This window comes from Dasypus novemcinctus, chromosome 1 (genome assembly GCF_030445035.2).
Source record: "Dasypus novemcinctus isolate mDasNov1 chromosome 1, mDasNov1.1.hap2, whole genome shotgun sequence".
NCBI lineage: Eukaryota > Metazoa > Chordata > Mammalia > Cingulata > Dasypodidae > Dasypus > Dasypus novemcinctus.
Window position 1 is genome coordinate 169714520 of NC_080673.1, and position 72089 is coordinate 169786608.

General features: G+C 37.8%; 1 long non-coding RNA gene across 1 annotated transcript; it reads right to left on the reverse strand.

Annotated features, from left to right (window-relative positions):
• Positions 1-5540: 5540 nt before the first annotated feature.
• On the reverse strand, positions 5541-37260 carry LOC111761467 (uncharacterized). Its single transcript, XR_002794828.2, has 2 exons — positions 37120-37260; positions 5541-5817 (listed from the first exon to the last, which is right to left on the reverse strand). It is a non-coding gene; the product is annotated as an uncharacterized lncRNA (long non-coding RNA).
• Between the last annotated feature and the right edge of the window lie 34829 nt (positions 37261-72089).

Below are 72089 nucleotides of genomic sequence, written 5' to 3' on the forward strand. Positions count from 1 at the left end.
TGATTTTTCCCTATACATGGCTTTTCTGCCGCTTTTATTTGAACCTATAATTAGCAGTATAATTGTTAAATATATGTAACCAGAGAATTACTTTTTCAGTCTGTTCATCTCAGCAGAGTTGTAATACCTACTCTCCAGTTCATCAGACTTGCCCAGAACAACTAACATAATGATAATGGTAGACAACAGAGAGTATCTACAACTGCAAGCAAGACAATTCCATCCATCTTCTCCATGGGATCTAAGTCCCTCTCAATCAGAAAGAGAGTGAGCATCACCATTCTAAAATCCTCAAAATTGAGGAATGAACAAACATAAGGGGGGAATGCAACTGTGGGTTAAAGTAGACATATTATCCTAGCAATGCAAGATCTTGTAACATTGATTAAAGGCAATGGTCACCAGAGGTTCTTAGGGGAGAGAAAGGGAAGAATAGGTGTAACATGGAGCATTTTTGGGAGAATTGTTCTGCATGACATTGCAATGATGCATACAGGCCGTTTTACATTTTGTTAAAACCTATAAAAATGTGTGGTGCAAAGTACAAACTTTAATGTAAACTGTTGATCATGATTAGTAGCAATGCTTCAATACGTGTTCACCAATTATAACAAATGTACCACACTTATGAAAGATGTCGTTAATGGGGAAATGTGTGGGAGGGGTAGAAGGTGGGGTATATGGGAATCCCCCTATATTTTCAATGTATCATTGATGTAATCTAAAGCTTCTTTAAAAATAAAATAAAATAAACTATTTATGAATAATCATTCATCTTGCAAAAGAGGAATAACTGTGGCTCAATAAGATACTCTATAATCAATAGTTGAACAACAACAGTACTCTAGTTGTTGGCAAAAAAAATTGTAAGAAGTGCTGTTACTTTCTCTTGTGCCATCATATTTTGTACTATGCAAATAGTTACTTTTCAGTAAATGAAAGTAAACAATACTGATTGCTTCTCCCATGGTCTGAATGTATGCAGTAATTGAAAATTTCTATCAATCATTCTTTGTCGCTCCCATTCTGTATAACTGAACTTGTGAGGTGTTACAATTTGCAGGCTGAATCCTTCCAAATCTGCAACTTGTTTTGAACAATGTTTTGCAATGTTCATTTATCCATGCATAAACACATAATTAGTCACTACTCTTTACAAGCCTTTGTACCGGATGTTGGGAATATAGAAATAAAAGACTCAGTCCTTGCCCTCAACTGGTTTATTGTCTAATAGGGAAAATGTGCTAATAAACATAAAATTACAACAAAATATGATGCACCTGAGGTACTACGAGAGTAAAAAGAGTCTGTGAATTTAGGATGGACTTTTATAAATAGGCTCAGGTTTCCCAGATAGTACGGCCAGTCTTTCTCTTTGTATCATAAGCTTTAAGTACTGGTAATAATCTCCCACAAGTTGGTATCCAAGATTCACCCTTCCTTTGGTCAAGCAAGAAAGGACTGGGAGAGCAGTTTGGTTGCTGAGGTTATTTCTCTGTTTTGTCATCTGGTCAATGATTGATTTGGTGGGCCTGAAGTTGGACTATGATGTCCAGTCTCTCTGCTCTTGAAAATACTCTCTTACCCCAGGTATTAGATTGTGATGCCTCGAATCTAACAATGGGCTGGGAGTCAGTCTGCAGAACTGAAGTCTTCTGCAAGGAACGGAAAATATTTTTCATTTTCCTGTTGAGTTTATAGAGTTAGCAAAGAAGGCGGTCACTTACCCAGAGAGACCTCCATCACAACATAACTCCAAAAAAATCTGAATGGTACCACTGCCTGGAAGCCCTTGCTATTACTTGTTCCTTGTAGGTTGGATGGTGACCCCAAGTTGAGCTAACTTGAATTTACTTATGCCACTTGACCATGGTGAGGTGTCTTGAGTAGAGGCAAAGAGCGCAGACATTGGGGCTACATCCTGAGGACTAATCTTCCATGTGTTGCCTGTCACATGTGTGACTTTGGGCAGGTTAATTAACCTTTTGGTGACTCATTGCCTGATTTATAAAATGAGACTAAATTAATACCTACATTAAAGGGTGATGTGAAGATTAAACAAGTTAAAATATGGAATACACCAGACACAGGCCCTAGGACAAAGTGAGTGTTTTATGACCATCAGCTTTTATTATTAGGTTTTACCTGTGAGCAATCCTTATCTCAGGAAAACATTAAGGCTGGTTTGTTTTCCTTATCCTAGTCTTGCTTGGTCCCAGTTCCTTTTCTTCTCCATCAGTCTATTGCTGAGATGATATTACTTAGTGTCTTAGAACAGGTTCTAGAATCAGACAGCCTTGGTTCAAATTCCAGATTAAACACTTAGTAGCTGTCTGATCTTGGGCAAGATATTTAACCGTTGTTTCTTCATCTGCAAATGATATCACTTACCTTGTAGGACCATTGTGATGATTCAATGAGATACTTTTGTCTAGGCCCTACCTTTGACTTTTGACCAAAACCCAAAAGATTTATATTCTCAGTCTAGTTATTTTTTTTTAATTTATTTCTTTCCCTTCCTCCACTTCCCCCAGTTGTCTGCTCTCTGTGTCCATTTGCCGTGTATTCTTCTGTGTCCGCTTGCATTCTTGTTAGCGGCACTGAGAATCTGTGTCTCTTTTTGTTGCATCATCTTGCTGCATCTGCTCTCCATGTGTGCAACGCCATTCCTGGGCAGGCTGTGCTTTTTTCGTGCTGTGCGGCTCTCCTTGCAGGGTGCACTCCTTGGGGATGGGGCTCACCTACATGGGGGACACCCCTGCATGTCAGGACACTTCTTGTGTGCATCAGCACTGCACATGGGCCAGCTCACCACATGGGTCAGGATGACCTGGGTTTGAACCCTGTATCTCCCATATGGTAGGTGGACACTCTATCAGTTGAGCCAAATCCACTTCCCTCAGTCCAGTTATTTTCATTTCATTCCCTGGCATCTGAGGGTGTATATTACCCATTCTGATATGCTACTTCTATTGAGTCAACTTTTTTTCTGTCTTTTGCCTCCCGCCAAAGTATCTTGCCTTACTCTTCTTTATGGTGATTGTTGGGCCCTGGGCTATTTCCCTTTTTATTTACCCACAAGAAAGTGGATATGAGCACAGGAAGTGGTGCTGGACTAGATGGGTTCAAACCCAAAGTCTTGTACTTAATGGTTGTATGGTCATGTGAAAGTTAACCTTTCTGGTCCCTAGTTTTTTAGGCTATAAAATGACAATAATAATTATATCTACCATTTAGAGTTGCATGAAGATTGAGTTAATATTTGTTAAGTGCTTACAACAGTACGTGGTACACAGTAGGTACTCTACAGGTGTTAGCTATTTTATTTACTTAGACATTCATTTTTAACCTCACACTTCCAGAACAAGTTTTGAATACTTTAAACTTGGGAAAACTGGGCCCTAAATACAAATTTTGACTCACATCCTGTGTTATCGATACCATGTTTGTTGACCACCCCCAGCAGGAATCAAGCCTGAACTTCAATAATTCCATTTGTCAGGAACACTTAGAGGTATGACCTATAGTCCTGAGTCTTTGCCAGAATTCCCATTTCCAACATTCTAGTCTTTTTCTTCCATAAATACATTCACACTTAACAGACACTTCATTTCAATCTTTGTTTCAGGAAATATCCTTATATTTAACTACATTAATATGCATGAAATAATTATGAGCAAAGCTACTATTCCATCGTGGCCCTCCATGATTTAATCTTTAAGATTTTAGTATATCAGAATCCTTAGTGTCCAGTTTTTCTGAGGATAATCAGAACTGAGCAAATTGGAATGACAGCCCAAATTTATGTAAGAAAGGTATCTATAAAAATGACATATTTTATTTTAATTAAAAGTTATCAAATAATTGATAATAGCCCAAATATTATAAGGCTTGTAATAAAAGTCCCCCACTCCCATATTCCTTTCTCTCTAAAGCCCTCTGTTTGATCATTTTTATCTATCCCTTTAGATACTTTTATATTCCTAAATAATAAACTTACATGAGTGTTTCTAGGTTTGTGAATTTTAGACTTTATTTGTTGATTTCCTACAAATAAGAATAAAAGGATTCAGAACTCTATTTGTTCCCTGTTTATTTCTTCAAAGAAATAACCGCCTTAGAAATAACTTTTACACACAGACACACGTATGTGTCAGTAAATATTTGTTGTATGGATGGACTCTCAATTATTCTGAGACAGATAAGCTGGTTTAAAGATTATTTGGGTTAAGGAGGCACAGTTTATCTGGCTTCACAGTGAAATCACCAGGGATTTTTTTTTTTTTTCTTACAAAGATAGGGTCACTTATTTACTGTTATATTACTGAACTTTAAAGGCAAAAATACATTTCTTAACGTTTCAAACATCAAGTTCAGACACCCCCATTTATAATGATAAATGCCCACATTTGCATACACAGGAAATCAAAATACACAGCAAATAAGTCTTGAGGACAAGAATACTGTCGCCCTGTATATTGGCTGTGTGGGGCCCCCTACTCCCAGCCCAGATGCCAGCAGAGACCCTGTCCATGGTGAGACCCAGCACCAGCTTCTTCTTGACCATTTTGTGCCACCTCTGCCTTCTGGTCTTTCCCAAAGGCCATTTCAACAGGGTTGCCAGCAATGGGCTGGACAGAAATAGAGGACCAGGGATCTTTAAAATATCCTTATGTCTGACTCTGAACATTGTGATTTAATCCATCTAGGTGTGTCTTAGGGCATACAAAGCTTTAAAGACTTCCCAGGAGGTTCTAACATGCAGCACAGTTTGGGAACCACTGATACAGACAAGTTCTTACTGGCCCTGACTTGTGAACTCCTGTAGGCTAGAGAAGAGGAACCAAACCATCTGCTGACTAATGACTGAGGTCTGCTGGGGTAGTGGGTCCCTTTTATGTGACTGCCATGCCTTAACCTTGTACAGCCAAGTTTTGGCCTGCCAGGGAGCAGGGCATCTGCACGGGCTTGGATCCTGGTTGCTGGTCTGGGCTGCTCTGCCAGGGAGATCACATCGGAAAAAGGTTGGCATGTTGGTGGGTAGTGGTTGATGGTCACTGGAAAGGGCTGGCTGGCAAGCTGGTGGACTGGCAGACCCTGGGAATTTTGCAGAAGTGTCTTAGTGGTGGACCAGAGTTGCAGGTGAACCACAGGATGATCCTCAGTGGTCCTGAGAAGGGAAAATTGATGCCAGAGCTCAGCTGGAAGGTATTGGACTCAATCATTCTGAAAGGAGATTGACCTTGAAGCTTGGGGTCCCTGAGAAGGTATACATTAATTCTTTAGCTGCAGGTCCTTAAGGAAGACCAAGGGAGTGCCTGGGAGGGGGATGGCAGCCAGGGTCATATGGTCTGCTCAAGGCAACGGCTGGTGGTACAGGCATATTTTAATATTTTTAATGAACTGTAAAGCTATCCTGATGTATAAGGTATGGATCCAGTCCTGCCTTAACACACCAGTTTATTGCCCATGACCAATAATTTTTGTGCCTATATTGGCTCAAGTCTCATAAATTAATATTTGGGCAGAATTTCAACCAGTATTTCAAAAAACGTATGTTTTATTCATTTCATGTTAAATTAAATTAACTGCTGAGAAGAAATAAACAGGGATCGATGATAAAGAGCAGTGGGGTGTGTAGGGGCAGGTTGCTTCCGAGAAGATTGTCAGGAAAGATTTCTCTGGAAACAAGTCATTTAAGCTGAGACCTGGAGGGTCAGAAGGCTGCAGCCATGGAAAAACCAAGCAGGCAGTGTTCCAGGCAGAGGCAGTGGCAAAGCCCATCTCTGTCATTGACAATGAAGAGTGTGGCATATCCTAAGAACAAAGAGAGAGATTGCATGAGTAATATATATAGTTTTTAAGGTCAGGGTTCTGTGCAGCAACAGTGTCTATATATAAGAAGGTGTATCAGCCTATTCAGAATGGATTTGTGTAATCTAGTTCAGAGATGTTCATGGAGGATCTTTTATATAAAGTATTAACTGGTCCTGATGGGTACAGTGCCACACATCTACAGCTTTCCATTATATCTCTGATTTAAAATATCTTTCCCTTTTCCTCAGAATTATAAGTCAGGTCATGTGCTGTGAGGTTGCCCTGGACAAATGGTTCCTGTTTCTATAGGTTAGACCTAAATTCATGGTTAGATATTAGTATTGGTTAATGCTGAAGCTACCTAATAATATGTGGCTTCCAGGCATTTCTCTTACCTTCCCAAATGCAATAGGTAATCAAATCCTGTCACCCCCAATTACCATTTATAAGCATCTCAGGTCCACAGGAAAGAAGCAAAAACATCCTTAAAGGGGAAAACGAGCATATTCATGTACGTGAACAGAATACATTCTTCCCTGGTCTATACCTTGTCAAAAGAGACGTGTAGATTCAGGTGGATTTGTTTGTGTGTTCCTTTTTTTTTAATCAGACTTTGTTGACATTCGACATTTCAAATACTGCTTTGCTATTATCAGACAAAGTTACTGTGACAGAGGTAGTCTGAGTTCTGATGAATGAAATTAAATGTTTTAACAAAGAAAGCCAAGAAAGTAAAAATGACAGTGTGGTTAAAGCTTTCCCTCCACGATCGCCTCATTACTGGTAACTAGCACGTGTGAAACCTGCTGGAGAGCTCACTGTTGCCAGACAACTGTAGGTCTAGCCCTGTGCCAGGGCACCCTGAGGACAATTCCTCAGGTAGTTAATCCATCAAGTATTTCCTATGATGAAGGCAGGGATGTATTGGTAAATGTGTAACAAGAAGCCTTCTGGGGGAAGGCCCTACTTTTTAGCCTTTAACAATTTCCATGGTGTAAAGACTCCTACCATGGCTGAGTTCCAGTCACCAATGTGGTGTGACTGAACTTGGGGTTGGAAAGAGATGTGTACAGTTGATTTCCTAACCTGATAAGAGGGCCTCCAGCACACCGTTGGATCAAAAGATCCTTTTTCTCTGCTCCCGAACTAGGTTGGGGGAAGGAGGAAATTGTTATTTTGCTTCGTAGAAACCTTTTACTCTTTCATGGACAACAAATTACTCTTTGCTCAGGTATTTTAAAAAAACTGGGTGGACTGGGGGAGAGTATAAACTACAATATAAACCACTATCCATATGGTGCAGTAGTGCTCCAAAATGTATTCACCAAATGCAATGAATATGCCACGATGATGAAAGAGGTTGTTGATGTGGGGGGAGTGGGGTGAAGGGGGTGGGGGGTAGATGGGGACCTCATATTTTTTTAATGTAACATTTAAAAAAAATAAGGAAGGGAAAAAAAAGTTGAAAATACAAGGAAAAAAATCAATTTTCCATAAAATAATAAAGGACAATGTCTACAAAAAAAAAAAAACAACCAAACAAACAAAATTTTTGGTTCTCTTTCAATCCCCTTTGAGTAGTTTTCCCTAGGAAATCTATAGAGTCTTATTCCTCCCTTCCCCCAGGCAACAGCCTAATTTTCTGTCTTCTGCTACTGCTAATGTGTAATTTAGCTGTCAGGTAGCTAATTGGAGCCAGTCTAATTGTGGCTGTGCTGTACAAAGATCAGTGAGTAGAGGGGCAGACCACCAATGATGAGCAGAAAGGGCAAAACTCCCTGGTGCACTGGCAGTGTCCACTCCATCTAAGAATCTCACTGATTCATTGAGTTGGATGGGGAAAAATAATTAAACAGCTTTTATGATGTCAAGGATGCTATGTAACTAATAGTTTAATTAAGACCTATACTAATATAGGTTGCATGCACCTGGTATACCATACGGTACAGAAAAGGTAAGTGATTTTAGGTTATTAAAAGCAGTTTTCATTTTCCTGCCTCTGATAGGATGTGAACAGTAGTTAATGAATGTAATTTGGAGGGAATAGGGGTTGATATAAGCTATGTCAGTTCTTTGAAAATAACTCACATATTCCACAGGGACTGGGGACAAGAATGGCTCATGGAATTCTTTGAAACTTGGTACAACTCAGATGCTACAGGGGGGACAAAAGAGGGAAATTTTGGGACCATAATATGAACAATAAATCTGTGTAATTGAGGAAATATTCCTATTTCTTTCCATAATCTCCATTTCATTCTCCATGTGGTAGCTTTAAGTCTTGGTTCTATGTGTACAGAGCTTTGAAATAAAAGCCCTTTTAAAAATCATCTGAGCATCTTTACTTTCCTAAATACACATTTTATGTCAAAACAGAGTATTTGTCTCAAAAAGCTTTGACCCATATTTCAGATTCTCGAAATTCTTTGGTTATGCATAGATCTGAATCTAATGACAATATACAGAATCATTAAATGTCATGATACAGTGCTCACTATTATCAGGTGCATGTTTTACTTCACAGAGAGACTTATTTTAGAATATAACTAGAGGTATTTAAGAAACTTATAAAAAAACTTTGAACTTTAAAAACTGTTAAAAATGTTAGCGCACATATAAATATAAATGCTCCAAGTAGAAGAACATTTCTTTTTATTAAAAGATTTCAACATTGGTTTATTAATTAGTTGTAGCACTGCTAAAATATTCTCAACAGTGCATTTCAGCATCATCTCTTTCTTTCATGAAACACTACTGAAAACTATAAAAATGATTCCTTAGCATCTTTGGAAAACTGGAAAATTTTAAATACAGAAATCACTTCTCTCTAATTTTCAGGAGGATGGGGATTTCCACGTGGTAAAGAGGGGTTTATAAAAAGAGCTTAAAGGATTATAAATTATTAAAAAGTATAAATTTCCTTCTGTATAAAACTGTGCATCCTTGGTAATTATTAGATGCATAAATTATGTAGCTAATTGGAGGATGACCTTTAAGTAAATAAAAGTTTGATAAAAATAAAACATTTCTCTGCTTTATAATTGCTTTCTCCATGTTAATCATCATGACAAATGGATTCATTATTGGGTTCAGATGAACACATTTCCAACATGAGTTCTTATTGACCTGATCTAGTCAACTTTCAGAAAGAGAGAAGGCTCAGTTCTAATGAATATTTATTTCCTGCACAATCTCATGAGGTGACTATGTCATTAATGAGATCATGTAACTTTCTCTGGCTTCCAGGATAAATGTCAATAAAGGTAATAGCTCCATGAAATTGGAAGGCACTTTACTGCTTTCCTCAAGGAGGCACGTAAGAGGTCATTCTGAGAGAGCTTGTAACATTACAATAGCCTGCAGATAATGGCCATATAATTCAAAGAAAGTATGAAAGTTTATGCTGCCCTTCCAGGAGAACACATCAATATTTTACTGAAACTCAAAGATTGATCTGTTATAATCAAGGAAAACTAGAGCAGGACAGAGGAGGATATTTGTGGCCTGGGGAAGAAAGCAGTAATGAAAGCACAAGGAGTGAGGACAAAGAAGATTGCTATATCTGAGCCTTATTTTCTATTCATTGCCATTGCTTTGAGCCTAAACTGTCAATATTCTATTTCTAGAAGACCAACTTTGTTGTATTCTCTGCTCTATCTGAAGCTGATTTCCTAGAAACCATACTTCCTGATGAAAAGAGCGATGGTATTTCTTTGACCATCCAACGTCTGGAGGAAGTAGAGTTATCCCCTGGAAATTAGCCTTTCAAATGCCCTCCAAATAATTTAGATACTAGAGCAATGTTTTGGTTTGGGTTCTATGGTAGATGGAGTCAAATCCCCAAAAAGATAGATTCAAGTTCAACAGCCAGTCCTGTGGATTTGTAAATGGACCTTGAAAGAGTCTATTTGAATGAGTCCAAATTGAATCTGGATGGACCTGGAGCCAATATGACTGATGTGCTTATAAGCAGAGGAAATTTGAATGGTGTTAGTAGAAGCCAGAGAAAGAGAGAGATCACCATGTTATGGAGAATTGCTGGAAAGCCAGAATGCTACAAACTTTGGAGAAAACATGGTGTCACTGTTGAGATTATTTTATGAATCCCCAAAAGAGAAAGATGATGTTTGCCAACTAATCTATTCTTCCGGGTTTTATTGCGTTAAATTCAGTTGAGGGGCATTTGATTAGATTATCTGTTAATATTGTTTTAGGGCTTTTGATTCAACTACATCAGTAAGTTGTGACTCAAGTCAGTCCCTGCCCCTTGCTGGGTCTAATATAAACAGTCTTACCCAGAAAGACAGACACAAGAAGAGAGAGCGCTGTCATTTTTCATCCAGCTATGAGACAGAAAGAAGAAGGCTCAAACAGAGGAGGGCCCAGGGAGAGACAAGCCTTGTGCCTGAAAGCTTACAGTCGAAACTGGGAACAGAGCAGAATAGCCTAGACTGATATAGGAAGCCCTAAAAGACAAGCCTTTTGGCAGACTACTAGGCCTGGCCTTGCCAAACAAATTGATTTTGAACTTCTATCCTCCAAAAGTGTGGGCTAATATTCTTGTTATTTAAACCAACTAGTGTGTAGTATTTGACATAGCAGCCCTGGCAAACTAAGACAGTTTTCTCCTAAAGCAGTCCTTGTACAAAGATTTGAACACAGGTAATATATTTGATTAGTGCAACTGGAAGGCACAAGTGCAGAGATGAGGGAGTGAGACAGTAAATGCAGAACAGAAGGCTGTAGTGTGCAGGTTATAGCTGCACATCACTGCTAGATTCTGCTAGCAACCTGAAAGGATGGAGAGGCTGGGCATTTGATCTAAACCTTTTGTTCTCCCATTGGTTAAGCCTTGTCCCAGGGGCTGGCAGCCCCCCTGCGGTGCTGGCCAAAACCCTCAGGCAGAAAGGAAGAGAGAGAGAGAGAACCAGCATTTGCAAAGGGAAGCTTTGAGGGATCCGGATGCTCTTGGGTATCTGGAAACTGACTGCAGCCCTAGAAGAACTCAGGAGGGCAGAGAGACTATGAAGCTACAGTCATTTTCTCTTAGTAAAATTTAAGAATGATTGGAAGAGTAGCATGTAATTTCTCCTCAGCTTTTGTCTCAAAAGTTTGGCCAATAGAATCAGTATATTACCCGTAGAGCACACTGTTTTCTCTTTAGTAGGTCTGAAATGCCTTCACTTTAATTTTCTATTCTTTAGCAGGGAGATAAACAATTATTCTATTAATAGGATTGCCAGATAAAATACAGGACACACACAGTGACATTTGAGTTTCAGGTAAACAATGTATAATTTGGGACATATTTTTAAAGTATTTGCTTATTTAATACTCAAATTTAACTGTATATTCTGTATTTTTATTAGCTAATTCTGACAACCTTGACTATAAAAAATCATTCTAGAAACAATAATATTACACAGTAATAATATACAATAATACTCAAATAGAATCTGTGTTGTTTGATTAAAGTATATTACTTTTCCTTTGTAGCCCTGTGACACTGGGATATTACCCTTTTTTGCTTCAATTTTCCTATCTGCAAAACAAATAAAAGATAAATTGTCATCAGATTATTTGTGTAAAACTATTAACACAATTAAAATTATAGTAGCTACTAGATAGTATTATTAAAAGCCTGGCTCATAGGTGTCATGAACAAATAAAAGTGATCTTTCACTGGATCATCTAAAAAGACCTTACCAGCAACAGTGTCTGTGGCTTTAATTTTCAATTTTTTTTTAAGAATGGGGCTGGGCTGCGGGCAGGCACTATATATTTATGGCTGCTAAAATTTGTAGGACAAAGCTTCTCCTCTGGCCCCCTCAGCCCTGGAATGAAAGAGAAGCATGTTAAATGTTCCTTTCAGTTCTTAGTGGAACTAGATCATCTCAGACCAGTAGTTCAAGTATATTTGTACAGATCTTTTAATTGGTGGTTAGGAAAAGGTAAAAGAGTTGGAGAGCAGAATAATTTTTCCATCTTAATTTCTTTGTTAAATATAGTTATCCTGTGATAAAAATAATCCAATGACCTCTTTCTTTTCTAGCCAAATTTTAAATTTTAGTCAAAAAACTAGGTTTGATTATAACCAGTTTGATAGGATGAATTAACACAAATGTGTAAAACCAAATATCAGTATGACTTTGGATTAAAATTTCCAAGAATATAGATTCCCCAGATGAAGATTATGTATTATATATGTTTATATCCACTTGCTCTATTTTTACAGAATAGTTCCTTGTTTTCATAACACTGTTCAGACTTTGGTCCAATCCAAAGCCCTGCATTGAATCTTTTACCATACTGTATTGCATCTGAACATCTCTTTCTGAGTCACTCTTAACTAAGGCACTAGTTTGCTCTCCATGCATAAGTAATGCCCACAATTCAAGTTGGATATTTCCCATAGCTCTGTATGATGTGCAAAGACTTCAGTAGCAAATTCGGTGACAGTTGGCATAGCTCAGCAGATATGCCCGCCTGGATCAGATGTTGGCATGAAAGTCATTATGTTCAATTCTGCTCTCACCATGAAATAAGCCAGCAATACAGAGGGAAGTGAGAAACAAACTAGGCTTCTAGTTTCAGCTCTGCCATGTAAATTGCTTGGAAGTCATTGCTCCTATCCTTACAAGAAGAAAAAGTGGATGTACTGAAAATCAATTACTTTTCTTGGATGTATCAGAAAATTGAGGTCACAGGGCAAACTGATACATCAAAATTTGGAAACAAGGACTTCCAGAGAATCGCAGCTGAGATTTGCTTACCTGGCCATAAACTGGTAGGAACACTTAAACGACAATTTTGTCCACTTGCTGGAGGCTGAGTGCAGACTAACCTGGGGTTGAGAAACTCATGTGGGCCATGGCTATAGCGGTCCCACAAACTATAGGAAACCCACCAGGTTTTCCCTGAGAAGATACAAGAAAGATACCTTCACGGCTCTGGCAGGGGGGTGGGAAGAGTAATCCTTGTGAAATATATACAGAGCCTTCTCCAGAACAAAGCACTATTCTTTTTGGGAAAGCACTTTACCAGAGCTTGTGCTACCTGGGGGAAGGGAATTTCTCTTACTCTAATCTCTCTAGCCTTCCAGTCTCACCTATGGGGGGAAGTAGTCAACAGAAGTCAGGACTTCAAAGACAGAGTTGGAAATGGAAGATAACTCGGGAAGGGAGTGGAAGGCTGAGGGAAGAGAGCCAGTCCCACTGAAAGACTGATATTTAATTGGAAGATTATAAGATTCTGCCCCACCTCACCCAGAACACCTTACAACCACAATGTAGTGGCTCCTTAAAAGACATGTTGCTAAAAAAGTCATGGACATACTCAGTGGCCATCTCCCACATCTCTCCTCTCCCTGTACCCTCCCCTCTTTCCCCTCTTGCTTCATGGCAAACACATGTTTCTATATGCTTCCATGTTGTAGCCCAGGGGAGTCTGATCATACCTTGAACCTGAAATCAAGGACAAGCAGTTCCAGCTACTTATCAAGGCAGGCACACTGCACAAAGATTGCTTGATGTATGCTTTGAGCTTAGTGGCAGGACCTCCTCCCCTTGGGTTGTATAGATACCCATTTCTCAAGTACCACAGGCCTTCCTGCTCTCCAAAGCCAAGCAGGGCATGTGGAGCTGCCAGCCAGTGATGCTGACCAAGCAGTTCTCCTCCCGAGGGGACTGGCCACGATGAGACCTCTTCCCTTGCTTCCCTTTCTTTAAAAATTAAATATTAATAATGAAAAAGATATTGTCGATTTACAGTAAACTCATGGTTAAAATATAGTTCCCATATACTACCCTATTATTAATATCTTGCATTAGTGTAGTTCACTTGTTACAATTTTTGAAAGAACATTTGAACCCTTTGGACAGTGTTAAGTAATAAAGTGGTCATTTGTTGAGAATCATTGTTGTGCCTAAGCCTGTGTTCCCAAGATGCTCCATACAGTGACTTGCTCCACAGAATGTTGGTGCAGTGTGCAGGGAGACTGGAGAAGAATGGAGTGGTTTGATTCTTTGTGGTTGTTTTTGTTACTCTTACTTTCCTTTTGTACAGAAGTGTCTTGGGCAACACAGGGTCCATGGTTCTGTGGGCTAAGCTGAAGGGTCATCCCCACCCTACTAGCCTGGTTAGATGTACTGGCCTGCCAGGGGAGCTAGGGTGTGCTGTCTCTATCCTCTGAGGGAAACGTGGTAGTACATGGGGCTTTGAGAATTCCCCCATGAATGCCAGAGAAATGGCTAGCTAGTGCCTGGTATACACTCTTCTGGCTCACGGCCTCTTATGTCTCTTCTCGTTCTGAGCATAAGTACACATGCACTCAGGCCACCCAGACTGATCTTGAAATTAGTGTGAGGATGCTCATGATTCAGGAGACTATTAAAACTGAAGATGGGGACCTGGAAGAGAAAACAAGGGAATGAGATTTTACAGAGAATGAGATCTGGAGTGTGAAAGAGATGTATGGACAGAAGCCTGGAGAGGATCTGCACCCTTGGTTGTCCTGACTGTGCCCTAATCAACCATGCTGAAAGGAGGTGTCTTGGTCACTCCAATTCATATCTTCCCCATCCTCCAACAAACTCTCAGAGGAGGTGGGACTGATGGTGCAGATGTTCCTGCTGCACAGCTGCAGCCTCTGTTTGACCAAACCCTTCACTGAGACAGGTAAACTTGTCGTGCTCTGGGTGACCTCTCCTGAGTAGAGGCTGGGCCTTGAAGTGATGGTGAGGAGGATGTGGTGATGTGACAACAGGGTGTTGGACAAATGGATATTCCACCCTCAACAGAAGGATGTAGCTCCTCACCAGATTCTTATTTCATGGCAAGACATTTATTCTAAAGAGTTCCCTGAATGGGGTAACAAGCTAGTTCTCCTCACTCTGGGGCTTCCTCTGATAATGTTAATAAGTGGGTTTATTGTTCCATTCCTGCTTGAGGCAAGGGCTCCTGTATTAGGACAGTGGCCACAGCAGTAACTGGCCGCAGGGTCAGGTCACTGCACAGCAGGCACCTGCCTATTATTCCAGCAAATCCTGAGATCCACATGATGGCTTGGCAGCTGCTACTTGCTCTCAGGGACCCCACTCCCTGAGCTATGTCCTTGTGGCTATTAGAACAAGGGATCCCAAAGGTACCATAGATAGGATCTCCAATGGGGAACTTTGGGAAAAAAATAAATTGGAAGGAGGGCCACAGATTCGACAGGGACAATCTAACCCTTCCTGATAAGACTGTCTATCAGCCTATGTGTGCCATCCCATTATTTCCATTTATAATAGTCAGCGTGTCCAGTGAAAAAAATGAGGGAGTGTGGTGTCTGACTATGACTATCAGTGCTTAAAGATAGAAGAGCTCCATTGGTGCCCCTTGTTCCAGACATTGTGACTCTCGCAGAAGACTTTATGGCCTTCCATAGCATCTAGTATGCAGTCGACCTGTTGATGACACCATATTGTGGGCCAGAGTGAGAAGCAAACCATGCAGGGATAAATCCTGACAAGATATAAGACCCAGCACAGCAGTTTATCTTCCTAAGCAGCATATGGGCTGGAGGCCAGTGCCTGCCTGACGCCTGATCTGATATGGGGCAAGTTATTGTTCTTAAAGTCATCCACTTCCGAAAAGGAGGTCCAGCAGTTGATTGGAATATTTATATATTGAGACCACCATATTCCTCATCTCAGAATCCTTCTGGCACCCTTATATCAATATATTAGGTGACATGGAAAGCAGATACTTTCCACGGGGAAATGGAAAAGGGCAGGCCCTGCAATAGGTAAAAGTGTCTGTTTCAGTTGCCCAGCCTCTAGGATCTTTAAGACATGGATCTCCATTTGAGCTACAGGATTCTGTCACCCAGACCCACACCACCTGGTCCCTCTGGCAGAAGAAGAGAGCAACAGGAATTTGCAGCCCCCTGGGTTTTGGAGCAAGAAGTTCCCAGAAGCAACTCAATGCTACACCCCCTTTCAAAGGCAACTTCTGGTGTGCTGTTGGGCCTTGGTAGAAGCTAAAAGATTACTGAGACCTCTCAAGTCCTACTGAGTCCAGAAATCCTCATCAGGCCGTGTCCTGCGTAATCAGAACAGTCATGTGTGCAGGGCCTAACAACAGATTATAATCAAATGGAAGTGATACATTCAGTACTGTGCTCACCCAGGCCTACAGTGAGTGACACACTTGCATGAGCAGGTGAAAAAAGTCCCCCCCACAACAATGATCCTGTTACCTTTCCCTCCCTGCACTGGCATCCTGGGACCCTTGACTCAAGGACACCCCACCGGATGCTCAGCACTGTCTCACTGATGGACCAGCCAAGCTGAAGACATCCAGCATCCACTGAGAAGCAGCCATGTTTCCCTTGCCTTAGGCAAACTGTTTACCACCTCTGGCCCTGGAAAAAGTGCCCAGTGGGTCCTCTTAGCCCTGAAGCACTTGAAACCAAGCACCCCCATGTATCTGTTTACTGACTCATAGGTCACTTCTAACATCTTAGAAGTCAGGTCATGTTCATGGAAAGAATATAATTGCAGAATCAAAGGTTTCCCGGTGTGGGGACGAGATCTTGGGAAAGAGTTGTTGGTGTGGAAAGGCACCATCTGTGTTACCCATGCTGATGTTCATGGTAAAGGCCTATATCATGCAAACATTGAAATAACCTAGCCAAAAAAGGAAGCACCAAGGTGGTTTCTGCCCCCAATGAAGCTGGAGAGAGGCAGAGTAGAAGCTCTACCTGGAGGATAAGGACAAAGAACTTACTATCAATGACATCTGTGAAATAACTGAACTTCCCAAGGCTGCTTCTGCCATGGCGTGGTTCCACCATCTAACTGGACATGGAAATTCTGATACCATAAAATTATGGGTCCAGGATCTTGAAGTACCTTCTCATTAAAAGAGCTCCCATCTGCCATTTACCAATGTAAGAGATGTCAACTATAAGCCATAGCTTGAAAAGGGAATTTAGAGGTATTTCCAAGATGCACTGGGCCACTCATGGCAAGTGGACTACATCAGTACTTTCCAGCTATCCTAAGGTATGTCCTAATACTTGGTTGTGGTAGACACCTGTTCAGGCTATGGAGTTGCCTTTCCAGTTCATTGTGTAGTTGTGATACATAACGAGCTACCTTGGAAAAGTGGTTCTGCCATCCCTTTACATACCCGCATGAATATGTCCCTTGACCAAGGATCACACTCTTCTACATAATCCACTCAACAATAGTTCAGACTCACAGAATTAGATGGACCTTCCACATCTCTCACCACCCACAGGCAGCTGGCACAGTGGAGAACTTTAATGACTGCCTAAAAGAGTAGCTTCAGCATCTATACCCTGACATTTCTCTTACTGGATGAACTGTCTGCCTTACTCAGGCCTTCTGGAAGTTGAACTCAGCATTTCTGCAAAAGGGAAACACAGCCTTATCCTGCTTCTTAGCACAGGAAGGGGATGGGGGTGAGGGAGGAAACCAGGATTTGTTGCATTCCTGCCCTTACACCCATCAAGATGAGGATTGACCTGAAAGAGGGACCAAGGACACACCCCTTGGGGCTCTCCTTTTTGGACACTGTCAGGGGATCATCCCACTTTTTACCCCATTACACCCTTCACATGATTCCTAGAATGGTGGGAGGTTAAGGGCTGCCAGGTGGAGGGGTGGGATGACAAAAGTAGGCCTAAAAGTGCGTAACAATCCAGAGGGATGGACCCATGGGGCCTGACCCATGCATAGGAGATTAGTGGGTGATTCTTACCCTTGGTTGGGCTATTAGTTAGTACCCTTGTTTGCATGTGGATGTTTCAATGTGCTTCCATTTCACAACCCAGAAGAAAAATTTGGGTCTAACAGGGTGGCCTTATTGTACCTTGAACCCCAAACCAGGAGCAATAGTTTCAGCTACTTATCAGGGCAGGAACTCTGCACAAAAGTTGCTTGATGTATGCTTTTTGCTGAATGGCAGGGTCCCCTCCCCTGGACTGTACAAATACCCAGTCCTCAAGCAGCATACCTGACCTTCCTGTCTGATATGACTGACCTGAGCCTGTGTTTCCATGATACACTGTATAGCAACTTTCTTCACAAATGGCTGTGTCCAAATCCCCTGGAACCTGGAGCTATTAATTTAGCTTGAGAAAAGTTTTTTTAAAAGATGTAATTAAGTTAAGGATCTTGAGATGAGATAATCTTAGATTACCCAGATGGGCCCCCAATCCAATAACAAGCATATTTTTAAGAGACAGAAAAGAAGAGAAGGTTGTGTGAACACAGAGGAGGTAGAGAGAGGGGCGATGTAGTTGTATGCCAGGGAACACCAACAATTGCCATCAGCTATTGGGAGCTGGAAGAGGAATGGAACAGATTCTTCCCTACAGCTCTGGGAGAGAGTGAAATCCTGTTGACTCCTTGATTTCAGACTTTTGGTGCCAGAATTGTGAAAGAATAAAATTATGTTGTTTTAGGCCACTATGTGTGTGGTAATTTGTTACAGAAGTCACAGGAATAGTTTTTGGCACCATGAAGTGAGATGCTGCTGTAACAAATCCCTACAAATACAGAGGTGGCTGTGAAATTGGGTAATGGACAGAGGCTGGAAGAATTTCAAGGAAAAGTCTAGATTGCCATGAAGAGACTAATCATAGAAATATGGAGTGAAAGACGATTATGGGGAGATCTGAGAATGAAGTGGAAAACATGTCATTGGCAACAGGAGGAAAGGAAATCCTTGATATTTAGTGGCAGAAAACTTGGCTGAACTGTAGTCTAGAGTTTTGTATTAGTGATTGTATTAGTCAGTCAAAGGGGTGCTGATGCAAAGTACCAGACTCTGTTGGCTTTTATAAAAGGCATTTATTTGGGGTAGAAGCTTATAGTTACAAGGCCCTAAAGAGTCCAACTCAAAGTACCTTTAGAGGCACTTTCTCACCCAAAGCCATTGGCCATGTGTTGAAGCAAGATGGTGGGTGATGTCTCGAGTGTTCAGCTTTCCTTCTTCATCTTAAGGTACATGGTCCCTGCTTCTTCCAATCTCAATTGTAGGATGGTATGAGGCTCTTTCCGGGGCTTGTTTCTTTCCAGGCTCAGCTGCTCCCTTCTCTTCACAAGGTCAACTGTAGACTATCAGGCTTATCTCTCATCCCGGGGTCTCAGGATCCTCTGTGTATCTTCTCTGTTTGAATACTTCTATGTAAGAGTCTGTTTTATCAGCCTACCAAGGGGGCAAGGACTTAATCTGAGTTACACCCTGCTGACATGGTCGAATCAAAGCCCTATCTTAACATAATTTAATCAAAGGCATCTCAGATGAATCTAGTACAATTAAAGTATATCATACTGAGAACAGAGCAGTTTACAGACATATTCAACATCTCTTTTTGGAACTCATAAATAATATCAAATTGCCACAGTAATGTACTGAGATATCTAGCTGAGGAGATTTACAAGGAAAGGGTTGAAGGTGTGACCTGATTTTTCCTTGATACTTACTGTAAAATGCTGGAAGAAAGGGATAACAGGAACTGTTAAGCAAAAAGAACCAATATTTGATGAATTGGGGAATTCATAGCCAATCTAGATCACAAATGCCGATATTAGGAAATTCATTGTTAGGAAATGATGCTCTGGAAAGAAGCCCAAAGTTCTGGCTTGATAATCTTTTGCTGAACAGAATGTGGCTCATGGATCCTCTCAATCTTCTCAGCAGAAGTCAGGGATAGAGATTGAACTATCCAGGAAAGATCAGTGGAGGACTCTTATCTAATTGCATGGATCCCTGTGATATATATAGGAGATCCACAAGCTTTTTGAGAATATTTTTTCAGGCAGTTTGGACTAAAAGGGACTAGGGCAGAAACAGACTGATTTGTCACTGGCCCAGAGGCAGTAGTGGACAGAATTGTCTTGGGTGCAGAGGCAGAGGCTGACCCTGGCAAAGTCATCACAGGCCCAGAGGGTGGAGTCTTGAGCCTTGAACCTAATGGAATTTGCCCTGCTTGATTTAAAACTTAGTTGTGACCAATGACTCCTTTTCTCCTTCTAATTTCTCTCCTTTGGAATTGGAAAGCCTTTCATATACCTGTCCCACCATTTTATTTTGGGAACAGGTAACTTTGCTTCTAGGTTCTCAGGTACACAGATAGAGAGAATTTTTTCCCAGGTTGAATCATAGAGTCCCATACTGATTTGCGAAGTTTTAGTGATGATATTTAGATGAGATTTTGGACTTAAAATCAATGCTTCAATGGGTTGAGACTTTTAGAGATGTAGGGATAGAGTGAATATATTTTGCACATGTGATGGATGTCAAATTGGAGGATCAGAGAAAGGAGAATAGTGGGTTGAATGATGATCTCCCCAAATATAAGCTTATGTTCAAATCCCTAGGATCTCTAAATATGACCTTATTTGGATTACTCAGTGAACCCTAAATCCAATGATTAAGTGTCCTTAGAAGAGACAGAAGAGGAGAAGACATGGAGAAGAGGGAGATTTGATGTAAAGATGGAGGCAGAGATTAGAGTGATGCAGCTCTAAGCCAAGGAATACCAAGAAATTCAAACAGCCAACAGATGTGGAAGAGGCAAGGAATAAATATTCCTCTAGAGAATCCAATTTGCCAGTCTGGGAATAAAGCCCTCAACCTTAATAAAACACACATAGGCTATCATATTCAAATTGTGATAAACAAAAGTAAAAGAGAAAATATTGAAAGAATCCAGAGGGGAAACATACCTTACCTATAGAAGAAGAAGAAGAATCAAATTAGCCCTCTGGTTAAAGAACATGCAAGCAAGAAAAGAGTGGAATCAAATATTTAAAAGGTTGAAAGGAAAAAAAAATTCCACCATCCTAGAATTCTGTATCTAGTGAAATTATTCTTCAAAAGTGAAGGAGAAATAAAGATCTTTTCAGAAAAACAAAAATGGTGGGGATTTACCAAAAATCTGTCCTGTACGAAATGTTAAAAGAAGTTCTTCAGAGGGAAGGAAGAGTGTCAGAAAAAGGAACAAATGAGGTAAATGTTGGAGGAAACATGGCTCTTACTGGGACACGGAGACTGATTGACCATAAGCAAAGAATGTATTGAGATGTTCTCCCAATGGAGTGGGTCTGAAGAACAGACTTCAACCCCCTCACCAGCATAGTGGGGGTCTGAAGAGAGACTTCAGCCTACTCCTGGAAAGGCAGGACTTGAATTTATACAGAACTTTCCTAGGTGGGGAAATGACAATTAGTGGGAAGGGGGTTGAGGGTCTGAGTGAGGTAGTGGGAGGGGGTTGAGGGAGTTTATGGCTTCTTGGAATGCTGCAGGAGCAAAGGTTTCTTTTGATCTGCAGGATTTTAAAGCATTTGTAATAGTGAAGTTTTCTGTCTCTGGTTTCCCTCTGATATGCAGGTAGAGGTGGTAAAGATTTCCATCTCCCTCTGATATGCAGATGCTGAAGATCTCTATCTCCCATTACTGTTGTTTCTATGGGGTTCCTTTGTTTAACCTGTGGGAAAGTGCCATGGGGCGGGAGGGGGGGTATCTTTTTCCCAATGCATATCAGGGGAAACTGAGGTACAGCTTGTTAATTATTGCAAACCTCTGACAGTAAAATAGAAGACATAATTTTTCCTCCTATTTGATCTAAAAGATAATTTTGTTTAAAGCAACAATAATAATAATGTGCTGGGTGGTTATAGCATATGGATATGTGAAATGAATGATGGCAGTGTCATGAGGAAATAGAGGGGGGAATTGGGATTACTCTTTTTTAAGGTAACTGCACTACATATGAAGTGGTATAGTGTCATCTGAAGGTGGAGTTAAATTAGTTAAAAATGTATAATATAAACTCCAGGGGAACTATGAAAAATATTAAAAGAACAAGTGTAACTGATATGCTAAGAGAGAAGATAAAATGGAAACATAAAAGATGCTCAAATGAAACCAGGAAAGATATAAAAAAGGAAAAAAATATTAAATGCATTGAATAGAAAATACTTATAAATATGGTAGATTTTAATCCACATGTATCAGTAATCACTTTAAATGTGAATGTTCTAAATATACCTGTTAAAATACAGAGATCTTCATAGTAGGTTAAAAGAACAGGATCAGGATCTATATATTGTTTTCAAGAAATGCAGCTAACTTCTTTTTTAAGAGTGAAAGACATTCTTAAATGAATGAAAAGACAAACCAAAGAGTAGGAGAAAACATTATAAAACAAATATCTGATAAAATATTGTATCAAAATGGAAAAATTACTTTTAAAGCAGAAATATAAGAAAGAAAACAACTCACATAGAAAATGGTCAAGATCTGATCAAACACCTCACCAAAGATGGTGCAAAGATGGCAAATGAGTGTATGAAATGGTGCTCACCATCATTGTCATTAGGGAATTGAAAACTAAGACTATTAGGTGATACCACTATGCATTTTAGAATGACTAATAATGAAAATCCAAAATATTGACAATACCAATTGCTAGCAGAGATGATGTGGGCTATGGGTGGGAGGCTCTTTGTCTCTTCAGAGATAACCTAAATTATCTGTGACTTGTGGGTGTGGGGCTTGGTGACTATGGCAAGAACTCCAGTCCCAGAAAACAGTTTAACAATGCAAGGTCTATAATCTTTAAGTATTCAGGGGAAATGCAAACCAAATATGCTTAAAGCTTATCTAGAATGCCTGAGGTCCATGCTAAAAGCTTACCTAAGATGTGGAAATATATGCTAATTCAAGCCTATTGAGGACTGAAACAAAAAGACTATTTGGCCTTTCCTCTCTGTATAAAAGGGACTCAAAATCTTGTTCCCGGCTCGGGATTGAAACAGAAAGTTCCCGAGTCTGGCCGTCCATCAATAAACCATTTTTCCTTCTCAAAATCATTCCTGAGTCCTGGCCTCTCTATACTCAAATAATTGAACCTCTCTCAAATTCTACAACAATGATGCAAGCAAATATAATTCTTATTCATTGTTGGTGGGAATTCAAGTTGTTTGCTTTGGAAAGGAATTTGGCAGTTTCATACAAAACTAAATGTTGTTGTCCCATACAATTTGGCAATCATGCTCTTAAATATTAACCCAAGTTATTTGAAAGATTATGTCCGTGAAAAAATCTGCAAGTTAATGTTTATAAAATCTTTATTCAAAATTGCTAAAAACTAGAAGTTACCAAGATGTCTTTCAATAGGTGAATAGATAAACAAAGTGTGGTATATCCACACAATGGAATACTTTCAGCTATGCAAAGAATTGACTACCCAGTCATGAGAAGACATTGATGAATCGTAGATGCTTATTACTAAGTGAAAGAAGTCAGCCTGAAATGGCACATCCGGTATGGTTCCAAATATATATTTTGGAAAAGGAAAAGCATAGAGACAGTAAAAATGATCAGTGGTTGCCAGAGGTTTCTGGGAAAGGGGGAAGGTTGAATAGATGGAAACTATCCTCTATGAGTCAATTATGTAACTTGAATATTTCTCATAATAGAATACTGATGATGGAAAGAGTATAATAATATTAACTATATTATTATATTATATTATAAATATTATATTATTATAAAGATTAATATTATCAATATTATATATTATATATTATATATTATATATTATATATATTATTATTATATTATTATATAGATTGCTGAGAATTATTTTTTCACCAAGGGCAAAATGTGAAGTAACAAGAATTAAATGCCCCATTGTGTGTTCTGAAGTCTCAACAAATTAAAACAAAGATGTAGAACAAAAAGGGGGAAAAAAACCCGACACAACTAAATGTACCTAGGATATAATCAGACTCTTCATAGGTCAGAGGTCACAAAGATTTCTCCAAATTTTCCCATAGGAAGCTGTTGTGGGACCAGACTCTTAGAGTTCCATGAAAGATTTTGAGCAAAAAATATGGCTTGTACTTTAATCATTCTTGGAGCGACTTTAACACATGGTGTAATAAAACACAAGCATGATGATATTCCTTTATTTAAAAATAGCCTGGATTCTCATTTTTAATGAATAGTTTAAAAGAAAATTGTGGCTGATGGCAAAGCCTGGGTTTTATTTATGCCTTTATTTAATAAACATTTTTTGAGGCTTGCTTTGTGCCAAGTATTGTGCTGCTCCAGATTTACAAGGGCAATTAAGACACTGTTCTATCCTCAGGGAACCCCTAGTCTAGTGAAAGAAAGCTACTCATTAACAGGTGATTATCATAAGAGGTGGCAAATACAATGAGAGAGATATGCTTGAGGTACAAATGAAACACGGAGTGGGTCCCTTAAGTGAATTTGGAGTTTCGGTGGGTCTGGGAGAGGTAACACCAGACTTATGACTAAATTAATAGGTAGCAAATATGCAGGGGAAGTGAGTGTGGCAGTAGGAAAAAGGGTATTACAGATGTTTTGACCTCTAAGGGTTCTTACTGGTCCTATACGTCTAAGCATATCAATATAATTAATTCATTCCATGATTCCCCAAAGTCCTGCCATTTAATAAACAAAGTGGAGAAAAGGTGAAACAATCAATTAGCCACTATAGAACTCAAGACCTAAATTATCAAGAGTATTAGCAGACTTATGCCTCATTTAGCTAACTACATTGGAGAATAAGTTCACTGTACAAGTGAAATCTTCAATTAAATTAACAGTGCCCCCTTAAAATTTCTATACTTAAAATTTACACGTATTTTTAAAATGTCTAACTTGATTTCTTGCCTTTTTAAACAAAAGCTATTGAAGGCAATTTTAGCTATAGTGGATGATGTAGGGTCATCATAATGAACCTGTCTATTAAATGTGTGATAACCCAGCTTTGACTTCTTCTCTCAGTATCAAGCTACCATCTGCCCCAGCTTGCACTGGGTTAGAAGCCTCTAAAAACCCTTTCAACACCCTTTCCAGTTTTCAACTTCTCCAGCTCTACAGGGCTTAATTTAGTTTCCTTGGCTGCTCAAATACCATGCAATGGGTTGTTATAAAAATGGGAGTTTATTAGTGTAGCATGGTTTGAAATCTATGAAAAAGCCCAAATTTAGACATCATGAAAACAATGCATTCTTCCTGAAGACTGGTGTCTGGAGCTGGCAGCTGGCAATGCTTGGTCCTTGGCTTCTCTGTCACATGACACTGCATGTGGTAGCCTTTCCTGGCCTCTCAGTTCTCTTTCAAGTTCTGTGCAATTTCAGCTTCTTGCTTCCCATGGTTTTCTCTCTGTCTGTCAGAATTTCAGTCTGCTTATAAAGGACTCCAGTAATAGGATTAAGATGCATCCTGATTGATATATATCACTCCTTAAGTGAAGTAAGCTCATCAAAATGTCCTGCTTAGGAAGGGTTCACACCCACAGGAATGGAGTAAGTTGAAGGATCATGTTTTTCTGGGATACATTGCTCCAAAGGACCACAGGCCTGTAACACTGGATAAACCATTCATTTTAAATTCTTTATTTTTGGTGTTATGTAAAAAGGTCTTGCATTTGTTGGGATAAACGAGGAAGGAGTGTTGGTACTAACACTTACTGGGTATCTGATGTGTCAAGCATTGGCTTAGGGCTTGTCTGATTTCTTCAGCCAAGCCTGAGATTCAGGCATTATTATCACACATTCAGAAGAAGCTCAGAAATGTGAGGGGCTTGCTGAAGTTTAGGAATTTAGTATCCATCAGATCTTGGAATTCAACTCAGATAGTTTGAGCCATAGTCTTCTCTTGCTTAAGCATCTATCAATGGTACCTGGTATTATAATGGTTAGTCATTAATTTCAGTCTCATTTTGACCTCTCTCCAAATCCCCTTGTCATCTTCCTCTTCAATCTACTCTATTACCAAGTCAGAAATTCTACCTTTTAAATCACTCTCAAGCCAAGCCCTTTCTCTCCACACTTACTACTGTCACCTTAACCAGGCACATCCTCTTTTGTGTGGACATTGCAACAACTTCACAATTTATCTCACTACTTTCCATCTTCTTCACCTTTTATTACTCTCTCACCTGCAGCCAAACTGATCTTACTAAAATGCAAACCATGCAGTCATTTCCTCCTAAACACTTCTAAATGAACCAATACCTACAGGATAAATTTCAAACATCTTCATTTAGCATATAAGGGTCTTGACCTGGCTCATTCTCTTTACACTTGGGAATCTTTGCACAGACTGTTGTCTCTTTCTGGAATAATCTTTTCCAAGTTATATTAGTCAAGGTTCAGCAGAGAAAGAGAACTCATGGGGTATTGGCAAATCCTAGTTCCACAGGATAGGCCTCAGGTTGGGAACTCCGATGAAGTTTTTGGCTAATTTCTCCAGGACACCCTGGCTGGCAGAAGTCTTTCTGACTGCTGAAATCATCATTCTCCCTTTTAATGCCTTAAACTGATTGGATGAGACTTTTCTTATTGCTTAAGACACTCTCCATTGTTAATTGTAGATATTCATAGATGAAGTCACCTGGCAAATGACTTACCCTCACAGAAACAATCAGGCCAGTGCTTGCCTGACTAAGCAACTGGACACTATAACCTAGCCAAGTTGATACATGAGATTAACATTCACACATGTTCTTGACTTGGCTAGATTTTCACCTTCCTTTAAACTGAATTTCAATGTCTCTTGCTCTGAAAACCCTTTCCTTATCCCACCCCAACCAATCTAGATTAGACACCTCTCTGCAGTATAATACTTTAATTCTGTTATCATAATAGTTGCCAAACTGTATAGAATTTGATATTTAACTGCCTGTCTGATGGATAAAACACTTTGATGTAGGAATACCATTTTCGTAAGTTAGGTTTAGTCCTCATTCTATATAGTAGAGAAACATCCCAAAATAAAGGTGGTTTAAACAAGGTATCAAAGTGAGTTTCTTCTCCATATGAAGGGTATCTGGAGATGGGACATCTAATGCTTACAGAACAGCATTTCTATTATCAAGATGCAAACTCCTTCTATCTTCCCACTCTAGCACTATTCTCTTATTGATGGACTGAAAAACTACTGCCTTTGGAGTAACAACCTGTTTTGCAAATAAAGTTTTATTGGAAACCAAACCAGTCATGTTCATTCTTTTTCTTCCTTTTTTTTTTTTTTTTTTTTTTTTTGAGGTACTGGTGCCAGGGATTGAACTTGGTACCTCACAGGTGGGAAGCCAGTGCTTAATCACTGAGTCACATCAAGCCCCCATGTCCATTCTTTTAAGCACTTTCTTTGGCTTTCTCATTAGAATGGAAAAAATGTGTAGTTGTGACAGAGACCTCATGGCCCACAAAACCTAAAATATTGCTACCAAAAAATTTCATACTTTAGCATTTTAGAGAATGTTTTTAATGCCACTTCACATTCCAGAATGCACTGTAACTGCAGTCATTTGTTTCTTATAAATGATAACAGAAAGAAGAAAGTGGAAAAGTTCATGATTCCTCAGAACTCCCCTTTTATTTGATTCCCTTTTATTAACAGAAGGTTCTTCAGAAGTTCCACCCTATCCTTACATCTCATTGATCAGAAGTCAGTAATAGCAACATCCCTAGCAGAAAAAGAGTCCAGGAAATGTAGTCTTTTATTATGAGAAGCAAAGTATCCAACTAAATGTTGTTTATGCAAAAGCTTTAGAAGGATGCTAAAGTAAGTAACTAGCAGCGTTTGCCACAATCTTGTTAAATATTTTATTCCCAGCAACAAGCACTTAAACTCAATAAACTTGTGATGAATTGAAATGTCTGTAATGTGCTTAGTGATGAGAATTATTTCCGGTGCTCAATTCATGACCTCTGACATGTTACGGAGGGTCAACTGACAGAAGGCTGACTTCTGCATAAGTGAAGTTTGGCAACCTGGAAAAGCGTTTTAACAACTCCAGGGCTCCAGTTTGCCTTTTCTCCATGCACAATATATTTGGTAGTCATTTCATTTACTTAAAATTATATATTTCAGCCAGTAATATAAAATATAATGGTACAAAATTTAATGTGGGAAAGCAGCTGTTGCTCCAATAATTGAGTTCCCGTTTACTATCTGGAGGACCTGGGTTCGATCCCTGGGTCCTCCTGGTAAAAAAGAAAGAAAAAAAAAGGCCTCCCAGACGGGCACAGAGAGACACAGGCTGCCACGCTGTGAAGCAACGCACAAAAAAAAAAAAAAAAAAGAAAAAGGATGATGACAAAACCAGATAGAAAAAAAAAATTAAGGTGATTATTTATTGGCTCTAAAGGAAAAGGCCCCAACCTTCATTTTCTAAGTAGATTTTGTAGGAATAATTCAACAAACACAATGTCTCATTTGGGAATGCAGGCATAAGAGGAAGGATTGTGTTCTTCTAAATTTACTGAGGAGATGGAAGGGGTCTCACCATTGTAGGTACTGTGGTTCTCAAATCCCTCCTTGAACTTATGATGCTTTCTCTAGGTGTTTAAGGTAGCTTTGGACTTGATCCAAGCATTGTGGTAGTCAGCAATCAGCTATCATAGATGGGGCATAAAACCATTCCCTCTACCTCCTCTAACTCCATTGATTCCTTATCACCCATGGGCAAAGATTCAGCTTTGGTTTCACCACCTGTTTCAGCTTTTGGATACAATTCTGCATGTCATGCATGACTAGTCCAACAGGGGCATTTTACAATTGTTAAAGAGGAGAGTATCACAATTTTCTTCACATTATTTCATATGTACAGTAAAGCCATGGTAGTCAAACAATCAAAAAAGGGTGAACAGTGCTGGGCTGGATGACATTGTTTGGCAGTGGGTAGTACACAGCCTGCCAATTCATTCTTTTCTTGCTCTAAAACATTGCATTGAAATTTTCTTTTCCACATTTGTAGCTTCTAATTAGCTTTGAAATGATTCTGTCGTTCAGCTTAAAATCTGTCTTTTCTCTTCACTGATTCCTTTGGAACTGGTTGTTCATTTATAAAAAAAAAGAACATTTTGCATTTTTATAGTTCTGTGTGTTGGACCATGGAGCAGCAGCAGATGTTGCTTGAATTCTCCCACCCACACATCCAAATGTGAATAATCTTGACACTCCTGGCAAACTTCAATCTCATATAACGTTAGCCTTCTACATTAACAAAAATCCACCCTAGAAACTGTTCCTGAGGAAAAAATTTAAACAATCACACTTAATGGTGAAATACATCTTATGTAGTAGAAGGAGCTATCAACTTGAATTGGATAATTCTTGATCTGCTAGTGAACTGTGTGAACTGGGGTAAATTTTAAATATTGGGGGGGAGAGTGCTTCAATTTTCTTATGTATGAACTGAATATAATGCTATTTACATTATACAATTTTGCTTGACCCATACTTGGCACTCAACAAATAACTTTTGTATTTGACTAGAATATACAAAATATTTAGAATCATTAAAAACACGCTAAAACTATTTGGAGTTAAGAGCTTTCTCTCGTTAAAACTTCCTTTAATTTTGACATCTGGGGCATTAGCCACTAGTCTTTTATTATCCCACTAATACTTTTCTACTTTATTTTCCTGAAAATAATCCTTTAACACTGATTATTTTCTCTACTTCTTTCTATTCCTTCCTCTCTCCTGCTCTCAATTATCTATCCTGGCATCTGTTTAATATATTTATAATAATCTATAAACGTATTTATTTTTACTTTTGATATTTAGGCATTTCTTGGATGCTCTATTAAGTATTGTATGTGAAATAAAAGATAAATTAAATATAGACCCTAACCTCCAAATAATTGATGCTGCTGATAGTGATATTTACTGTGTAGCAGGGAATTAATTTGTGTTAGTTCATTAATCCTTCCAACATCCATTTTAAGAAGAAGCATTCTGCTGTTATTTGTTTAGAGTCCTACCACTGACCTAATGAATAAGTAGTAAAAGTAAGCTCAAACCTAAGTCTGAGCTTTACAACACCACATGCTTATTTTTAATCACTGTACAATACCTATCCTTCTCTCCTGTGCTTTATGTATTGACTTGATTTCAGTGGTTTGGATTTTCATATCTATTTTCTATCTTGATATTTTCCAATACCCTTTTACTATTCTATATTTTTCCTTCAGAATCTGTATAACTGTTTTTAATAAAAACCATTTCAACTTCAAAGCATTTCTTCTTGAAATCCCTTTCCTACCATAATTCTTTAGGATTGGACATTTCTGTCAGAGAATAGAATCAAGGCATTTTGCATTCTTTATTCAAACCTTTATTATGCCCCATGTAGACTTTCAATCTTTCAAACTTTTCCTTTTCTCTCCATCTCGGTGAGATTTCTAGCCCTTTGGTGTTAGCTCTACAATTGCCTACTTTGGTCACTGGTTTTTTGCTTCTATCTTGACTTCAGTCTTGTTCCTGACTCTCCCTGGAACAGCTTGTGCAAAGACATTTAGAAATATCTCTCATCTGCCACTTTGGACATAGCACATCATTTCTCTTGATTTCCAATTGTTTTTGAGCCCTTCTGCCATATTTCCTGACTTTCCAATTTTAATATTTGGATCTCAGGTATGGAGCTGAATTAGTCATATTCCTCACTATGGCACATTATCATCTTTGGTCTGTGCATCTATCAAGTTTTATTTACTATTTTTCTCACCTCATTTTAATCCCAAATTTCATTTCCTCCCACCACAGGCATCCACCCTAATGTGTGTAATATATGTTTTTGTATGTGTTTCTTAAATATAAGTAATGTTGCTTTGTGTATTTATGTGTTTTAAATTTACAAAAAAGGTATTGTATTATGTTTCTCATTCTTTCACAGCCTTACAATTTGTTACTCTGATCATCTTTGCTCCTCCCAAGGGTATACAGAGCTATTTCATTGTTGTTTTAATTTGCATTGCTTGTCTTGTTTTTTTATTTGTATTTTTTTCATTTTTTAAATCTGTTTTTAAAAGATACATAGATCACACAAAATGTTACATTAAAACATGAGAGGTTCTCATATACCCCACTCCCCACAGCCCCCACTCCTCCCACATCGACAACTTCTTTCTTTAGTGTGGTACATTCATTGCATTTGAAGAGTACATTTTGGAGCACTGCTACACAGCATGGATTATTGTTTACATTCCATTTAGTGGATTATGGCAGGATATACAATGTCCTGCATCTGTCCCTGTAATATAATTCAGGAGAACTCCAAGTCCGGAAAGTGCCCCAGTATCACACCTCTTTTTCCCTCTCCCTACCTTTAGCAACTCCCATGGCCACTGTCTCCACATCAGTAACATAATTTCTTCCATTGCTAGAGTCACAATAATTCTAAAGAAAAATATCAGTTAAGCCACTGTAAGTCATATTTTATTCCTTTGTCCTGAGGACCTTGGGATGGCGATGTCCACTTCACCTCTAAATTGAGAGGGGGCTTAGATCCCACATGGCTGATGAATGGGATTCTCCTGCTTGCACTTGTAGACTCTCTCGGTTCCTTTCGGTGGTGGTTGACCATCCTTACCTCCTTGTTAGCTGACCTTGCTAAGTCCAGTGAATTGGAGAGTAGGTGTTGCAACTCTCCTGAGGCTCAAGGGCAAGCTGAAACATGGACACTCTAGAGATTCAAGTCTCCTGAGCATACACCAACCCCAGTGCCAACCACTGCGTTACTCTTTATACTAGCAAAGTTTGGTATCTTCATATATTTGTGAGCTTTTTGGAATTTCCCATCAATGAATTTCCAATTTGTAAATTTTGCCTATTTTCTGTTAACACTTTTTTCTTCTTTTTGATAATTCCTTATATAATCTATGATATCCTTTTTCAGTGAGATTTTTTTCCATTTCTTAGTGAGATATGTGTTTCTCCCCAGCTAAGATCCTTTCTTGATGATGATGCAGTAATTTAAAAGTACTACTTGGGAAGAAAAGAATGAGAATTCATAAGCTACTGATTTTTCTCCTAAGGAGATACTCCTTAGGAATTAATTCTGCATTGTTTTCAAGAAGTGTGAGATATATTTACTTAAGAGAAGGATCTTCAAGGATGAGATAATTTCTTTATAATTCTGTCCTTAGACCCAGTTCAGTTAATCACTATACCAGTGTTGATTTGTATTCAGGTAACTGGCAAATCACAGCAACAGAATGAATCCAAATCCTTTCTGTATCTCCTGTGCCTGTCTATTGAGTATGAAGTTAGCGTGATAAGAATAAGTTGGAAAATAAGATGTGTTCATAAGGTTGATACAAGAAGCTGCTAACCATCCTCTGACTCATAGGGGCATCAACCTGAAAAGGTTTGTGGAAATATTAATCTGTCCTTGAGATGATCAGCAGCTGACCTCCTGAACGCTCATGGCTGTTTTCTGGATGACTCTGTGAACATGTGTGAACAAAGTAACTTTATTTGGTGAATTTGCTTCTAATAAGAAACAAGGGTAGCAGATGCATTTTAAAAAGCATCTTAAATCTGATGACTGATAGGACCACTAGAGGATTAAAACTGATTATCCCATTAGAAGTATAATCTGACCTAGTGAATGCAGAACACTTTCTTGTCTAATTGGTTTTGAGGACAAATAAATGCATTCAGCTCAATTTACCTTTACCAGTTGTCTTACTTTGTCAAGGCTGCAATAGCAGATATCAGAGACTGGTTGACTTACTCAGCAGCTTTAGAAACTAGGAATCCCAAATCAAGGTGTCAGCAGGATCATGCTTTCTCTGAAGTCAGCAGCATTCTAGTAGTGGTCTACCAGCATAGCTCAGTTCCTACCTCCATGACATGACAATCTGTCTCTGTCTGATTCTGACTTATGTCCAATTACTGTGCTTATAAAGACTCCAGACATATTGGATTAAGACCCACCCTATTCGGTTTTGCCTCACTTGAACAAATAACATTTTCAAAGACCTTTTTTACAAATGGGTTCATACTCCGAGGACCCAGAGTTAGCACTTGAACATGACTTGTGGGAAACATGATTAAATCCATAACACCACTGATAGATCTTTGTCAATTGCCAAATGGCATTATTTATTTACTGAGTGAATTTGTTTGGGAGGGTGGTAGATACAGTTGGTTGCCAAAATAAATTATTAGAAGCCAATTATAAATATAATAGAAGCATGAGTGGCTGGTAAGATGCCCTTGTTTTTTTGGTCACTATATTACATCATCAATGCAGCTTCACCTTGCTTGGGTGCTTGGTTCTCTGGAGTCCCTTTATTCTCTGTCCTCCTACAATCTCTCTTTTCTAGCACCCTTCTGTATACTCATGCTCCCTGGAGTTGTAGCTTTACCCTGAAGATTGTCCTCACTACTGGCTTTGTCTTGGGATGGCAACAGTGAACCTCTTTGAACAATAACCATCATAATTTCCTATATTAATAGGTTCTTCAGAATGGAGCATCAATAGGACAACTAAAATTTTCATTTGCCAGTGTTTAATGCCTTTCATAAATAACATCAATAAATTTTCATACTAAAAGACTTCCCTTCTATCAGGGGTAAGGAGAGAAGAAATAAGAGAGAGGTGCAAAGATTTCTCTCCTACTGCAATTTAAAAATCTTTGGCAAGAAGTTTGGCATTACAATCCATAACTTGTTTTATATTGGCCGATAAGGAGTCTTATCAATGTATGGGCTTTGTGGAATAATGGAAATGTCCTATTATATGTTAATTATAATTTTGTTTTGACCTAATAATTTGCGAAGTCCAGAATGTTACCAGAAACTGAATATTAGTGAGGAGTCACTAAAAGTGAATGGCTGGGGAAACAGCTGTAGCTCAATCAGTTGGGCTCCCGTCTACCATATGGGAGGCCCTGGGTTTGCATCCTGGGGCCTCCTTGTGAAGGCAAGCTCGCCCGCACGCTGAGGAGTGCCCAGCCTGCAAGCACCGCAAAGAGCCGACTCAGCAAGGTGGCGCAACAAAAAGGGAGACAAGCAAAAATGGGAAGAGCACACAGCAAACAGACACAGAGAGCAGACAGCAAATAAGCCACAAGGGGGAGGGGGATAAATAAAAATAAATACAGACACAGAAGAACACACTGTGAGTAGACGCAGAGCAACAGCAGGCAAAAAAGCTGCAAGGCGGGGAGGGGATTAAAAAAAAAAAGTGAATGGCTGAAGTACGCAGGAGTGGAAAGAGACCAAGTACTTCCAACATTGTTTCATGCATAGCACATTCCAGAAGCATAATGCCTTGGAATGTTCAGGCATATGGATAAAATCTTTCAACCACAAGTTCTTTTTGATGCTTTAGTTATTACCTACTCTTTATGGCACTTTTTAATGTAGCCACTTTTAATAAGCCATAGGCTTGTTCCTTTTTCACTGTCACTAGTCTAACCCCACCATTTTTTTCCTGAGTAATGTTGATATATGTCCTCATAAATACATGAATATTCTCATCTCAAGATATCTTTTTTTCCCCTGAGAACAAGTTTAGGAGCCAATGCACATGGGTTGCAGGAGATGATTCCTCAAAATAAAGAATGATAAAATATATCTTTAGGTTTGTTGACAAGCACCACAGAGAGGTAAACTGATTTTTTACTGCACCAGTACACATAAACTAGAGCAATGTAAAAAGTGGCATGGAAAAAGTAGAGAGGCAGGTGGGAAAGACTTTACGATGAATCAATAAGTGAACTTTAGTATCTCTTTTAAAACTTCAGAAAACTTATAAAAATCAACAGATTAGCAAATGAGGCAAATTATAACATATTTAAAAGTTAAAGAAAAATTGGTAAAGCAATGAAGACTAAGATTTTTGCTAAATGGTTAATTCATTTAACTGCTGATGAAGCTGTTTGCTAATGAGTAGCTGAAATTAGAAAGGTAATTGCATAAAGCCCAATCTTATTGTTAGGTATGGTTGATAATCTCATTAAGAAATGTTCCTAAAGGGTCAAGGAGGTGAATACATAGGAGATTGAGACAGGTAACTCCATCAGTAAGTATGCTTTTCATACTTTGAGCATGTCAAAATAGGGAGAATAAGAGAGTCCATTTGCTTAAATTTATTTACTTATGGGCAGAGGAGGAAACTTAGGATGGTTAGTACTAAAGGGGTAGTGATAGGCAGAGCTCCATAGCTACCATGCTATGGAACAATTCAATCACAAACAGCTTGATGATCAAGCAGTTAAAAATGTCAAGACACATTTAGTGAAATGTAACAGGAAAATCTTAGCTCTCATGTTTTTAGGTTAGCAGATAACTCACTTGATCAGATCTCTTGAGATTTTCCCTATTACCCTGCCCTGGCTGGATGTAGACTCCCAGGTAAAAGATTCTACAATTTCTATTAGACTTGGGCACTGAATTACTGCATGGAACAGAGCTTTCTGTGAGCTAGAAATAGTTATATTGTATTAAACCACTGAGATTTTCTAAACATTGAACTTACATTTACCTTAACTAATGTGGTGAGAATCTCTACTTATATCCATTAGTTTATTATTATATTTTTATTCTTGTACTTAATGAATTTAGTGTCCTCTATGTGTCATATATATTGCTAACCATTGGAAATATGAGAAAGATGGTGGCAAATGCAGATGGGAAACTAATATTACAGCAAGGCATCTCTGTAATGTCCTGATTTGGCTCTGAAGCAATTTTGCTGTGCCAAATGCTTTGTCTTTGTATTTGAAGATAATTGAGTACTTCCTTCCTATCCAGATTTACTATTTCCACTATTGATATATTCCAAAATTTAATAAATTCTGACTCTCTGTAGTCAGAGAGTATTGACTTGCTATCACTTTTTTCAGGTTAAATATATATTAACTGATATAGATCAGTTAATATATATTGTGCCTTTTGTCACATCCACAATACATAGAATTCTTTCTTGTCCTAGAGGCAAGCTTTCCTGACACAAAATATTATTAACCAGAAACAAATAAAGCTTTTTATCACTAAACCACAGAATCATAAAAGCCTTAGGCTCTATTCCTATTCACTTTCACTTAGCTTCATTTCTTCTCCTGTTATAACTGACCCCTTTGTGCAAACACTCCAACAATGTAGACTCACAACATTCCAGTGGAATAGTGCCAGAGAAAAATATTGCATGTGATTTCTGCCGCAAAAACTTCTTCATTTTTATGGAAGCAGACCTTGTGATAGGGAGATAATAGATACGAAATAGAGGGTCTATTTTGTGGGCAGAAGTTTAGCTAATTCCTTTCTTGATATGAATTTGTTTTCAGCTGATGGAACATTTAAACCCAGTCTTCTGATATCAGGGTGATGATGAATGCCCATGAATGTGCATGGCATTTTACCTAAGAAACAGGTAATAATTTAGGAAATAAATACTTGTGATTAAAAACCTGGGCAAACATTGGAAAGACTAATTTTTCTTGTTATCAAGCAAATGACCTGCTTTCCTGATCATTGCAATTGAAGTCTCCAATAGAACCAACCAGTTGCAATTAGATGAGCTTGACTCCTTTACTCTAGTGATTCTTAGATTTGGAAGGGAGATATGGTACCTTTGGAGATTCAGAGGAAAGCTGTCCATCTCCCCAGAAAAATACACATTCACCCCACATTTTATATACATTAAAAAATTAGGGGAATTCTTGATCTGCCAAGCTCAGGGACTTCAAGGTAATAAGGAATCTCTGCTTGCTTGCAAGTAAGTTTGGGAAGGGGGGTGTGAATTGTACTGTTCCAATGAGTAGTGAACTCTAAATTCATTTTTCAACTCTTTAACATAACACTGCTAAATTTTTAACACATTGGTACTTTAAATGTATTAAGAAATATTACTGCTTGTAGATAAAATCAAAATTTGACCCTGTCATTTAAGTATTTTCTGTACATATGTCAACAGGTTAGAACATTAATTTAATCCATTGAATAAGTCAGTTATCTAGTATTGATTTAAATTTTTTTTCCTGTGGAATGAGTTATTTACAAGTGTCTTCCTCTACCTTTATGCCTTCAAACCCTTACACACATCACGGGATCAACCAAAATGTTTCCCTAATCTGAGATCTGAATACTAGTCAATGATAAAAATTTAAAATTTATTGGCATAGCATACCTTCAATTATTCCTATTATTTTGTAATTTAATTTCTAAGTATATCACAAGAATCTACAATTTAATGCCTTAATTATAATGTTCCAATAAAAAGGTAGCAAAATTAACATGTATTATAACATGAAAACAAAACAAAGAAAACATAAAAGCATGACTTTTCTGAGACACATGAGTCATTATTTTAATTCCCTGATGGAAGATATGGGGCAATAGAAAATTCTACAGCAATAGAAAAACCACGAATTCAGTGCTTTTCAAACTTTCACATATATAAAACTCATTTAGAGATGTTCAAAAGCAAAGAAAGATTACCGGGCTGCAATTCCAGCGACTTAGACTGAGTTCTTCCAGAGTGGGGGTTTAGATTCTGCGTTTTATAATTAAGCGATTCTTCTGCAGATTGCAAGCAGGCCATATATTGAGAAAAGCTCTCTATCCTTCACTTAGGAGTCTTCAAACCATTTGCCACCTCTCTGTCATACCACCCAGGGGCTCCGGTGTTCCAGGCTTTTCAGAGACGCTCAGGTATGCTAGGATTTTCAGAAGAATTTCAGCTGGACTGGGCTGTCCTCTTCCCTTCTTCACTCTTCCACAGTTAAAAAAATATGGCTGCCGTCTCACTAGAGATGTCTTTGAGTTGCTAACTTGTCTACCTTGCTTGATTTAGCCTGCCATTGTCCATAATTATAGAGGAAATCCTGAGAGGTTTTTTTTTTTAACATAATAGCTATCAATTGTTGCAGAGCTTTCACCAATATTTGAAAACAGCGATGACCCGGATTAATGGACAGTATGACAAATCCTCTGGGGGAAGTGGAAAGATTAATCTAGTCTACCTTTTTGTTACTAGTTCTTCCCTTCTCCATATATTTCTTTGGGAAAAGAACTAAGACAAAAAAAAAAAAAATCATTTTTTAAACCTAGGGGTTAGTGATAAAATGCCATTGCAAAAATAATAAAATTTTCATTTTACTTTCGAATACAAATTTCTATCTTCCAACAAAAGTCTCTTTACTATAATTAGATCTAAATTTGTATTCCTGGGCCCAAGAGAACATGGATATTGTATATCCTTGGGCCTGTCTTTTGAATAATATATTATTAATAATTAAATTGATTATTAATGTTCTTATTACTATACTAACCATTAATATATTAATAATATAATTTATTATTAGCTTATTCCCCAATTTACTTACTTCATTAATTATCTTGTCAAGGACACTTATAGGAGAGGTATCTCAAAACAAACTAAGGATGTAAAGCACAAACTTTAGCCCCAAGAGTTGAAACCACAGGGCTCTCTTAATTAACACAGAGCTTCTTTATAATTACAGATTCTTCCAAAGACACTGATTTATCAAATACTTTTCATCCAACACATTCTGTGTCAAATATCCAATATTCTCCTGATTGTTTAAATGTACAGGTTCTCAGACTCAATTTTGGACCATTCTTTATAAACTTGGAAATTGGTTTCTACCTTCTGTTATGTTCAATATGTCCAGGATAAGCAAACCTTATAAATGGTCAAAGGGAAAAGAAAGTTTATCTTGTGAATAAATACATTTTGCTAAGCATACATGATATAAAATCTCTAGAAATTGAAAAAATCTTTAGTAGAAAGATTGAAATAAGTCTGAGGCAAAGGTTGGTAAACCAGTCTGGATAAAAGCTAATGAAAACAGTCATTTATAAGGGATAGAATTTCAAAATTGTATTGTCTGTAGCTGCTTTCATACTATAAGAGCAGAGTAGTTTTAAGGAGTCCTGACAGTGAAGAAAATAACCGTAAAGACTAAAATGTCTACTCTCTTGCATTTTTACAAAAAATGATTACTGACTTCTGTTCTAAAATAGAGTGGATTTTCAGTTTTTGAAAGTACTGTAAGTTTAAAACCTAGAGATAGAATAATTTAAATTTAAATCTTTTTGAAATTCAGTATAATCAATAAATCACACTTAATTAGAATTTTATTCCTGAAATTCCCACTTTAAAGCAACATATAAATTCTAGCATATTTTTCTGATTATATACATTATTTAATACTTGCACTGGTGTTTTGATGGAGTATTAACTTCTTTCAGGGATACTGACCTGGGAAATACAACTTCCTCTAAACCTGTGTTTCATGCAAGTGTAGAGAAGACCTTGATCACCTGGGCACCTAACAGCTCCGTTCCATTCGACGAGCGGCAGCTATTTGAATTTGGTGTGCATACGTTTGAGTGACAAATCTTAAAGTAGTGATTTTTAGGCAATTTAACATTAGGGAACTCAAATAATGCAAGCCCTCTTAGTAAATAGAGACAGGGAGGTTTGTTTTGGTGGAGAAGGGGAAGGATTCTAATCAAGCAGTGGTATTTGCAGAAGATTAGAGGGAGAAATGAACAAATCTCATGCAAGAAATGGCAAACAGCCTGCTGGACAGGGTAAACACCCTCCTCCATGGATTCTTGTTAGGGAGGATACATGACTTTCCTCCTGTTCTTTCCAGAGAGAGGTGATTTCCACTCCTCTCCCTAGAAGCGAACGTAATAAGAAAGCTTTCCTATCCCTCTCCTCCTTCAAGGTCCTGTTCAGGAAAAGCAGAGTAATTAATCAGATGAATAAGTTTAGGGAAAGGGGCACTGTCATGGAACTGCTACCTTCTTGGCTCTCATTGGTTCTCTGCTTCCAGTCTGCTTTTCTGCAGGCTATATGTCTTCTTTGCTCTACTTATGTTTCCTAGGCTCAGGATGGGCTCCTGTGATGGCCACAGTTAGGAGGAAAACTGATGTTGAAGGTCAATTTCACACTCTTATTTTCATTTGCCAAAGGGGTGCTTGATGCAAAATACCAGAAATCTGTTGGTTTTTATAAAGGAATAAAAGCTTATGGTTCCAGGGCCATGAAAAGTCCAAATCAAGGCTCCTTCAGAGATACTCTCTCACCAAAGTCAGCAACTGTTGATCTTGGGTGTTGCCATGTGGTTAAGGAAGACAGCCACCGATCTCTGCTCAGTCTTTCAGGCTTCCCCTCTGGGATCACCCTTTTCTCTTGAGCTGCTCCGGCCTACGGCCTCCTAGGACTTCGTGTTTAAACAATCCTGTAGTCCTCTCTCTCCTGGCATAGGGTTTGTTTCTTTCCTCCTATATCAGTCTCAGCCATTCAGTTCTCTTCCCAATTTTAGCTGTAAGTTATCAGGCAAATAGCTTATCTTTTCCCAGGGCCTCAGCTGTTTGAAACTTTCTATCACATAACAAGATAAAAAATGGCAGAACTCTCTTTTCCTGTGTCTGTCTGAGTGTCCTTTTATACTGTACCCAGCAATGAGGCTGGGACTCAACCTAAGTCACACCTTCCTGAGGTAGTCCAATAAAAAGTCCTGCAGCAAACTTATCAAGTAATTTAATCAACTGAATTTAATACAATCAAAGGGTATCACACTCCAGAGGAATAGATTAGTTTACAAACACAATCTTTCTTTTTTTGAAATTCATAAAATAATCTCAAACTGCCACAGGCTCCAATTTTTGTTTTGTGAGCAATAAACTTTTGATGCTTGTCTGAATCTGCACTCTATTATTCAAGTAATTGTCAATTCAAAGAGGACGGTGGTTAACTGACCTCTCAAAACCCCAGCAATTCTTAGTATGGTACAGGTTTTGGTGGAGTGATAGTGATTGGTCTTTTGCATCTCTGTAGAGAGACATATGTGAACCTGGGCTGCCTGACTGAAGAGACATGCTTTTTTTAGAATGTTTTTGTGACTGAGACCAAGGAAAGATTCTGATTGACTCTGGGAAGAAAATTTTGCCCTTATCATCTGTCCTTCACAGCACAAAGATTTGGAATGGCACTCTGGACCTGGAATGGTGGACTACAATCAAGTTGTCATTGAATAGGAATAAATAAATGCTCTACATTTAAGCACATACCAAAAACCAAAACATTAGCTCAGAGATAGAATGGGAGAAATCTGACACATGAAAATAAATACAGAATCTCAGGATAAGTCAGAAGTCTTATATTAGTGCTTAAAAGGCTGACCAAACCTTAGGCAGTATTGATAAGAAATAGAATGTCTGGATTAATGGAGGTATTATAACTATCCCACTGGTCCGAATGTATTAAACTATTTTGAATGGTTTTAAAAGAGCCACAACTTAGCCTGCATACATTGAATGTTTTTAATAGGGATGATCATAATGAGGGATTTAGATAAGATGTCATCAAGCAATAGATGAAATAACTTACCCTGGACAAGCAAAGACTTAGAGGAACAGGCCATCTCTCTTCTGATATGTGAAGGGCTATTGTGGGAAAAAGATTAAAACTAGTTCTCTCTTTTTTTGTAGATTCAAAGATATAAGAAACATATTTCAAGTCAGAACATTTCATAAAGTTAAAACAGTTCAACAAATGGAACAGCTTATTTTTGAAATAATAAGATCCTGGCCTATGGCTGTGTTCAGGCAGAGGCTTAACAAACCTTTCAAAGGAGATATTGCTGAAAATTTTCCTACCTAAAAGGCAACTACTGTGCAGGATAATTTCTGGAGATCCAACACTGGTTCTTTAAATGAAGACTCCCGTGTACTAATCCCAACTGCACCATTCAACACCCAGTCACTTCACTGGTCAGCTTCCCTAGGCTTCAGTTCTTGCTTTCCTAGAATGGAATGCCATGTCATCTGCCCAGCCCTTACATGAAATGAAAATGAAACGGAAAAGTAGAATGAACATGTTTTGAAAAGGACAATATAGAGGCAATCTACCATCATACTTAGAATAGGGACCAAAGGAGTAATTTTTAAGACAACAAATGCAAAGTGAGGTAGAACAGTATTTTTAAAATTTTAACATGAAAATGGAGGTCCTGTGGAATCTTTCCAAATACAGATTCTGCTTCAGCCAGTCTGAAGCAGGGACTGAGGGTCTGCCTTTCTGACAATCACCCAGGTGAGGCTGCTGTGATGCTGCAGCTGTTGCTAGTCTGTGGACTGGGTTTTGCTTGGCAAGGGGCTAGAAGACCAGGTTCTGGTCCTTGCAGGTCCATCTAATTAGCTTTCATCCCACTCAACTTTTCAGGGATTATATCTTGGCAAAATTCTTAGTTTTACTCTAGAGCAGGCCAACAGGGATGAAGCTGCAAACACCCCCACCACCTGGATCTGTCCATTCTCAGAATGGCTTCATTTGACTACTATATCTTAACTACTTGTTTGCAATATAATGTGCAAAACAGTGCAGGACATTTTAGTGGGGAAGCTGTTTGCCCAATGCATCAGATATTCAGAAGAAAAGTGAGTTTTAAAATACACCTAAAACATTTGTGTGTAGTTGTGGTTATTTGAATGTAGGCAGCAGCCATGAACTCTGCTTTGGCTTATTTAACTGAAAAGAGAAATTTTTATTTGTATATGGAAGAGTTTAAAGTAAGACTGAAGATAGATTGGCAGCTGCAAGAGGTTTTCACAGCATGAAATACTTAGTAATCATTATTAGAATGAAAAATCCAAGCCATATCTTCTGTCCTTCTTTCATAAGAAAACCAAATTCACAGTAACAAGCATCTTACTGGCCCAGCTTAGGTCACATCCTTACTTCTTGGACTCACCTACTGGGAGCAGTGAGAGGAAGAAGCATCTGGTGGAAGGAGTCCTGTATAAGAACCAAGGGAAGTGGGGCTGCTCTAAGGAAAGGGAGCCCTGAGGCTGAGAAGCCAAACATCCATGTGGGAATAACTCCCTGAAACATATATATCACAAGTAATCTTGCATCCTAGACATAAATATTGTTTTAAAGTTCAACACTAAAAAAGTGAATCATGTTTTAATAGTTGTTTATATAGTGTTAGTTTGTCTCTTATGACATTTTTGTTTTCCCTATTTATCTGCTAATACTGCAGTGCTTTTCTTACAAATTTCCATTAGATAATTATATAATAAATCATTAAAGCTTTGAGTATAAAAAAAAGAATTAATCATGTAGATTTTTGTTTTCTTGTGGAGGAGAAAGGGGCTGGAAGGACTGTTGGAGACCCTATCTTTAAAGTTACCAGGGCAGCCTAAATATAATGGAGGGCTCCTGTAAAGTGTCACATTCATTGAGGCAGTAAATAAACAGAAACATTATTGAAAGTCACTTAAATCCTTATTTTGTGTCTCAAATAAACAACAAAATTGATATAGGGGAGGAATTTAGATGGGTATAATTCAACTTAATGCTTAACTAAACATCTTAAAATTTTTCTCTTTCCACATGAAACATTCTCAGTTTCCAACCAAAAATGATCTCCAAATTATAGATACAACTATCTGGTGTGTGTCTCTAAATTTTCACACTTTAGGCATGACTAATAAAAAACTTTCTGTTTCACTTATCTAAACAATTCCTTTGTTGTCATGCTGTCCCTGTCACTTTTTCCAAAATAACCATCAATATCACGCCCTCGAAAGAGCTTGGAAAGTATTGGTTGGTCTCTAGCTCTGCTTTCTCATTACCTCTTTTCTGCATAACAAAAGCTAGACTGGAACTGAACTCCAAGCAAGAACACAGGGTTGAGACATAGGGGCATAGGTAACAAAAAGAGGTTCTTTTTATTCATTTTCATAACTGTAGCCTATTGTGTTTGTATGACTATTTTTACAACTGTTAAAGTCAGGGGAATAATTTGTTATTGGACAGATGTTGGTTTTGTTACCTTAAATTAGAGCTAAAATTCTAATGGTTTTCAATGTCTCTAATTAATTCTTCAAATTATGGGCAGACAAATTTGCCTATTTTTAAAAGAGCAGATTTATAAGGTAGGTTTTATCATAGATTTCACTGATATTAGTGTGCTTAATGGGTGTCTGTGTTATCTTTATTGGTTAATGATGGGGATTGAATCATGCCCTCCACAAAAGACATATTCCAATCTTAATTGGCATTTCTCTGCTCATGAACCCATTTGTAAATAGAACCTTTGGAGATATTATTAGATAAGGTGTAGCCACATTGAATTTTGGTGGGTTTTATTCTGTATGACTGCAAGCCCTATAAAGAGAAGAAGTTCAGATGCAGTCAGTCAGAGAAAATCACAGAAAGATGCCAGAAGTCAGTGGAAACCAAAAGAGCAGAAACACAGAGAAAGAGATTTCCATATGAAGGTAGGTAGAGAGGCAAGCCAAGGATTGAGGCATCAGAATGCTACAGACTGGGGAGAAAGCATGGCCTTGCCGATGCTTTGGTTTTGGACTTCTCACCTCCCAAACTGTGAGCCAAAATTTCCTTTGGTTTAAGCCAACATGCTGTGTGGTATTTGTCATAGTATCTCTCATAAACTAGGACAGTTTTTGTACTGGAGAGTCAGGTGCTGTTATATCTAAAAATGTAGAAGTGAGAATGGAATTGGGTAATGGGTAGACAATAGAAATATTTTGAGGAGCTTAATAACAAACTCCTAGATTGCTTTGAAAAGTCTGTCAGTAGAGATATAGATATTAAAGAGATTTCTGAAGAGGGCTCAGAAATAAGTGAGAGCTCTAGAGAAGTTTCTGTCATCTTAAAGAATATATAATCATCATAAACAGAATGTTGGTGGAGATATGGATGTTAAATGTACTTCTGGTGAGGTCTTACAAGGAAATGAATGATGAATGTGCTGTTGGAAATTGGAGGGAAAGCAATTCTTGTTTATAAAGTGGCAGAAAACTTGGTGAAATTGTGTTCTGAAGTCAAAAGGCAGAACTTGGAAGTTAGAGGAATTCAGAATTGGAAATGCATTTATCTAGGAAGCATGTGGAAGTCCCTCTTACCTAAAGGCTTGGACCCCCTTGAACTGCCTGGATAATTGGCATGGTTTTAGAGAATTTTGTATGAGCAGAAATACTGTCAACCTGGACTAAAAGTGACAGAGATGGGACAAAGTAAAAAAAAAAATGACCTCAAAGGCAGAACCATAGACACAGAGGTCTGGAAGAAGAGATTTCCTTGAGCCATGGGAAAGGGACTTCTGTCCTGGCCTTTGGATAGGGTGGGTCTTCTGCCCTGCTGTTTGGAAGGGGCTGGGCCACCCCAGTATTTGGAGGTTATGGGCCTTGAACTGCACCGTTCCAGTAGAACTTTCCTACCACCTCAGTGTTCAGACATAGTAGAGCCTATGCCCTGGTTTGTTCTGGTAGAGGATGGCCACTACCCCAACGTTTGGAAAGATTGGAGCTGCCACTCCGTCAGGTCCAGAGGATAAAGAATTGATCCACAGATGACTCTCTGACTTTGGAATTTAACAGAATTTGAGGTCTTCCTTGGGCCCATGACCCTTGCTTTTTTTCTACTTTCTCCCTTCTGTAAATGGAATGTCTATCCCATTTTAGTATGGAAGTAGATAACTTGTTTTCTTGGTTTCAAAGATCCACAGACAGATATTGCCCCCTGATGAACCACACCTATAACTGATTTTGATGAGACTTTGGACTTAAAGTTTTTATTGAAATTACTGGAGGCTTGTAGACTATTGGGATGGTGTTAATATATTTTGTATATGGTAAGAACACATCTTTTGGGGTCCAGAGGGCTGTAAAGCCATTTGTAAATAAGTCCTTTGAAGATGTTTTTATTAAGGTATATCCAAAATGAATCAGGGTAGGCTTTAATCTATATGACTGGAGGCCTTACAAAGAGAGGAAATTTGGACACAATCATAGAAAGCCACTGGAGGAAAGCAGAAGTCAGTGGAAATTGGAAGAGCAGATGTAAGTAAAGACAGATCACTATCTAAAGGGAAGTAGAGATTCAAGCCAAGGAATACCAAGGATTACAGCAAGCCAGCACAAGAAAGCTACAGACCTTGGGAAGAAAGGGTAACCTCGCTGATGCCTTCATTTTGGACTTCTAGCCTACTAAACCATGAGACAATAAATTCTCATTGTTGAAGCCAACCCACTGTATGGTACTTGTCATAACATCTCTCACAAACTAAGACAGTTGACTTATTTTCAATCCATGGAAAAGGGTCCATCATTGATTTTATAAGTTACAAAAAGAAAAGGAGATACAGTAAGCCACCTGCCTAAATCTCAGAGCTATTTTTGCATCCCTAGGGCATTGTGTCCATGCCATCACTCCTGGCTGAGATAACTTCCTTTCAGTTTAATTGAGATAGGTGTGTCATGGATATTCCAAATTTATCAACAGCCTGCCAAATTTAAATATCACTGAATTGTTAAAATAGAAGCAACACATTGTCTTCAAAAATCCCTATAGGAAGCAAGGAACTTCTGAATTTAGTCTAAATAAATATTATTTAATGTCTGTATATAGGTAAATTTTACTAAGAAGAAAATGATATTTTAAGATAAATGGAATAAAATATATGTAGTTTACACATTATACGGTGCTATAGTTTCCTTCCAGCAGAGTGAATGATGAATTGTGTTAGAGTTGTCTACAGACACAATTAATTTACTCTTTCCTTTTTAGGAGTCTACTCTGAGGCAAAAGGTGCTAAAGTTCAGTTAGCTATTTGACCATCTCTGTAGAGTTATTTTCACAGAACAGGGGACCTAGAAAGTTGTCTGAGTTGCATCAAAAATGACAACATCACAGAGACTGGGAAAGTTAGAAATTGCCATTTATGTAATGATAGCAAATGTTATTAAAAGACACAATCAATTTCAGATATCTGGCAAAGTCATTTTAAAGACTAAGGCTATTAGACACAGAGAGAATGGATAGAATATATTTGAAGCAAGTTGCTATTTAATTGTATTTTACATCCTCTATGGAGTATATATTTTGTTATCTAATGGAAATTTAAGCTAAACTAACTTGTTTAGGATATGAGTTTCTCCCAAGTCATGGTGTATTAGTCAGCCAAAGGAGTGCTGATGCAAAATACCAGAAGTTGGTTGGTTTTTATAAAGGGTATTTATTTGGGGTAAGAGCATATAGATACCAGGCCATTAAGAATAAGTTACTTCCCTTACCAGTCTATTTTCATGTGTTGGAGCAAGATGGCTACCAATGTCTGTGAGGGTTCAGGCTTCCTGAGTTCTTCCCTTCCAGGGTCTTGCTTCTCTCTGGGTTCAGGGTTCCTCTCTTCCTAAGGCTTGCTTCTTCCTGGGCTCAGTGTTCCTCTCTTCATGGGGCTTGCTTCTCTTTCCTCTGTGAGCCTACTTCCTGGGGCTTCAGTTTAAGGCTTCAGCATCAAACTCCAACATCTAAATTCCAACATGAAAAACCCTCAACTCTTTCCTTTACCATGCCTTTTATCTGTAAGTCCCCATCCACCAAGAGGTGGGGACTCAATGCCCAATCAAAGCCCTAATCATGGGAAGTGGATGTGGCTCAACAGATAGAACTCCACCTACCTTATAGGAGGTCCAAGGGTTCAGGGTGAACTGGCCCAAGCGCACTGCTGCTGCATGCAGGGAGCACCGGCCCATGCAGGGATACCCCCATGTAAGGGTACCCCCTGCACAAAGAGTGGCCCCCATGCAAGGAGAGCAACCCCACATGAAACTGCAGACCACCCAGGAGTGGTGCCACACACATGGAGAGCTGACACAACAAGATGATGGAACAAAAAGAGACACAGATCCCCAGTGCCACCTGATGAGAATACAAGCGGTCACAGAAGAACACACAGCAAATGGACACAGAGAGCAGACAATGGGGGGAGGGGCGAGGGGAGAGAAATAAATAAATAAATCTTTTTTTTAAAAAAAGCCCTAACCAAAGCTTAAATCACGCCCAGGTACAGACCAGATTACTTACATAATCCAGCATCTATTTTTGGAATTCATAACCAAATCAAACTGCTACAGTCATGGTCTGCATGCATAGAATTGGTCTTGTGAATTAGGTCTATGTTATAGAACTTCTTGGTTAGAACATCTCTGCTACCTTCTCTTCATCCATTTAACCTGTTTAGATGTTCTGGGTTACTGAGTATATGATATGATTAGGAAAAGGAAACAGCATAGTGATTAACAACATGGATTTTGGAGGAGTTATGTCCAAATTTAAGCTCCACCATCTACTTGTAATGTGGCATGGGGGAAGTCACATTAACTTCAGACGTAATAAAATAATAATACCATATAGGGCTTTTTGTAAGGATTAAGTCTTTGTAAAACATGCAATAGAGTTCTTAGATGAGTAAGTGTGCAATAAAGGGCAGCTATCAATATTATTGTTGCACATTGTTGTTAATTCCTTCCATATCTCTACTCTGCTCCTATCCATTCTCTTTCTTCTGAAATGTTGTGATGACATTTTTCCTCTCCTTTAGCCTGCAGTCAAACAATTCCATGCACACAATTCCCATCTAACATAGTGGAAAACTATGTGCTATCTGCTGTTTGTCTCAGAAACAATTCTATAATACTTTGACAAATTTTCATCCTCAGGGATTTAGTTGAACTCCGGAGATTAAATTTCACCCATGTGGATGTATTACAGATGTATGAATTAGCAATAATTTATTCCCATTTTATGAAACAGACATGGAGATGGAAGCTCTTTTTCTGAGAAAGAATAACATTTTTGTAGAGGAAGAGAAAAAAGAAATAACCAGGGATGAGGTAATACACAAAGTGCTTTCATAAATTGCATCATTGCACAGATTCTAATAAAGAGACATAGCTGGTAATGTTTGGCAAAGTTGCCTTCTTCTACCTAGTATAAGTCTGTTCCCTCTATGAGCATTTTTTTGGTCACAAAATCAAACATGACTAGGGAGTAGAAATTGGTTATTGACCAGGTGTCTCTCATTATTTTTAATCCCCTGGGAGAAGGTTTGGGTGTGTAATGAGAAGAAATTTTACGATGTGTCATAGTTCAGATTGACATTTTCTTCTATGCTGCTTTCTCTCACAGCCCTAATGCTGGTATGGGTTTCCAAAAGCCATTAGAGAATTTTTTTTTAGAAGTGTTCACATTTTCTCTTGAATATATTGCAGAACATGGTATTTGTGTAAGTTCAAAAGAAATAACCCTGGGTTGGCTCTTAGTAAAACCTCTGTTATTTGCAGTAGAATATTGAACCTCTTTTTAACCTCTTGCTGCCTTCTTTTCTTCATATTTAGAGAGGGGGGACTATAATTGGATAGATAAAGGTCAACGTGGCTACTGCTTTCGAAGGAGAGTTAGAGACACTGTTCTACTAACTTCAGATTCCTTTTCATTCCTAGTGTAATTCCCTGTATATATTAAAACCTGATATGCTCATTAATAATAATGTTAATAAAAGTATCCATCACTTATTAATCATTTACTCTATGCAGTGTCTGGGATAAAATTATAACCAATAAATTGTCACTGAATGAATGATGGAATGAATGCTTTGTGAATAAGTCATTTATTTGCATTTCATTAGTTAATCCCCAGCAAAGCAAAGGAAATCAAAATCTACTATATAGGCAATGTCATTATGCTCATTTTAGAGAAGAGGGAATTGAAGTTGAACATGGTAAGGCTACTGGTCCAGGATGATGCAGCTAAAATATTGTGGTATTAAAATTAGGACCCAGATATATCAATTTACATGAAAATAGAGCTATGAGATGGAGAGGAAAGATAAAAGGAAACAAACTTGAGCAAGAACTGGAAATGGAAACTAGCAGACAGAAAGCACTTGCAAGAATCCCCTGCCCCCCAAATTGATTTCTCTCTTAAAGTTTACCTTGACTGACATCATAATGACTGGCAACTGAGTCTGTATAATATCCAATGTACAACTGAAGTTATTGGTGGTTGCCAAAAATATTTGTGGTAGAATTTGACTTCTTCAATTACTGTGAACTACAGAAAGCAAAATTAATTAGCTTCCAAGCAGACACAATATCAGATTATCTCCCTGCCCTGAATTATGGTTTGTCCATGATCCTTAAGAAGACATTTGGACATGGCTTTTCAAGTGGAATGATGGAAATGAAACTTTGCATGAAATGTAGCAAACATAAGCAGGAATAGTCCTCCCTATGATATAATTTTTCAAAGTAACCTGTTCTGTGTGTATTTCATATTAGGCAACAAAATCTTAAATTTAATAGTCAAGTAGGGACCACTCAGATTGGATATCTAATGCTAATGAAGATTAATCTCAGGACTTGTGTTTTCAAGAGGATTTGTGGAGAATAAATGTACTTGCTTCTAAAAATAAATGACAACAAAGTACTTTTTGTCATAATATGACTCAGTAAAAACATTTATTTGCTAAGTTTCTGTTCATTTATCCTATTACAAAAGGCCATGGATTGGATACATATTAAAAAATAATCAGATTATTTAATGATGAATTCAAGTGTTTCAGTATGTAGCACTTTTGTTATATTTTAAATTTGGTAAACTAACAAGATATTGTGAAGAATAGAAACATCAGTCTTCAATGTTTTAGAAAAAGTTATCTCATTCTTTTTCTGCATATGTGGACATCATACTTATCATGAAGCCCATTTCAAGCTCCATGACAAGGTATCAGTTGAGCCTTCTCCTCTTTTATTGTTTGCTTCCCTCCTTAACTTCTCCCATATAATTTCCCATAATTGTTTTTTTCATGTTCATAGATGTATCCCAAGTATTTCAAATAATGCCTGGAACTCTGTAGGCTCTTAAACTTAATTGTAGAATGAATAAATGCTTGTGTTACATCATGAACTCCATTCTTTATGTCCTGTTCTCTTCTATTAGTTTTTCCCTGGCACTTTTTTCCTCTTCCACACAATTCCCACATTTTTTCTTTTCTTTTACTGTGTTTGACTTCTACTATGTTAATTTTCTTCTTGTGCTACTTTGTAGATTTATGTTTTCTACCTTGTGCAAAGAGGTTCTGGGTTTTGCCAACCTGAATTTGCAGTCACTAATGAAGCCACATAGTGACTGAAGATGTTGCTGCTTCCTGTTAAACTATGCCCTGGTTTATCAATGGAATTTGGTTTGATAGCTCCAGACTCAGAGTTCTCATCAAGGGGCTGCTTTCTGATGTTCTCTTTGTAACAGGATTCCCAGTTAAATCAATACTTCTGAAATCTTAGAAATGTTATTTGAAAATTACTAGCATTGTTTTGACTTTAGGAGTGAAGGTGCCATTTCACTTTCAGAATGGACAACTTTAATGCTTAAAAAAATAATCAAAAGGGCCCTTAAGATTAAAAAAAAAGAAAAAAGAAAACACCTATCCATTATTTTTTGGAGAATAAGAAATCATGACTAAAAAGAATGAAAACAGTGCTCTGTTTGGTAATGTAAATGATGTTCGTAGAGATAGAAAAAAATATAATTTACTTCTAAATATTGATTTTGACTGAATTCTCCCTGAAAATGATTCTTTGTTATTTGGAGAAGAACATCTTTTTATCTAGTGATTTGCTTACAAGTGATTGTAAGGCCATTTCTCCCAGGAAGAATGTGTATGTTATGTCTGCTTTTGTTTATGCCTCCTGGTATAGCAAAACTAGGAAAGTAATATACAGGGCTTGCACAGGACTCCTGGTCTGCAGTGCTGGTGTGCTGTCTGTGGCCTTATACTCCTTGAATGAACTGCCCTTTGGTCCATGTACTCTCGGGATGCCTTGGGCTACATCATGCAGGTCAGACGACACCAGCGAACCGAGGAAACGTTCCCCTGAAGAAGGGGGGTTTTACCACTGTCAGTTACTGGATTGAGAAGTGTGGTGAGCCTTATACCGAGAATGAGGGCTTTTATTCTTGCAAAGTCCGCAAAAGCATTGGGGGACAAGGATTCTGAAGTGTAGAAATACCTATGAGCCATTTTGTGTAGTGTTGAATTAGGCCATTGCATTAGTTTCCTAGGGCTGCCATAACAAATTACCATACATTGTGACTTAAAGCAAATTTATTCTTTCAAAGCTCTCGAGGGTACAGAAGTCCAAAGTCAAGAAGATGGGAGGATCGGTATCTTTTGGAAGTTCTAAAGGAGAATCAGCATGCCTCTCTCTAGCTTCTGAGGATTGTTGGAAATCTTGGTGTTTCTTGACTTGCAGATGCCTTACTCTAAACTCTACCTCTGCCTACCCATGGTGTTCTCTGAGTATCTCTGTGCCCCTTCCTCTTATTAGGAACCAGTCATTGAATTTAGCGCCCCACCTAAATCAATTATTATCTCATCTCAGGATGCTTAATTTTTTCTTTATTAGAGAAGTTGTGGGTTTAGAGAACAATCATGCATAAAATACAGGATTCCTGTGTACCACCCTATTAACACCTTGTGTTGGTATGGAACATTTACTACAAATGATGATAGGACATTTTTATAATTGTTCTATTAAATATGGTTTAACTCAGGGTTCACTTAGTTGCATGGATTTTTTTAAAAAATTATTCTGTGTTTATATATAGAATCTAATATTTCCCCCCTTAATCACATTCAGGTATATTTCAGGGCTGTTAATTACATCCACAATGTTGCGCTACCCTTACCACCATCCATTACCAAAGCATTTCCATTAATCCAAGTAGGAATGCTGTACATTTTAAGCCTTAATTTACCCTTCCCTATTGCCACCCCATGACCTGTAATCTATATTCTAGACTCTGAGTCTATGAGATTATTTATACTAGTATTTCAAATCAATGGGATCATACAATATTTGTCCTTTTGTGCCTGGCTTATTTTACTCAGCATGATGTCTTCAAGGTTCTTCCATGTTGTCACATGTATCGGTACTTCATTCTTTTTTATGTCTGGTTAATATTCCATTGCATGTATATACCACATTTTATTTATCCATTCATTGGTTGATAGATGCCTAGATTGTTTCCATTTTTTTGAAGTTGTGACTAATGCTGCTATGAATATTGGTGTGCAAATATTTGTTCAAGTATCTACTTTCAATTCTTTCGGTATTTACCCTGAGTCTCATTATTTGTTCTGATTTGTTTTTCCCTGATTGCTAATGATGTTGAGCAAATCTTCAGGTGCTTTCTGGCTATTTGTATAGCTTCTTTGGAGAGATATCTATTGAAGTCTTTGTCCATTTTTTAATTGGATTGTTTGTCTTTGTTAACTTGAAGGATTTTTTTTATATTCTGGATATTAAACCATTATCAGAAATGTGGTTTCTTAATATTTTCTCCCATTGTGTAGTTTGCTGCTTTATTTTCATGATAAAGTCCTTTGGATCAAAAGGAGTTTTAATTTTGATGAAGTCCCATCTATCTAATGTTTTTATATTTTTGTTTGTGCTTTGGGTATAAAGTCTAAGAAACCATTGCCTAAGAAGGTACTGAAGATGCTTCCCTATGTTTCTGTTTTCCTCTAGGCATTTGATAGTTCTGGCTCTTATATGCTTTGATTCATTTTAAGTTGCTTTTTATATAAGGTGTAAGGTAGAGTTTCTCCTTTTTTTTTTTTTTTTTGCAAATGAAGATGCAGTTTTCTCAGCAGAATTTGTTGAAGAGGCTATTCTTTTCCAAATGAGTGATCTTTGCCTCTTGTCAAAAATCAGTTGGCCATATTTATTTGTGAGGTTTGAATTTTGAGCTCTCCATTTGATTCCATTGGTTATTATGACTGTCTTGTGCCAGTACCATGCTGTTTTGATTACTGTAGCTTTGTAATAAGTTTTAAGATTGGGAAATGTGAACCCTCCAACTTCTTTATTCTTTTTCAAAATGTCTTTAGCTATTTGGGTCTCCTTATCCTTCCAAATAAATTTGATGATTGGCTTTTCCGTTCCTGCAAAAAAGGTTGCTTGTATTTTGATTTGGATTGGATTGAATCTATGAATTGCTTTGGTATGATTAATAGCTTAATGATATTTAGTCTTCGAATCCATAAATATAGAATGTCTTTCCATTTACTTAAGACTTCATTGAAGTCAGGGGCCAGCTGGCACATGGCCAGTCCAGAGATTCAAGTCTCCTGAGTATACACCAACCCCAGCGTCAACCACAGGTTCAGTGAAAGTGACAGAAGAGGCATGTGTAGAAAGGTGCCAGCTGGGCCCTGAGCCTCAGCAGAGTTGCAACACCTACTCTCCAGTTCATTGGACTTACGCAGGTCAGCTAATAGGGAGGTGAAGATGATCAACCACCACACCAGGGAACCAAGAGTGCCTACAACTGCAAGCAGGAGAAGTGCATCCATCAACCATGTGGGATCTAAGCTCCCTCTCAATTTAGAGTGGAGTGGACATCACCATCCCAGGGTTCACAAGATGGAGGAATAAAATATGGATTAGAGTAGATTTACTGGTATTCTACTACAAAACTATTGTGACTCTAGCAATTGAAGAAACTGTATCATTGATGTGGAAACAGTGGCCACGGTAGTTGCTGAGGGCAGGGAGAGGGAAGAAGAGATGTGATGTGGGGCCATTTTTGGGTCTTGGAGTTGTCCTAAATGATATTGTAGGAACAGATGCTGGACATTATATACCCTGCCATAACCCACTGAATGGACTGGGGGAGAGTGTGAACTACAATGTAAACTATAATCCAGGCAATGCAGCAGTGCTCCAAAATGTATTCACCAAATGCAATGATTGTGCCACAATGATAAAAGAGGTTGTTGATGTGGGAGGAGTGGGGTGGGGTGTGGAGTATATGGGAACCTCTTGTATTTTTTTAATGTGATTTTTTTTTGTGATATGTATCTTTTTTAAAAAGGCAATTAAATAAAAATTTTTTTAAAAAAAAGAAAGGTCACATCTGAGTCCAACTCCATAGCACTCAGGAACACAAATTACAAAGTAGGGTCCATTGAGAAGGCACTGAAGTCCAGAGCCATCTGCCATGACCATAGAACATGTGTGTCTCTGCAGCCCTCAGGAGCACCAATACCTGGGATTGTACCTACTTTGGCTGTCTCTTGGATGCTGCTGAGACATGGATAAGCATGACCACTATGATGACCTCCTGACTCTGTTTTGAAGACTCTTAGCCATTAATTATTTAGATTTCAAAATGAGTCTGGAAGTCATTCCCAGAGGTTATGCTTATGCATGTGTCAGGCAGATCTCACTAACTGCCACTCTCAAATGAAAATGATAATAATACTTGTTTCAGGAAATTATTTGGAAAATTAATTGAGATAAGTCATGGGAAGCATGTAGAATACTACCTGGATACAAAAAATATTTGAAAATATTGATGATGAAATACCATGTAAATACAGTGCTTGAGAAGGAAATAGTGTATGTTTTTGCATTTACTTAATAGCAGAATACATTTTAAAATAAATTCTTTAAAAATATCTCTTTGAACACACTTTGGGAAATTCTGGTCTATACTATTCATTTGGGCAGTTCTCTGTATACTGCTCAAAATTATGATTTAACAACTTTACATTTATATGTCCTTTTCCTTTCATGATATTACAGCCTCTTTGATAGCATGAATGATAAATTACATGCCTTCTATGTTCCCATAACATGTAGTATAAAATTAGGAACATACGATGTATAAAATAAGTGTTTATTGAATTGAAACTCACACTATAAGGGAAAAAATGTATTTATTAATATGAGTTGATGACATGAGGTGCTTTCTGTTATAAAAATAAGATTTTTTTTCTTTTTCTAAATAGAATAATCTGGTCTTAGAATTGTTGGTTGAAATTAATTCTAGGGAAGTGGACTTGGCCCAGTGGTTAGGGTGACCACCTACCATACGGGAGGTCTGCAGTTCAAACCCCGAGCCTCCTTGACCCGTGTGGAGCTGGCCCATGCACAGTGCTGATGTGTGCAAGGAGTGCTGTGCCATGCGGGGTTGTTCCTCATGTAGGGGAGCCCCATGTGCAAGGAGTGTGCCCCATAAGGAGAGCTGCACAGCATGAAAGAAAGTGCAGCCTGCCTAAAAATGGCACCACCCACACAGAAAGCTGACGCAACAAGCTGACACAACAAGATGACCCAACAAAACAAAACAAAAAGAAACACAGGTTCCCATGCCGCTGGCAACACCAGAAGCGGACAAAGAAGAAGATGCAGCAAATAGACACAGAGAACAGACAACCAGAGTGGGGGGGGGGGAGGGGAAAGGGGAGAGAAATAAATTAAAAAAAAAAGAAATTAATTCTAGGATAAAGAAGACTTTTTTTAAAAAAAGAAGACTTAAAGCATTGGTGTTAAGCAATAAGATCAAGAATGAACTATGGTGGGAATGGATGTGGCTCAAGCAGTTGGCTGCTTGTCTCCCACATGGAAAGCCCCAGGTTTCTTTCCTTGGTGCCTCCTAAAGAAGATGAGCAGATGCAATGAGCTGACACAACAAGCTGACACAATGAGCAGGAAGTGGGTGTGACTCAAGCTGTTGGGTGCCTACCTCCCATATGGGATGTTCCATGTTTGGTTCTCAGTGCCTCCTAAAGAAGATGAGCAGACACAGAGAGAACACATAGTGAGAACACAGCAAGCAGACACAGCAAGCAGACAATGAGCACAAAGAGTGAGCAGAAACAATGAGCAGACTGACGAGGGAGCCATCTCGGGTGGGGGGCAGAATGAACTATGAACATTATTTTTCATATTCCAACATCTATATTGCAAAATGTTTCATACTGATGACACAATACAGGGAGCACAGCATGGTAGCATTTATTCTGTTGGGTAACTTTGATTTTCTTTTGTGGATCTAATTCTTCTTGATTCTGTAATTTGAGGTCCTATGTTCTTTATTGTCTTTCTTCTTAAAATAGACATTCATTTCACTAAGTTCTGCTTAGTTTTTTTCCCCTCAAACATTATTGCTTTTTGATTTAATGCCAGAAGTTTCCCCCTCTGGAAAATGATTATCTCCTAAGCGCAGTGCAGTTAGCAGTTGAGCATGGTATGTGGAGTTAGATAAATATTTGTCCTTGAACAAATTACCCACCTTCATGGTTATATATAAAAGGGGAAAACAATTTGGGGTTGTTGTGAGGGTTAGTAGATTATACATGCAAAGCACTCAGCTCACAGGAAATTCTCTACACGTTGACATTTCCATTATTGTTCCTATTGTAGATGACACTGTTTGGAATCAGTTTACTTCCTCTAGTATCTTTCCATAAACATCTTTTATTGCATAAATGTAGCTTAAATATAAAGCTCACCCTGTGTATTTGAGCAGTTTGAATCTAGGATAAGAATGACAGTAAAATTACTAGACTGTCACTTGTCTTTTCATAATAAAAAAGTCATTTTTTATTTAATTCCTAATTTTTCTTCCATATATGTCAGGATATTGTTTTACCCCTTCCTCTGGCACTAGGAATTAAGCCTTTGAATTAGCCTTCCTTCAGTGATGTGTCCTGAAAAATTTATTCTTGAACTCTCACTGCTCCTTCATGTTAAGCAGGCACAGTCTCTTGTCAACTTCTATCATTATCAACATCCCATTACCATTTCTTGACCTTCTTTTGAGGATCCAGGATCTCCTGGCTTACTTTGACCTCGTACCCCCTGATATTTTTCCTTGCTAAAGCTGTATTTCTCCATATCTTTTCTAAACATATTAGCCCCACAAATCCTCTAAGGTAAAATGTTTGGATAATGTTTCCTTGTTGACTTTAATAGAAATTGTGTAAACTAACTTTAATTCAACCCCAAGAGGTGGATATTGAGCCTTAGCAACATCTGGTTGGGAATCCACCCTCCAGTTTTGGTTTGCCAATTAATGCAAGATATACTGGCAATACCAGTTCATTCATTAAGAAGAGTCTTCCAAGTTCAGCTAGTCCTTTGGAGCAGACTCAAGGTTAAGAACTTTGTTTCTCGTTCCTCCTACTTCATGACGATCTCTGTTGACTGACTCGACTTGATGGTTCCTGAGATAATATAACTTCTCCTCGGGTTTGCTTGCAAATAAATGTTTGTATGAGTTGCATACTTTTGCTGAAATCTTGCCTTCAGCATAATGTATTCCTTGGTATTAAGGGAGTAAGGAAGGAATATATATCTCCCACTTACTTTTTTTATTTTTTTATTTTATTTTTTTAATTCATTTTTAAAAAAAATATTACATTCAAAAAATATGAGGTCCCATTCAACCCCACCGCCCCCACCCCCCACTCCCCCCACAGCAACACTCTCTCCCATCATCATGACACATCCATTGCACCTGGTAAGTACATCTCTGGGCATTGCTGCACCCCATAGTCAATGGTCCACATCATAGCCCACACTCTCCCACGTTCCATCCAGTGGGCCCTGGGGGGATCTACAATGTCCCGTAGTTGTCTGTGAAGCACCACCCAGGACAACTCCACATCCCGAAAACGCCTCCCCATCTCATCTCTTCCTCCCATTCCCTATACCCAGCAGTCACCATGGCCACCCTTCCCACACCCATGCCACATTTTCTCTGTGGACATTGGATTGGTTCCCACTTACTTTTAATCACTGAATTTTATTACCAGAACCCTGAAAATGTTTATTAAATATTTTCAACATAACTCAATATATGGTAAAATATATTTTAACAATAGCTATAAAATATATTCCTCTTTGGGAAATTCAAAATATATATTTTCTACCCAACTTCATATAGCACATTAGAGAACCCCTTAGTAAAAAAAGCTGCTAATGTCTATTCATGGGTTAAGTATTTTTTCTCAAACTTATTTGAGCACAGACTTATTTTCTCTTTGCTTAATGCTTGTTTGTATATTGAGGGTCAGCATTGTGCCAATGATCAAGATCTAGAAAATGTTATTTTAAACTTACTTTTTTTTATCAGAATTCACTTGCATTGTAGTCTTTACCTCTCTCTCTTCTCTCTTTTCCTGGGATTTTTTGTGCCATGGGATCCAATTTCCATGTCATGCAAAAACTCAAGTAGTCTATGGACAAGGAATGGAGGACTCCTGCCAACAGCCATGTAGGTCAGCCAATTTAGAATTGGATCCTCCAGTTCCAGGCAAGCCTTCAGATAAAGGCAGCTCCATACAACATCTTGGCTGCAATCTCATGAGACACCCTGAACTAGAACCACCAAAGTCTCTCCCAAATTCCAAACCCACAGCAACCATGAGATAATAAAGGTTTGTTATTTAATTCACTAAGTTTTCACGTAATTTCTTAGGTAGCAATAGATGACTACTACAGATATTAATGAGTTTTAATAAATCACCTGGTAAAACATTTTAATCAAAATTCTAATGATAAAAAAAGTCTTTTTGCCGCCTACAAATATTTGCTTTTTAGCTGTGTTGCACCCTACATGAATTAGAAATGAAAAGAGAAAATTTCAGATTGGAGAGTGTTTCAGTGAGTTTCCAAATTGTATCAGAGAGTTGGCTGGTGAGTCTATCTTCAACTAAGGCTGCCCTGCTAATTCCCACTCTCTTCCCTGTCCCCACCCACTCAACTACACACTGCTGTTTCCCACTTTCTTTTCCTCAATCAGTAATGCAAAATTCTCAAACAATACTACAAATATACTGTGCATATCTTTGAGCAATTCAGAAGTAAATAGAGGGCATATATTTTGGGTGAATATATTTCAGTGTCTAAATGGAGGCAGTATTATGAGTCTTTTTGGAAGGGATTAGAAGCTCCCACCAAGCCACTTCAGGTAATCATTCCATTCTTGTACAAATATTGTACTTCTTATGCAAATAAACACTTAAGACAAATCCTCTAGTCCTTCCTAAAGGGCTCACATCTTCTAAACTCCTCAGATGTAGAAATTCTGGAGATGGTACTGCTGACCATGGCCATATAATTGAATGGTATTTCTAAAGTCAGCATGTACTTATTAATAAGTTATACGATTTCAGCCTCTGATAGTCATTAATATTTTGCCCAACTTAGTTGCTGGATCAATGATAAATTTGACTCTATTTGATCAATTAAATTCACTAATGCAAGAATCATCCCCCAAGTTTGGCAGTAGTGGATGATTTAAAGTAATTAATGTCCAATGGTGGCTTACTTCCAAAGAACTTAAATTATTTGAAGCTCTTTGAAAATTTTGCTGCCGAATGATGGATTAATTGGTGTCTAATCTTGAATTATACAGAATCAAATAAAAAATTTAATTATGCAGTCATGACATAATTTATGATACTATTTCTTAAATTATGACATAGAACCCAGAATACTGGGCCAGTTCAATAAATGCTAAATATTAAGGATGACTGTAGTTTCCTTTAGCTATTTACCAGGACTTTCTTCCTTCTACCTAAATAATTCTCACTGCCTTGGTTTTAATTACTACCTCCTGATCTCTTTAATCAGTTTTCAAGCTATTAATTCTATCACAAATGGAAAGTATTGGTTGAATTAGTTAAAGGCCATTTCCAGAATTAGATTATGGTAATTAATTTCCTAGTTTCTATGTTAATAAGTTGTTATATATTGTTTGGCAGACACTGATTAGAATTTCTATCAGTCATGCAAATTAACACAGCTAGAAAAAGTAAGACTGGGTTTTAAAAGGAAAGACAAGAGTCAACACACATGGAGTCATCCTCACTGTTGGGCAAACTATATTTTCACATTCTCAAATATCTATCATTACAAAGTACTGTCAAAACTCTTTCCAGTTCTCCACAAATTCAGTTTAAAATATCTTCTTGGCTGCCTTGAATTAAACCAAGCATGGTCATATTTCTAGTTTAATTGCAAGGTGCTTAATATTAAGCATGGGAGAATTTTTAAGCCTTAGGAAATTTTTGACTCTGTTATAGAAAATTTATGCTAATAGAATACAATGTAATATTAAAGTATCTGGACTACATTTTAGAAAATACAAAATGTGAATTTAATTTTTAAATTGTATCCACTATCATAGTCACTCATTTTCAAACCATTAATTTTCTTAAGCTCTTTCTCATCTCTGCCAAATTAAGGATTACAGTGTTTGCTTAGTTCCTTAAAAATATCTAATGATTTATAGTTTTAGTTAATTTTTTTTCATATATGAAATATTTTAAACAGATGGTAAAATACAAGAAATGGTATAATAAACATTAATATGTATCATATTTGAATTTAATAGATGTAAACATTTTTTTCCAATATCTTTATTAGAAAATGAATGAATGAATGAATAAATAAATAAATAAGTAAAAAGTTATGCAACTACAGCTAAAGCATACTCCCCATTCCTTCTGCACATCTTCTTTCCTGTTTGTAGAGGTTTCACCATCCTGAAGTTCGTGCATATTGTTCCTATGAATTTTTTTCCATCTTTCCTCATAAACATTTCCGTAGTCTGTATGTAGAATAGTTAGCTTTTCACATATTTGACTTTATTAGCTATTTCTAAATTGCCCATCAGTTATATATAATATATACATATTTAAACGTGTATCCTCTGACAGACTTAAAACACTACAATCCCAATAGGTATAACCTTATTTTAATTTTAATTTTCAATAATGGGTTTGGTCATCTTTTCAAATGTTTATTGAAGATTAATTTTTGCTCGCCTGTGAATTGCTGCTTATAGCTCTTTACCTATTCTGACTATGGAGCTGTCTTACATATTTATTTGTAGAAGTGTTTTACATATTCTGCATGTTAAGGCTTTGTTAAAGCTATACTATGAAAATTCATTTTCCCAGTCTGTGGTTTTTACTTTCATGCGGGTTGTTTTTTTGATTAAAAAAAAATTTAATTTTAATGTAATAGTTGGATTTATCACATTTTATACTTTGTGCTTTTTAAGCCTGATTTAATAACTTTTTTCCTATGCAACTTCATATAGTTATCTTTGTTTTTTTCAGGAATGTTTAAGGTTTCCTTTTCCTATTTAGGTCTTCTCTTTTACTGGTATTCTCATATATCATATGAGGTTCACATCCAAATTTATCATTTTCCATATGTATAAGCAATTGTTCTATTATCATTTATAGAATTGTGCATTTCTTTCCCACTGATAAATAATGCACCTTTATCATCTATGCAATTACCATATAGAAGTGGGGCCATTTTTATTGCACATTCTCTATTCCATCTCATTGGTGTGTCTGACTTTTGCCTGCAAGGATATTATGCTGATTTAATGATTATAGATTCATGGTGTATCTTGGTATTTCGGAGAGAACATACTTGCTCTTATTTAAAATTGACTTGATTATTTTACCACTTTAGGATTACCTTGTCACATTCTGGTAATAATTGGAATTTTGGTTGGCATTGTGTTAACTGTATGACTTGATGACAAAGGAGGGATGGCCTTGCTTAGGATATTAAATCTGCCCATTCATGAATACAGTATATCTTTTCATTTATCTAGGGCTTCTTTTAAATACTTCAAAAGTGCCATCATTTTCTCCATTATATGTTTTGCTACATTTATTACTAGGATAGCTACAGTTTTGCTGTTACCATTAATGATACATTATTATAAATAACATTTTTCCAATTAGTTATTACTGGTGTGTAGGAACCCAAATAAATTTTGCATATTGATGCTGTACTCTGCAAAATTGCCGAACTTTTCTTATGAGGTCTATGAATTTGTCTTTAGGGACCCTGATTTTGCATATAGGCAATCAACATCTGCAAAGAAAGACAATTTTTTTTGAGGTACTGGGGGCTGGAAATTGAACCCAGGACCTGGTATGTGGGAACCCAGTGCTCAACAACTAAGCCACGTAGGTGTCCCTGAGTTGTTTTTGTTTGCTCTGCTTGTTGTTTATTTTTATTCTTTCAGGAGGCAGCGGGAACTGAAGCCAGACCTCCCTGTGGGAGGTAGGGGCTCAATTGCTTGAGCCACATCCATCTGCTTCCCAAGAAAGACAATTTTATTTCTTGCTTTTTTGTCATTATTTTACTTATAAGGAAGTTATTCAATATACTTTGGTAATAGGAACAGGATTTGGGAAATTGAAAGGGTGATACCTGTTGAAAATTTCTTGTGTTAGAAGTCACTAAATAATGATGTTTTCTTCTAACTTCTGCCCATTCTGCTAATATTAAGGGTCTTTTCTATCATCTTTTAAATTAGGTATATGTACTTCAAACATTGTTTTATACATGAAAGGTATATGCGCTTCAAACATTGTTTTTATAGATTGTTTTTAGATGAAAATATATTAGGTTAACTATGAGACTACATGGCAGTGAGTCCAGAATCTATCAAACTTCTCAGAGGGACTCCATTTAGTGTAGGCTGTGTGTGTGTGTGTGTGTGTGTGTGTGTGTGTGTGTGTGTGCGCATGCATGTGGTGAACTGGCTGGTTGGCAGGATGAGGCGGGTAGATTGAGGCATGCCTACAAGCCTCTGCTCTGCAGGTACTCCAGGGTCTCCTCCAGGCCAAAGTGTAATTGTTTCAGGTAAAAGCTTACAGTTCCAAGGCCACGAAAAGTCCAACTCAAGGCACCATAAGAGGTGCTTTCTCACCAAAGTCAGCGACCACGTGGTGAAGCAAGATGGCCACCAATCTCTGCCTAGGTCTCCACCTTTCTGCAGCTGTAGGTAAACCCGGCATAGGATGCACTTCTTACCAGGTCTCCTCTCTCAATCTCGGTGGTTTCCCTTTCTTCCTGAGTTCAGCTGTAAAAGTCAGGCATATGGCTCATTTCTCCTGGCCTTAGCACTTTGAGTCTCTAGGGGGATTCTCTCCTTGTAGCTCAGTGGTGGACAAAACTGGAGTTTTAATCTCACATGACAGGATCAGATATGATGGTTTCCTTTTCCTGTCTGTGTATCTCTCTTTGTGTTTCTGTTGTTAACAGACCCAGCAACGGGGCAGAGCCGAACCTGAGTCATACCTCACTGACTTAGTCCAATTGAAAGTGTCCTATACCCACAGGAATGGTTAGTTCACAAACATAATCTTTCTCTCTTTGGGATTCATAAAATAATCTCTAACTGCCATACCACTGCACCTGGAACAAAGTAGAATCTGGTATTTTTTTCCTTCAATTGCCCAAATATCTTTCTTTCTTTGTCTATCAAGGTTTGAAATATCACTGCTAAAAGCTCTTTCCTGTGGAGTTTAAGGTTCCTCAGTTTTAACAATCTTTTCAGACAATGTAATTTCTAACAGCTGTTCTATGATGCACCTCTTCTGCTATTGTTTATGCTCAACTGATGTACTTCCTTCTTATTTCATTGAGAAAATAGTAGTAATAGAAAAAGAAGCTCCACAAGGTCCTGCCATCAATATAGCCATCTACCTGCATATATCCTTATATGTTTTATTTTTTCTCTGTAATTATGGATAAATATCACAAGCTTGTACCTAGAACTAACCCTTTTGCTTATATACTATTTCCTATTCTCTCTTGCTACTTAAGACATTATTCCATAAATTTTTTTCACTCTCCGAATCAATATTTTCCCCTACTCTACTGGATCATTTGATCAGCAAATAACCCAAGACATAATTTATTTAAGTGATGAACCAAAGCCCGGAGAGATGATGAGACCAATAAGCATGAGGAAAACTTGTGATGAACTAGTGGAGACAAGAAAGGGAAGCTGACATCTCTACAAATGTCCACAGGTACAATTATGGTCAAGGATCAAACGTCCCTTCTTTTGCCTTATGCTACGTATATCTTCTGGAATTTAGTTGCAACTCTGAGACAGAAGAGGAGAGAGATAACATTTTGAAAGGATTGAGAGCACTTTTGACTTAATATTGTTTTAACTATCCATGGAATGGGACCTTTGATAAATATATACGTATATTTATTTATATGTGCATTGTGTACATATATATACACACATACAAATAAAGGTAGATGCTTTGAGGGGCAGAGGTATGCTTGAACTCATAATCTCAGATCCTATAACTACCAGAAGAATTATTTGAAAAATTCATCTCTTTTTTATTATAGAATGGGTGTTTGACAGTTATGTGAACTCAAAATTCTGGTGTTAAAATGATCCACCAAACCACTAATCAAATAACTAAGATACATTGTTTAAATAGGTTCAAAAAAGAGTTCTTTAAGAAAAATACATGAAGAGTTATATAGTACATTAACATTTGGGAAGATACTCTACTCAGCAGAACAGTAAGGCTCAACAAGTGCTTAGGAAATCCAAATTTCACTGTAGTGGAGTTATGATTAGTTGGATGCTTCATCTTTGTTTTTATTGAAACTAATGTGTATCCCAGAGGAGAAATTGTCAACTGACTAGAAGTTTCCTATTCCAACCTCTAAAATGTCTTGTCCTACCTACTCTTACTTACTTTTTTCCCTTTTCATCTTTACTTAATATAATCTTGAATAAAATATGAATGGATAGTTTACTTGTATAGTAAAACCCTAGCTGTTCAGAACTAATAGTTATTTCTCTTTATTCCTTTGTGTCCAGACCAACTAGAAAAAAAGCTTAATTTTCTGCTTTCTTTTACTACTTGACTAATTTTCACAACTTGATGGACCATCAATTTCAAGATTCTTCTATATTTAGAAAATGAGTTTGACCATAAGTTGGCATTGATGAGATCTTTTTACTTTTTTCTGGAATCATGGCCACTGAAGCAAATAAAGTACTCTCCCATTTGCTTCCAAAAAGAGACAGGAAATAAGTGGAAAGTACATTGACTATTTTGCTTTTTGAAAAATATACTCTCTTGGGGAAGTTATTGTGCTGTCTGCTAATGAGTTTGAGAGCCAAATCTGACATTGATGTTCTTTATGCATCATTTAATTGTTTCATGTTTAATTGCATTACAACAGAGCCAACATCTGTGGCAATGAAGACATAAAAGATGTTCTGGAGACTCAAAAAAGCAGAATGGAGTCACAGAGCAGACTGTCCCATGGAAAAATGTTCCATGAAATCCAACTAACATTCTCAGTTCTTCTAAACAGGCCATAAGCAAAAGCTAACAAATTAGTAAAAGTCAGAGAATTTAAGGACCAACAATAGATAGATTTTAATTGACAGCATAATCCATTCATTTCCCTTGTTTTATAATGAGAAATTAGAATTCTATCTTCAGTTATTCTACTAGTTGTTGGATGTGCTGTTTCTAAAGTGCCACAATAATTTCATAGATAGAAAAGTGAATAACTTATTTGTGTGCATTCTTAGAAGTTACAGTGGTTTAATTTTTTCCCCTGAAATGAAGAATTCATTTTTGGATGACATACATATGGCAGCTCTAAAGTTAATATGCACAGTTGAAATACTTTTTATTAAAATGCACAAAAAAGAAATATCTGACTTATTATAGAGAGATGATATATATTTGATAAATGAAAAAATAAATTCATAAATGATCTTAGATGCTGTTATGGGCTATAGAAAATTCATTAACCAGTGCTTTCAAATTTGCAAGGAAAGCATGAAATACTGAAAGTCAATTTTGTAGTCCTCATATTTTTTATTCTTATTGACATCCTTTTAAAATAATTGATGGTAGCCTCAGGGAAAACATTAAAGGGGAAAAGAGGTGATTAGTTTGAGGTTTCATAGGCAAAATTAATATTTAGGAAGGCTTAGAGAATCTGACCTCATATGAACACAGCTTCTATTGGTGACATGTATAATTTATTATTGGCTAACCTCCTATAACATGGAGGGTTAATATATTTTAATATAATTTATTTTAATATAATATATTTGTATAAAATTAAGAAACCATGTTATTTTAAAGTATTTCCTTTGGTCCTGTGTTGCATAGATAGACTAAATTGTTACTTTCAGAGAAAGCTAAGACATACAAGAACTGTTACAACCCTACCATCCGTTTTATTAAACAAACAAGTCAGCAAGGATGTATTATAAGCTCACTCTAGGAGGTAAATATATACAGTTATAGTCCATCCCTAGATACAGGTTACAATCTAGTTTAGAAGACAGAAATGTCCTGGAATATAAAGTGTGATGAGTAGATAGTGTTACTGATACAGAATGAACTAAATTAGACTGGGAATTTGGGAGGATTTCTTAAGGAAGTGACATTTAAGTTGAGATTTCATGAATAGGTAGTAATTATATAGGGAAAGCTGAGAGAGAAAGAGGAGAAAATAGGCATTCAGGCAAAACTAAGAGCAAGACAAAGATCCTGAGGCAAAGAACATGGTATGTCCAAAAAACTGAAGGAAATCCACCATTGTGCAGAAAACAAGGGGAAAGTGGAAAGAAATACAAAATAAGCAGGGAGCAGGCCATTTCCTCTTACAACAGTATATTGAATGGAAATCACAAAGTTCAAAATGGTGAATGGTCCTACAAAAATGAGTAAAGAATGAAATATGGCAATAGACATTAGCCTCTAATCTATTAAATCCATTGTCTCTTGCTTTCTCCTATGGAGCCTAAAAAGTTAAATGTTCCCACTACACATATAAGTTGTGTCAGAGTTCTGGGCAATGAAGTGTTTCGAAAGTTCCAGTAGAGAGTATCTCTTGAATAAAAGCCATTGGTTTATTAGAAGAAATTATTTTTACCCTATTTGCCTTTCCTTCTTGCTGTCTCAAGGTAGACATGAGACCTGGAGACGCAACAACCCTCTTATAACATAAGGATCAATGCCTGTATGTCAAGGATGATAATGCAAAAGATGGAAAAAGCATGAGTATAAGGGATGCACAATGGTACTTATATTGCAGACTGTGTCACTGGCAGCTCCTAGCATTCATTGTGCCCTGCACAGAATATGGGGTCATATACAGCTGCTTTGTCTGGGTTCCCAATGGCAGGCTCTAATAAGCCACCCTACCAGAACTGGGCTGTCTATTCCCATCCTCATTTTGGTTTGACAAATAAACTCGTATGTATTTAAGCCCCTGAATTTGAGTTTTCTGGTAATTGCTGCCAATTACATTTATAAACTTGAACAACATTATATTTCACTTATTTATGGATCAAGTTTTGTTGAAAGCCTATATATTCCCTCAGCAAAAAAGATTTTGACAATGTGTTCTTTTTCTCTGTGTGAATAAGTAATTACTCTCCTCCTGGAGGACTTTCTCCTCCAGGCAATGTCCTTCTAAACAACTTAAATGTCATCTCCTCAAAGAGTAACTCCTTCTTCCCTTCAGGCCAAATGAGTCAGTTATTTCCAGGACTTCTACTGAACCCTGTACAGAAACCTCTTATCACACACTCTAACAATTCTTTGTTTATATCCCAATCTTACCCATCAGCTTGTGAGATTCTCAAGGGCAATGTTCTTATAGTATTTATTTTCCTATTCCTATAGACTAAAATATTATACTAGAAGAGACTAGAATATTAGCATTAATAAACGTGAATTATCCAAACTACATTTACGTTTTATTTTAACAAGCACTTATACAGTGTAGCCTAATGCCAGGCATTATTTTTAAAATACTTTTTTTTTCTTCTTTGTTTTCTTTTAAATGTTACATTAAAAAAATAAGAAGTCCCCATATACCCGCCTTCCCACGCACCCACCCCTCCCACATCAACAACCTCTTCCACTATTGTGGCACATCCACTGCACCTGGCAAATATATTCTGGAGCACCGCTGCACCACATGGACAGTGGTCCACATTATAGTTCACACTTTCCCCCAGTCCACTCAGTGGACCACAGCAGGACACACAATGTCCTCCATTCATCCCAGCAGCACCACCCAGGACAATTCCAAATCCTGAAAATGTCTCCACACCATATCTCTTCTTCTGTCTCCCTACCTTCAGCAGCCACCGTGGCCACCCTCTCCACATCACTATTAAAATTTCCTCTCTTACTAATCATAATAGTTCCCCAGCAGAACACCAGTAAGTCCACTCTAATCCATACTCTATTCCTCCATCCTGTGGACCCTGGAATGGTTATGCCCAGTCCCCCTCTACATCAAAAGGGACCTTAGATTCCACATGGATGATGGATGCAGTTCTCCTACATGCAGCTGTAGGCACTCTTGGCTCCCTGGTGTGGTGGTTGATCCTCTTTGCCTCCCTGTCAGCTGGCCAGGGTAAGTCCAACGAACCAGAAGGTAGGAGCTGCAAGGCTGTTGGGGCCCAGGGCTTGGCTGTCACATGGACAGTCCGGAGATTTAGGTCTCCTGAGTATACAACCCAAATGACAACCACAGGTCTGGTAAGAGTAACAGAAGAAGCATGTGTAGAAAGGTCATATCTGAGTCCAACTCCATCAAACTCAGGAACACAAACTCCAAAGTAGGGCCAACTGACATGGTCCTGAACTCCAGAGCCATCTGCTATGATCATAGAACCTGTGGGTTTCTGCAGCCCTCAGGAGAACTAGCACCTGGGTTTCCATCTACTGTGGCTGTCTCTGGTATTCTGTTGAGGAGTGCATAAGCATCACCCCTCTGATGACTTCCCGACTCTTTTTTGGAGACTCATAGCCATATAAACTCACTTGTCCTTTCCATTTCCCCCTTTTATCCAAAGTCAAAAAGCAGTTTTTAACACCTGATATTACATGTAGGCTGAGATATTCTGCCAGTCTGAGTTGACTCCTTTATTCAATTTAATGAATTTAATGCTCATAACTACCCACTGACACTATTATTACTCCCATTTTACAGAGGAAGAAACTGTGGCCCAGAGAGCTGTAGTAAGGTTTTCAAGGTCACATATCTAAGAAGTTACAGAGCTTAGATTAGAAAGCAGGCAGGGATATTTGTCTTTGATATAGAATCTCAGAATTATTAAATTTTAGAGTGAGGGAACCTTATGGGTGGTCTAATTTTGTCTTTTCACATACAAGACAAGAATACATGGAGATATTATGTGTCTTATTTACTGTTAGAAATAACTGGTGTAAGAGATGAGACTTTGGTCTATGTCTCCTCATCTATAGGTTTAGTACTGCTTCATTGGCTACCCAAACTGGCTTTGCATCAAAATCACATAGGAAATTTTTGTGATAAGCCAGATTCCCCACTATCCAAGAATTCTGACTTGGTTAAAACAAACCTTTAGAAACACTCCCAAATTTATTAGTTATGAATATACACTATACCAGTATGGTTTGGTCAGGAAAATAGATCCACTACAGCTTTTTATAGGACTAGGATATATTAGGACTTCCATGAACTAGGCAGGAGCAGGTGGCATGATGTTCTGGAAAACTGTGGCCAAAAGATCAGAGAAATGACACTAAAGACTTCAGTCTGAAAAATTAAATTAGGCAGAGCAGCCAGAATTCATCATTGGAAATCTGAGAAGCTGCCTAAACTACAACATGGGAGGTTGTAAAGACATCTTTAAAGTTTCTTCATCGAGGTGCTAAAATTTTCTCAGATTAATGGCTTCCACTTCACTTCCACCTTACAAATTGCGCTCAAGTTCCTTACGTTGGCAAATTCTAACTCAGCACTATATGGGTTAAAAGATTCTGGGAATGGAATTGCCACCTTTAGAAGGGAGTATTGGTGTTGGTGAGTGGACAATGGATTAGTTGCCTCCATGGTCTCCACCTTCTGGTTTTCATACATTTGTATGATACCCCACCCTTGAATATGAGCTGGGCTGGTGATTTACTTTTCACTGATGAAATATAGAAAGTGTGATTAGATGTATACTATTACAGTTGCTAGATTAGATAAGATTGTAGTGCCTGTCTTGACGGAAGCTCTTTCTCCTTTGCTGGATTTGAAGAAGCAAGCTGCCATGAGCCCTATAGCTGCAAAGAACTTAATAGTGCCAACTACCAAACAAGCAAGGAAATGGCTTTATCCCTAGTGGAACTAGGAACTCAGCATGGCCAACACTTTCACAGTAGCTTAGAGAGACCCTGAAGCAGAGAATGCAGATAAACCATATCCAGACTTCTGATGCAAAGACTCTTGAGATAATACGTGGGTGTTGCTTCAAGCCACTAACTTTGCGGTAATTTTTTACACAGCAAGAGATAACTAATCCAGTGGGCAGCACAGAAAAGGGGCACATAAAAGTAGTCTGCTGACATTATTAAAACCTAAACTATAGGATATTGGATTTAGGAATAAATGGTTAGTAGATGGGGATTTTTATTGGGGAAGAAAAAATGGAAATGGTGAACTGTTTTAGGGAATGGCAAAATATTTGGTAAAACTGGGTCTGCTCCAACTTGGAAGACAATATATATATATGTATATACATTGAATGATCTTTTAGATTTGCTCTAGGCATACGAGGCAAAGCACTAAAAGTGTGAACTGGTTGCAAAATAACTGCATTTAACAAGGTACTCAAGAAAGAAATAGTCAGATACAACCCAATACATACATGTACTCATATAAATTAGGCTTCAAGCAAGAGCAGTTGACTGTATAATTTGTCACAAATTGTTCATCTTTAACTGACCCTTACTTGGAGTGGCCTTTGTGAAAAAATAGATAAATGAGATCTCCTCAGTATTAAATACATTTGTGCTTCAAAAGGCTAAGAGGGAAAAATGCAACTTACTTAATGGGAGAAAATTTCCAGAACACATATTCGATAAGGGTTCTATTTCCATGTTATGCAAAGAGATCACATACACAAATCAATGACAAAAAAGACAAGCAATCCAATTACAAATGGGCAAAAGACTTTAGTAGACATTTTTCCAAAGAAGAAATACAAATTGCCAAAAAACACATGAAAATGTGCTTAATATCACTGCCTACTAGGGAAATGTAGATCAAAACTACAATGAGATATCACCTCATGCCTTACAAGATGGCAGTTATTTTTTAAAAACAGAAAAATACAAGTGGTGGAGAGGATATTGGAGAAATGGGAACATTCCTTCACTGTTGGTGGTACAGCTTATGTGGAAGACAGTTTGACGACTCCTCAGGAAGCTAAACAGAGAACTGCCACATGAGCCAGCAATTCCACTACTAGGAATATATTCAGAAGAACTGGAAGCAAGGACATAAACAGATATTTGCATGCTGATGTTCATTATGAAATTATTCACAATTACTAAAAGATGGAAATAACATAAGTGCCTGTCAACTGATGAATGGTAAACAAAGTATGGTATGTACATATGAAGGAATACTATTCAGCTGTAAGAAGAAATGAACTTGGGATGCATATGAAACATGGGTGAACCTTGAGGATATTATGTTGAGTGAAATAAGCCAGAATATTGTATGGTTTCACTGATATGAACTAAATATGATGAATAAACTTAGAGAATTAAACTATGGAATATAGGTTCATAGGAAACAGAATGTGGAGAAAGGGTAGCTGATGCTGAATGTATGTTTAATCAGGTTGATTGTAAGTATGTGAAAATGGAAAGAGTTAATGGTAACATGTAATGAGTATAACTAACACTGCTGATTTATAAATGTGATTGTGGCTGGAATGCGTAGTCTAGGGAGATTACTGTTAATTGAAAAGACAGCTAGAAGATAGTCTAGGGACTGTATGTTATAGTGATTTCAGTCATCAATGAGGGTTGTGGTTAATAATACTAATACAAGAATGTTCCTGTATTACAAGGTGTTAAGAATATGGTGATACATGGGAA